Genomic DNA, 72089 nt, shown 5'->3' on the forward strand with positions numbered 1-72089 from the left:
GTGATGAAGAACACGCAGGCATGAAAAGTGGAAAAATGATTTATTAAAGTTTAACATCTCTTAAAATATAACAACATTTTAAATGTCAAAGATGAGTATAATTCTTTCTTGCTGTGCCTCTTGTTGCTGCTCACTGCATCTTTATGTCTCTTTGTTGTTGATAAAAAAAAGAGACAATTTCAATAGACAGAGATTCAGCGGTCAGACTTTAACAAAGAAAATCCTTCTTCAGAGCTCTGCTGTCATTTACATTTGGTGTGATTTGAAGATCAGGTGTTTCAGGAGTTGTAGAGACACTGCTGGGTTCTTCCCGCGGAACTTTGTCTGCAGCTGAGCAGTAAGAATGTTCTGTCTGTATGTTGTATGGCACTGCCAATACAAGAAAAAAGAAAAAGGGGGAATGAAATGGCAAGCATACTAATTAAAAAAATAATCATCTACTACTGAAAGTCTGTTCTTGACCGTTTTTTGCCATCTGTGCTGCGATTTCCGAGAGAATGCCACCACCTACGGCCGTTTCGCTCAGAGCCCCCCTCCGCCGCATGTGTGCCGAGGTTCTCCCCCCCTTTCCTCTATCCCCCCCCCCCCTCCCCCTCTCCCCCCCCCCCCCCCCCCCCCCCACCCCCTACCCTCCACCATCCCCCCTCCCTCCCCCTCCCTGCTCCCCACCTCATCCCCCTCTCTCTCCCCTCACTCTCTCTCTCTCCTCCCCATCTCCCCCACCTTTCCACCCACACCCACCCTCCCTCTTATCCTCCTCTCCACCCCTATCCCACTTGCCCCTCTCTCTGTGTCTCTGTCTCTCTCTCTGCCCCTTCTCTCTCTGCCCCCGCCCCCCCCCCGCCCCCGCTCTTGATGTGACTGCAAGTTGGGGGCTATGCTTCAGTAGATAGGGTGGTTATGGGGTAAAAGGAGCAAATTAATCATATTAATTTTATATCAAGGGGGTAATTAGCGTGAATGCGAGAGGGGGATAGTTAGTGTGCGTGACGCTGCGTGCCGCCCACCTCCCACAACCGCACGTTGGGGGATCACACAACGGGTCTGCACTTGGTCTAGTTATAATTAAATATATATGTGATGCACCAATTTCAATCTACCAGAATAAAATCATGATCTATATATTTTTGTAGGTTTTTTATAAATTTAATCAATTCAAATGTTCTAATAATTAGGCTTGAGGAAGTTTTAAATGGATGTTCTTACTTGAATTAAATACTAGTACGCATTCCACCACCCACACTGTGCAGTCTTATATGTGATTATAGTTTTGTGAACATTTCACAAATGAAAATCAAAGTACCATACATGCCATTACATATTGACCATTAGCAATCATATCAGGTTGGATACAATTTTTTTCTCATATTTAGCCAAAGTGAGAGAATATAAATTATTTTAAAAAGGAGAAAATTACTTGCCTCGTTGCTGTTTTAAAGGCGTTGGTGAGGATGGGAGGTTCACATTCGTCCTCTTGAGTAACCTCCGTTGGGAAGACAGACGTTTCGGCGGGTTAGGAACGTCGAAGAGCGTTGGAACAGCATTCCAATTTAGCCTGTTCTTAGTCTGCTTGTTGGAAAACTGGTCAAGTTCAAAGTGTACAGAACAAAGACAACAGTTGGCTGACAAGTACTCCGTACTTCGGTGTAGGAAATCTTGTCGACGAGTATTCTGGACCCACCGTTGACATCTGAAATTACAGGAGATATCATTTATGATTAACTAATAATAAAAAAAAAATGATCATAACTAGATGCCTGCACAATGGATGACATATCACTTAAGTGCAATTGTTTTCAGTTGTGTGGAGAGACCTGTATATTGACGATGCTTTTTGTCTCTTATATGTCATTTCACCTTAAATGTAGAAGAGTTTATTAGAGAGGGGAGAGAGGGATCGAGAGAAGGGAGAGGGATCGAGAGAAGGGAGAGGGATCGAGAGGGGAGAGGGAGAGGGGAGAAGGGGGGAGAGGGGAGAGGGGAGGGGGAGAAGGGGGAGAGGGAGGGAGAGAGGGAGGAGGGGAGAGGGAGAAGGGGAGAGAGGGGGGAGAGGGAGGGGGGGAGAGGGAGAAGGGAGGAGAAGGGGGGGGGAGGGAGAGGGGGGGAGAGGGAGGGGGGGGAGAGGGAGAAGGGGGGGAGAGGGAGGGTGGAACGATAGCATGTTATAACGTTCAGCCGTCCCATTCCGACCAAAGATTATAGTGCAGAGCTACTCTACTATCTTTGATTGCAACCGCCGCCGCCGAATCCCCGGCCCACCATTGCACCCAAAGATGATAGAGCTGAGTTGTATAATCTTTGATTGTACCCTTCTTCACGACAATTCGAGGGATATAACGGGTAACAGCCGCCGCGTTCTCGGACTCGAGTCTGAGCTCGAAAAATCTCGTGGTCACTGGGCCCAATGTGTCCCGCGGGCCATATTTTGGAGACCAAACCCTTACAAGAACAAAACAAAAAACGTATAGAAGTGTTAAACTTGTCTTTATTATTGTGGTAAGTAAAGATGTAATAAAATAAGTCTAATAACTTTCTAATGTACCGACAAACCCCGTGGCCGTTGATGGGAGAACAGAAAATAACATTTTCACGACAGAATATCGACAAAAAATTATAATAATATAGTCTTACCTTTCTTTTTTATTGGGGAACCTAAGAATTACAGCTCTGGTCGTTTAGATTTACGATTAGAACAGTTGATAGCGGAGCAGTGAGATGAAGATTTAGCTGAGGACGCCATTACAGCCCAATAAATGCTTAACAAAATGGCGTCGACGGTCACACACGTGATACTGAAGAGGAAGATGGCGGCAGGCGGCTACGCAGACTTGAGGGAGAAGCTCCAGTCGCCTCACCGCGAGAAACAACAACAACAACAACAGCAGCAACAACAACAACACAACAGCAACAGCAACAACAACAGCAACAGCCGCTGCGATCGGCCTTGGCGGCAGCGCCGTACAACGGCCGCAAGAGGAAACACGAGGCGGAGGGCGAGGCCGACCTGAGCGGCGAGGAGTACGAGCACGGCAAGTACCACAGCGACTACGACGACGAGCGGCAGGGAGAAGCCCGGCGGGTGAAGCAGGGCATCCGCCAGGTGCGTCTCTTCACCGCCGATCAGTGCACACTAATCGAGTCACAAATCGACGACGTGGTTTCCCGGGCCGAGAAGGGGATTTACCGCGATCACACGGTGGACCGGGCCCCGCTGCGCAACAAATACTTCTTCGGGGAAGGCTACACATACGGCTCGCAGTTGGAAAAACGAGGCCCCGGTCAGGAGCGTTTGTATCCCAAGGGGGATGTCGACGACATCCCTGAGTGGGTCCACGACCTGGTGATCAAGAAACTGGTGGATCAGCGCATTATCCCCGAGGGCTTCGTCAACAGCGCCGTCATCAACGACTACCAGCCGGGCGGCTGTATCGTCTCGCACGTGGACCCCATCCACATCTTCGAGAGGCCCATCGTTTCCGTGTCCTTCTTCAGCGATTCAGCTCTCTGCTTCGGCTGCAAGTTCCAGTTCAAGCCCATTCGGGTGTCAGAGCCCGTCTACTTCTTACCTGTCCGAAGAGGGAGTGTTACTGTGCTCAGGTAAGGATCTTAAATGCAGTAACATCACATTTGTTTTATATGTCAGAGATGAAGCTTTAAGTTCAACCTTTCATTACTCTGACCATGGGAGTCGAACGTTGGAAGATTCTGTTGCTCGTTGCACGTGGAAGCGCGGGAGGAGAATGAATAACATGAATTAAAAGAATACGTACTGTCAGGCAGCATGTGGAAAGAGAGAGTTAGCGTTTCAGGTCTGAGATCACATCAGAATTTCCTTCGTTTTCTGTTTTATTTCAGATTTCCAGCAAATATCAGATTCTTGATATTTCGGACAGAACATGCACATTTTTGGCACATATAACATACATTTATAGATTTCTGTTTCCTGTGTGAAGATTTCGGACTGTGGAAGTTATGATTTTTTTGTAACCATTTAGCAGAATATAAATTGCCGAACCATGCCTATTTGATAGAGTTCTCTGATTTATTTTCCTGTTGCCATGCGATTATTTCCTTTTTTGAATTTTCTACATGAAAACCGATTTTCTAATTCAGAAGGACTTAATTGGCAAGGTTTACCAATTGGGTTTGTATAAGGCAGAACGATGGTTGCAATTTTGTGAGCAAGTAAACTAGGAGTGTGTTTATATGAACTTCCAGAAGGCATTTGACAAGACTTCACAAAAGAAAAGCAGGACTGGCCCCTTGTACCTTCTCTCTCATCCAATTAGATACCTTGAATGAAGAAATTACTTCTCATCTCTGCCCTGATAGGCCAACTCTGTATTTTGAGTTGTACCCTCTGACTAGATACCTCAGCTAGAGGAAAGGTTAATTTTGTATTGACCTACAAAAAATGTATTTTTCAATAAAATCACCTCTGTCATCTGAGCTCGCAGGTACGAGCCCAGTCTGTTTATTCTTTCCTCTAAACAACACTCCTGTCTCAGAAATCAACCTTGCACTCCCTATATTGCAAGTAAATCCTTGGGTATGGAAACCAGACCTGTTCATAATATTGTGTTTAAGAAGGAACTGCAGATACTGGAAAATCGAAGGTACACAAAAAAGCTGGAGAAACTCTGGGTGCAGCAACATCTATGGAGCGAAGGGAAAAGCAACGTTTTGGGCCGAAACCCTTCTTCAGACTGGAGAAGTTTCTCCAGCTTTTTTGTGTACCTGTTCATAATATTGTTCATCTGGTCTCAGCAGGGCTCCACATAATAGGAGCGAGGCAGCTTTGCTCGCATATACAAAGCTCCATGCATAAAGGCCTTCGTACTGAAATAATCTAATAGACAATAGGTGCAGGAGTAGGCCACTCGGCCCTTCAAGCCAGCACCGCTATTCAATGTGATCATGGTTGATCATCCCCAATCAGTACCCCGTTCCTGCCTTATCCCCTGACTCCGCTATCTAGCTCTCTTGAAAGTATCCCGAGAACTGGCCTCCACCGCCCTCTGAGGCAGAGAATTCCACAGACACAACTCTCTGTGTGAAAAAGACAGTTTGTGTATGCACTTTGTTTAGTGGTAGCATGACTGCAAAATATCCAAATTATACAAGTCTAATTAGTACATCAAGTGGTGTAGGCAGCGTTATAAAATTACAAAGATAGACACTTGGATTAGTAAACAAATCAGCAAAACTGTGAAGTGGATTTCAACAGTTAAGTATGAGGTCATTCATTTGGATGGAAAAAACACAGACGTGACTGTATAAAGTGAAATGTTAGTTCAGGGGTTGTCCAAAAAATTGCTAAACTATAATAAAGTGAATGATTAATGAAAAATGTAATGTTAGCTTTTTATAACAGGAGAGCTGCAATATAAAGACATGTAGTTTAAGCCTCGGCAGTGTAACTCTTTATTTAGACGCTGGTTTGTGTTGCTTGGAAAGAATATATAGTAACACACCAATGATCTGACATTGCTGGACCGGTAGATTTTCTGGAATATTAAATATTAAATGTTATTCCTGTGATAGCCTAACACTGATTTCACCTTTCTACAAATTACACATGATAAATGTTCTTGGGAACCTGGTGAGTTTAAAGTGAGCAGGAAAAATACAAACACTCCAGGCTTTGGCTGCGAACCTACTCTAGCACCAACCTTCCCATAATTCAGATCTTTGCTCTGAATGCACATTCAACCTACAATCCAGATCCCTGCCCTGGCCGCACTCCCGATCCCAGGCTTTGCTTTCACTCTGGCCTCCCTCTTGCTCACATTCTGGACTAATGAGCACGCCAGTTGCCGGATCATCGGAATTTCTGAGCTATCGAATGTCACGATATCATTAGAATTAATACAAGTTTAACAGGTTGTCAGCATGAGAAGCAATGCACAACTACAGCTGCATTTGCTGGAATGTTGATAATTACAGGATGATGTTATTATGAAAATTTGGATTTTAAAAGAAATCGATAAGATAAAATATATTTCTGACATTTGAAATCAGGTGATATAACTAGGTAGGAAAGTATTTTTTTCCCCCCAAAATGTAAAAGTAAAATAGATTTTTGCCTGCTAGGTAAAGATTTGAGATAGTATGGAGAAAGGTAAAGATAAGCACTAGTTTTATGGAAAGGAATGTTAGCAGTTAGAGTGGTTTGATTAGCTAGTTGACAAAGGCAGTCCATAAGTTATCTATATTTCTCAAACTAGGAGGTGGGAGGGACAAAAGCTGCAAGAAAGGGAAATAATCTGTGCACACCTTAGTTTCTCTCAATCATTTTAAATATACATTTTTCGGAATTACCATCCATAATTGCCCTTGAAATGATGGTGGTGAACTGCCATGAGTCACAGCACTTTTTCTTGTGAAGATTCTTCCAATGTGCTGCTAGGTTGAGAGTTCCAGGATTTACACCTTGGGGCATCTGCAAATAATGGTACTCCACTGCACTTGCTGCTCTTGTCCTTGGTGATAGAGTTTACAGGTTGGACTGTTGTGGTGAGAGGTGCTGAAGCAAATAGCTGCAGCAGATGGGATACTTTGTGGTGCTTTGATACTTGGTGTTTTTGTGGTGGAGGTTATCCAGAAGAATGGAAAAGATTCCAGTCAAGCAGCAGGCTCTGACCCCTCATGTCTGCCCTGTCATTCAATAAGATCAGCTGATCTAGTATCTCAGTGCCACTTTTCTGCATAGGCCCAATTTCCCTGATTTCATTGTGTAGCAAGGAACTGCAGATGCTGGTTTATGTCGGTCATAGTCACGAAATGATGCATTAACTCAGCAGGTCAGGCAACATCTCTGAAGAAAGCACGATGCGGCATTTAGGGTTGGAACCCTGTTTCAGACTGGGAGTAGTAGTCATCCTTAATTCCATTAGTATCTCAATCTATCCTGGATGGTGTTGAGCTCCCTGAGTAGTGTTGGGGCTGAACCCGTCTAGAGAAGTGGTCATTACCTGGTACTTGTGTGACCAGAATGTTACTTTGCAACTCAAACATGGCTGTTGTCTTGATGTCACTGTATGTAGGCATGGACGACTCCATTTTGTTTGAGGAGCTGTAACTTTTGGACCTTATGGTGGAAGGAAGAACATAGTCAAATCAAATTGTCGGGTCGAGGACATTATGCTCAGGAACTCCTGCAGGGATATCCAAATGTTAGGTCGATTTACGACAACAATCTAGGCCCTCTGCACTCTTTTGTACAGGATATGACTCCAACCATTGTTATAATGTAATTGATTTCAGTTGTGCCAGGGCTCTTTTATGCTACACTTAGTCAAGTGCTGATGTGATCTTAAGCACAGTCGCTCTTGCCTCATTTCTTGGTGTTTGGTCTTTCATTCATGTATAAGTTACATATTCTCTGTTTTGTGTCATTCTTAATCAGTATCTTCCTGTTAGATACTTGCTGTAAACCTATACCTTTATGTAGAAGATAGAAACAAAATGCTGGAATAACTCAGCGGGACGGGCAGCATATCTGGAGCAAAGGAGTGGGTGACGTTTCGGGCCGAGACCCTTCTTCAGACTGAATCAGTCTGAATTGACAATCAGTCTGAAGAAGGATATCGACCTGAAGCGTCACCCATTCATTCTCTCCTGAGATGTTGCTGAGTTACTCCAGCATTTTGTGTTTATCTTTGATTTAATCCAGCATCTGCAGTTCTATCCTAAACCTTTATATATTTATCTTCATCAACTTTACATTTTGTTTAATTGCTAATTGTTAAAATGTTTGGGTATTGAAATAGATACTTCATTTGCTGCTACGGATTTTCAACAAACATTTTGACGTTTTGGCACTTGACAGTATGTATGAATTGGAAATGTTTTTTTTAAATTATGCATCTTGCATGCTTGTATTTTGTTTTATGCTTTGACATGGGGTCTAGCATATGGTCTCACTTATTCTAGAATACCCTTATCCAAACAGAGAACACTACAATTATTTTTCAATGCAAATCCTCTTGTTTTGAAAATGTTTTGTTAGTACAGTACGAATTACAAATAATAGGATTGAAAGCAACAGAGTATGTGGCTTAAATACTGCAGTAAATTAAGCTGGCACTTTTTAAATATTTTCTTTAGCATGACCGTACTTTATAAGGACTTTGCAGACTTTATTCTTGCTGCGCAGGAAGCTGAGGGTGATCTTTTGAAGGTGTATAAATTCATGAGAGGAATTGATAGGGTGAATGCAGTCTTTAACCCAGAGTTGGGTAATCAAGAACCAGAGGACACAGGTTTAAGGTGCATGGGGAAAGATGTTATGAACATGAGGGGTGACCTTTTTGTGACTTGCTGTATGACTCCAAGTCCTGAAATTTATTTTGCACCCATGCCCACCATCCATATTAAACAGGCAGTGGTCTAACTGTTACAATATCTGCCGAACATTTGTTATCTTTTCAATGTTTTCAATTCTTGTGTGTTGAGTATAGCAATGCAACATGGGCATGCTGTGGTGCAGTCACAATTGAATAGAATAGTTAGCAGGACCTTTGAATGGTTTCTGGAGGGGGAGGGGTGGTCACCAATAATAGCATCTCCCAGATTCAAGTACACAATCGCTTTACTGGTAGATGTAATTGTCCGGAGGATGTCCTGGTTTAAATTCACTTGAGTAATTCTGGTTGACCAGATGCATTCTCTTCTGCAATGAATGGGGAAGAATGGGTTTGATTTTTTGATCAATGTACTGAACCACATATAAGCTTGGCAGCTGAAGGCGTGTCTTGGCTGGATATCATCCATGTTTATCATCTGCAGAGCATACATGATGAAAGGTAATTTGTGTGGTGCGCATGATACCCTTGCAACTCTTAAATAGCTTGGTGTTATGGGAGATCGAAAGTGTGGAGAGAGGAACCACATGCATTCTCAGTTTCCGTCCAAATCTTGAGCAGCTTTTCGACTAACTAGGAGTATACTGTGTTTGCCTTGTCTCATCAGCAACTTGTAAGGACATAAGACAAGAAGGCCATTCTGCCTCTTGTACCTGCTGTATTCAGTAAGATTCTCATTTAGTCATGCATTTTGCAGCATGCACACCATAAATCTTTGGCTTTTCTTATAGATGTAGGGTCTGCATGTAGGGTTATTGCAAGGGTTCCATTTGTCGGAAATGTCCGGAAGCCATGTGGTGCGACACACACACACACACACAGACAGACAGACAGACAGACAGACAGACAGACAGACAGACAGACAGACAGACAGACAGACAGACAGACAGACAGACAGACAGACAGACAGACAGACACACAGACACACAGACAGACACACACAGCCACACACACACACACTCTCCCTCCCTTGATATGATATTAATCTTTTGGTCCTTTGACCCCATAACTGTCCTATCCACTGATGTCTAGAGGGAGGTGGGGGTGGAGAGGGGCGGAAGGGCAGTCAGGGAGGGGTGGGGGAGGATAGGAGAGGGAGGGTGGGGTTGAGGGGAGGAGAGAGTGGGGGAAGGTGGAAGGGAGGGGTGGGGGATGGAGCTTTCTGTTCTAGGGAGTAATGTTTGTTCTAAGGAGTAATGTTTGTGATCTATGCCTGTTACACCTTCTTCAATCTAGATAATAGAAATACAACTCAAATCCTGGGTTGCTTAAAATTTTAAACTAGCAAAGCAATGGAAATTGCTAAATATCTGAATTAGGAGAGGTTGGCAGGGGTTTCTAGGTGGAAGGAGTCTTAATGTAATTTGCATGTATAACTGAATTCTGATTTACTTTTTATTCCAAAGCGCTTTTCACTATTTCTAGAATGGTCTTGATTTAAATGGGAGTTTTCTAGATAGCAAATCTTTGATTAAAGGAACCAGCTGCTACCCCTAGTCACATGGTGATTTATTTCAAGCCGGTATCTATTCTAGGATCTTTCACATAGCCATTAACCAGTTCTCTAGTATTTCAGGAGTCCCACAGTAAAATTGAGAAAACACCCTTGGATATGGTGCAGAGAAAAATACCAATACTGGTCAGTCTTGAAAGTGCTGAGTGATTTTTAAGCAATAATAATCACACTAATAATTTGTAACGGTTGTGATGGACAAAATAGAGTAATCTATGAGAAATAAAAATGAAATGAAATTAAGTGTGGACTGTTTGGAAAAGGAGGTGGATTATGACAAAAATAAAACAAATTGGGAAATATTTCAAGCTGATAAGAGTCTGTCAGAAACTATCTTGTAAAAAAGCAAGAACAAATAAGCTAGTAATGAGATCAAGGATGAATAAATAAGTACAAAAAGTTAATCAAAATATAATGTACTGCCATTTGGGGAACAGCTTCATTCCTTGGTGCAAAGCACATTTGAACAAGAATCTGGTAAGAAATTCCAGGACATGTACTATTACTTTATTGTTTTTCTAGCCATATGCAGTTTTATTTTTTTTAATTTACAATTAATCTCAAATTTTGAAATGGAATCTGAGTTTATCAAGCTTTCGAATAAAGCATCTCTATGATTTCTATTTACTGACTGCCTAATGTAATATTTATGATATGCTCATGGAAAATTATTGAAATGCTTATCCTTGACTTGATCATTTTTGTGAGTGGATTGAAATGTCCAAAAGTTATTTGGAGTGTCAGTATTTATAAAGGATAGTTCTTGGTGGTCTATAATGGTGAAAGGGGTTCTAATGATTTATTAATAATTGTGATGGGGGGGGGGGGGGGGGGGGGGGGAATCGCCGAAAGGTTTGGCACTTATAAGAGAAGATAGACACAAAAAGCTGGAGTAACTCAGCAGGTCAGACAGCATCTCTGGAGAAAACCATAGGTGATGTTTAGGGTTGAGGCCCATCAGATGTGTGAAGAAGGGGCTCGACCCAAAACGTCACCTATTCCTTTTCTCCAGAGATGCTGTCTGACACACTGAGTTACTCCAGCTTTTTGGGTCTACGGTTTAAACCAGCATCTGCATTTCCTTCCTACACATTTATAAGAGAGTTGGTTAGGGGTGCAGTATTTCAGAATCAATAGGGGTTCATTGGTAATTGGGTGCAAGATAGTTTGGTGTATTAAACGTTAGCAAGCCATTTCAGTAAATCGTAGCAGAATATAGTTCACTGATATGCCAAGCAAGTCTGTTCTCTGCTTCTGCACATCGATAGTACTGTTTCTCTCTGGTCATTCCAGACACTAAACACAGTATTCCCATCTCTACCAAGATTTAAGAAAACTGTCATGGTTTGGTGTCACTGAAAATGGACACGGATGACTTTGAGTTCATAATGGTAGTTTTCTGCATTGTATTATTTCTTGCTTTGAAAGCTAATTAAATGTTTTGGTCAATTATTCTTCACATCTTTAAAGTAAAACAGATTTTATTGGGTGTTCTTTTTGTCCTGTGGGTAGTGTTTTTTTACACTCCATGCTCTCCTTGCTGCACTGTAATTATCAGATCATTTAGTTTCCCAAAAGTAGATAAATGCCTGACCAGTATGATCATTAACTATTCAGATAAGAACAATCTGATTTAATCCTGTTCTTAGTTAGATGGTTTTAGCTCATTAGTTATAATTAAGCATGAATAAAAGTGACGCAGGTGAGTGCAGGATTAGCATCCTGTGATTGTATATGCAACTGACAGTCATTGTCCAAATGCTGCCCACATTTGAAAAGGGTTTTCTTCAGTCTGAAGAAGGGTCTCTACCCGAAACGTCAACTTTTCTCCAGAGATGCTGCTTGTCCCGCTGAGTAACTCCAGCATTTTGTGTCTATCTTTGAAAAGGGCTTTACGGGTAAAGAGGATGAAGTTTGTAAACTGTCATTTTTCTTTTGATGATTAATGGTCTATTTAATTGAAATCTATTTAGCAAGAGTGAAATTATTGATAACTCAAGTCACGGTTTTAAAAGTTTATTTTTTAAACTCTTGGTTTGGTGTTGGTCAGTGAAGGTGACTGGCAGCATTCTGCAATGATCTTGCATTCTGCTTGACAAGCAGCAGTTCAAACAAAGTTTTTTTTACATGTATTTAAAACGTGCCATTTGGTAAATATATTTAAGATGTTGGGCAGAATCTATGCTACTGTTTGTGATATTACGTTTTCTGTGTACAAACCTTACAGGTTACAGTAACGTACAATCTCTGCAAAGCGTTTTTTTTTGCGTTTGTTTTGGCATTGCAGTATTATCCTGAGTAATGAATGTAGCTAAGAAGAAACAAGGAGTAAAGTTAACATTTTTCAAATGAATCGGGTTTAATTGTTAAAACTGTTTGGTCAGATTTTTATCTATTTGCCAATTTTGCCTTCTAAATTGTTGGTAAAATAGAGTTAGACTTGTATCTTACTATTTATAACTCTTGATTATTTTTCTTGCACAGTGATCCTAGCTGACAGGACTTTCAAACCACCTTTTTTCCTGTTGTAGAATTATATATTTTCTTCCAGCCCCTGGATGTAGAGTTCTATTTGAGAGCAGTGACTTTGAACTAATTTTGTTATACGGTGAAATCCCTGTGCTTAAAGTTTAAGTTACACATGCCTAATACAAAGCAGCATTCTGTGGGAAAATGTTCAAAGCAGACTTTTTTTGTGGCTTTCAAACAAAAATTGGGATATTTTAATACAAATGACTTGGATTATTATCTTTTTGGGACAATGATTCTTGGATTTCCGCTTCTTTATAAGATTATATGTGAAATATCCATTTCCAATGTACGTTTGTTTTCCTGTGACACAGAATACAAATTGTCACGGTGGCTGCAGGGTTAAAAGAGCACCAGTAGCACTTAAAGATTTTAACATGCCGAGACTGAACAAAACAAGATTTACTAGACCCCCAGCTGTGCTCTGCTTAGTTGTTGCCTAGTTGAAATGGGTGACTAGGCAGAGACACTAATTTTAGTGGAAAGAAGCATTCAACCATTCCATTACTTTAAGTGTTTATTTAACAAATCTGCACCATTGTGCAATTCAAAACTGAAGTCATGCTCTTTTAATCAGTTTGACATTTTTACGAATATAATATGACCCAGTGTAGTATCTAGGATTTTGTCCAGCAGTTGTATACTGTATTTTATAGGAGTTATCACGAGAAATGGCAAAACCTATCAGGCCCGATGCACCCCAGTTCCTGAGATGTGACTCTTCCTACAATGTGACATGTCCTGTTGAGTTTTTCTACCTTTCTCCATATTTGCTTTACATTTAAATTTAAAAAAAAAAGTCTACTTATATTGCTACATTGCTGTGAAGACTCCTTTTGGAATAGTTCCTAATTACTACCCTGTAGTAATTATGCTGTAGTAAATATCACTGAGTTTTGTGATATTTCTGTCGTGTTTAAATCTGGAATTTTTACTCCTATCAAATCATTTTATCGTGAGCACCGTCAGATAAAGCCCTTCATGAGGGGGATGTTCCAGAAGATTAAGATGCATGGGATCCAAGATAATTGGATAAATTGACTAGATAATTTGGATTCGGAACTGCCTTACCCATACAAACAGGGTAGTGGTGGAAGGGTGTTATTCTGTCTGGATGCCAGTGTCCTGTGATGTTCCTCATGAATCAGTGCTGAGACCTATATTTCTGTTACATATAATAACAAATGGAGATGTGGATAGGTTGGTAAATATGTTGAGAGATGACTAAAACATTGGTGGAGTTGAGGACAGTAAAAAGGGCTGTCAAAGGGTACAATAGGATATAGATCAGTTACAGTGGAGAAATGGCAGCTGGACCTTGATCAGGCTAGTATGCGATGTTACATTTCGGGAGGCTGAATGCAAGGGGAAAATGTACAATTATTAGCAGGACCCTTAACAGCATTGATGTGCAAAAGGATCTTGGGGTTAGGTTCATCACTCTCTGAAAGTAGCAACATTAGTAGATAGAGCTGCAAAGAAGGCATATAGTTTTCTTGTGGTCAGTGCATCGAGTAAAACAGTCAAAATGTCATGTTGCAGGCTTATAACATTTTGGTTTGGCCACATTTGGAGCATTGTGTGCATTTCTGGTCGCCCGTTACAGATAGGATGTGGAAAGAGCACAGGATGCTGAGTGGATTAGAGGGTAGTAATAAGGAGAGGTTGGACAAACTTGGAACTATTGCCTCTGGAAAATTAGGGCGTAAATGTTTATAAAATTACAAGAGGCATAAATAGAGTGGACAGTCAGAATATTTTCTCCAGGCTGGAAACGTGAAATACCAAAGGGCATAGCTTTAATGTAAGAGAAGGATATTTTGATTTTTTTTTTTTTTTTTTTTTAACTCAATAGCTGCCTGGAATTGTGCTGTTAGTGGTAGAAGTGGGTTTGTTAGCAATGTATTTCAGGCTTTCAGATAGGACATGAATATGGAGGGATTGGAAGGATATGATTGTGCTTTAATCTGGCATCATATTTGGCACAGACATTATGGGTTAAAAGGCCATTTTCTGTGTTGTACTGTTCTAAGGGACGACAGATGGCACAATGGGCTAAGTGTTCGGCTGGCGACCGGAAGGTAGCCGGTTTGAATCCCGCTTGGAGTGCATACTGTCGGTGTGTCCTTGGGGCAAGACACTTCACCCACCTTTGCCTGTGTGTAATGTAATGTAATTATGTGAAGCACTGCACTTTGGGGTCAATGCAAGTTGACTGAAAATGTGCTATATAAATAAGATTATTATTAAGGAGTGACAAAAGAGGCAACTCAAATTAAATGTTTAAAAAAAAAGATGGTGGTGTTTGATAGCAAGGAAGGTTGTCTGAGGCTACAGTGGGATAAAGATCATGTGGGAGGTTTAACATGGCATTGACAGATGGAATTTAATGTTGACGAGTGCGAGGTGGTGTATTTTGGAAAGTCAAATATGAATAAGACATACACTAAATGGTAGGGCACTTCAGAATGCTAATGAACAGAGGTTCCTTGCAAATCCACAGTTCCCTGATAATAGAAAGATGGGTAGATAGGGTGGTGAAGCAGTATACGGAATGCTTGTCTTCATAGGCTGGGATAAAGAAGAAAAAATATCGACGTTATGTTACAACTTCATAAAATGCTGTTTGGCATATGAGGTATTGTGTAGTTATGATTGCCACACTGTAGGATGTAATTGCTCTAGAGGGGGTGGAGTGGAGATTTACCATGATGTTACCTGGATTAGAAGACTAGTTACAGGAAAATATTGTATATAGGCTGGGTCTGTTTTCCATGGAATGAAGGAGGCTAAGGAGTAATCCAGTGGAAGATATGAGATCATGAATCGCAAAGGTGGGTTAAATAGTCAGTATATTTTTCCCAAGACGGAGGAATCAAAAACAAAATGGCATAGATGTATGGTAACAGGTATTTAAAGGGAATCTTGGGATTTATTTGTAAACACTGTTGTCGATAACATGTTTAGGAATGGTACCTTATGGCAGCAAATGAGTGGTTGGTGACTTGGAATATAATGCCAGATGTGGTAGTGGACAGTGGATAAAATTATAATGTTTAAGACATTTAGACAGACACTTGAATAAGCCACACGTTGGCGAGAGGTGTGATTGGCATATGGTTTACATTGGTAAGACCAAGCATAGACTAGGTGACTGTTTCGAGGAACACTTGCTCTCTGTCTGCTAAGGCCTGCTGGATCTCCCATTTGCTAACTATTCTAACTCCCTTTCACATTCCCATGCTGTTCTTTATATCCTGGGACTCCTCCATTGCCAGAAATGAGGCCACAGGCCTTTGTAGCTTACAAACCAAATGGCATCAACATTGAATTCTCTAATTTTACGTAATATCTCCACCCTGGTGCATACCCATTTTTCCCACTACCCTGCCCATCTTTCCCCCACTCTCTGCTCCCCTTCCACCTCTCTACCTGCTGAGTTACTCCAACGTCATGTGTTTCATTGCCACCTCTATGGTGCACACTGTGCCTTTCCTGCTTCATATCACATTCTAAGCACTGGAAGTCCTTGCTGGGCATCATCATATGGTACCCTTGCTACACATTGCGATTCCAAATAAACTGCTTGTCCCCACCATGTAGAGAACGATTGGTCATACATTACATCATGACCTGGTCGGCAACACTTAATGAATAAAACATAATGGATAAACAGTTAATCTGCTGTGATGGTTAGGAAAGGGATGTTGACTTGGTCATCAGAAGAACTGCTTTGCTGTTGGGTCCACGGGTCTTCTAAAATACAATTATACATGAGCAGTGGCTCCATTTAATGTCTCACCTGAAAGATAGCACATCTGATAGGCGAGTACTCTTTCATCCAAGGTTGATATTTTAATTCAAAATTTAGGTGATATGATGCAGCTTTAACAATGTTTAACTTTGAATATAGACATTCATATTTGCTGATATTATTCTATTATTTTAGGAAATATCTTGAACTTGTTTGAGCTCCACAAAACACGTGGATGATCATGTAACTTTTTTTAGATGAGTTTGGATTTGACTGCAATATTTTCAGACGTGCAATGGGAAGAGCTTTGTAGTTCACCAAATCTGTGTCAGTTCCAGTTGGTTAACACCAGAGGGCAAAACAGACTTGTATCATGCAATTATATCCTATTATGGTTACAGCACTTAACATAATTTGGACTTTTTAAAAGGTTTAGTTTTTCCCTGGTCTCTGATGCATAACATGCAAAAGGAAAATAAATTCTGTCCCAGTGATTGCATGCCATTCCTTGACATTTCTGTGCTAATTCAACAGACCAAAAAGTAGTTCAAAGTTCTTATTGTAAATGATGTAAAGTTGAGAATTTGGTTCGTGAAAATCTGGATAGGTGGTCTAGTAATTTGTTCAATTCATTTATGCCTGAGTAATGTGTACTGAATGCCATCACATCAGGAACCCGAGTGACCTGGGTCCCACAACAAAAGGGGTAGGCCACATTGGGCCACAAAAGGGCTGGACCATATTGCATTTGGATCTAGTTTAATGAACAGTGTTATAAGAGCGCCTATCCCTACCATGCTTTCATCCAGGGTCCTAACACCCCCAACCATGTGAGGCAGAGATTCATGTACATCTCATCCAGTCTAGTGTATTGTACTTGGTGCTGGCAATGTGGCCCTTTTTCTACTTCCAAGAAAGACCCCATGACTGTTTTGCCAAGTACATGCACTCTGTCCATAACGGCCATCTCGAATTTCTAGTGGCATGCAATTTCAACTACTCTGCCCCTTTCCACGCTGATCTGATTATCCTTGGCCTTTTCTGTTACCAGGATGAGGCTCAACACAAATTAGAAGAATGCTACCTCGTATACTGCCTGGGTAGTGTACAACCCAATGGTACAAACATTGAATTTTCCAATTTGGGGTAAACAGTACCTTGTTCCTTTTTTTGCCTTCTGATTCACTCATTTTGTCCTCCTTTACAAACCTACGTTCCCCAGTGGGTCTCGTATCTCTCGCAGTGATTCAATCATCCCTCTCTTGTGGTTCCTCTTAGCACCTTGCTCATTTATCAGATTCTCGAGTCTGCAGCCCTTTTGTTGCCTCAACTTATCTTCCAATCTCTGACTCCACCATGCCCCTTTCTGCCCAACATTCACCACCTCTCCAGTTCCACCTATGGCCAACTGGCTTCTTCCTCACCACTCTTCATATTGGTTATCATCAAGTCTCCATCTGTCTCCAAGATGCTGCTTGGCCACCAAGACGGCAAATGTCACTGAGTTTCTACAGCATTTTTTTTTTTGCTCTCAAAAGATCTGTATTATTGCCTCAATTCAGCGTATTTATTAACCATTTTGTTAATAGGCATAAACCAGATAGCTTTGTTTACCTATAAAACAAAATGAAAATGTTAAATCATAAACATCAATCATATACATTTGTGGCAAATGCATTTTGGGATAGTGAAGTGAATTAATTTCATTGGAAACCATGGAAATTGTGGAGGTCGAAAGAAACTTGGGCTAACTCTGGTCTCTTTTATCCAGAGGATTTACAAAAACCTTTTTGCAGCAAAACAGATGCACTATTATCTGATTAGTGTATCACTGCATCTGAAGGAAATATGACTGCTTCGGGAGTCTACATTTACCTACATTGCTGGTATGAATGGGAGGAGATTTTATGGGTATTATTGCTGCATTCTAAAGAATATAGTACATAATGCACAAGATTTTTCATATTTTCAGTATGTTGTGGGACCCAAGGAAGATGATTAGGAATCTAGGTACAGTGCTGGGTGTCTCAAAGGTGAAGTTGGGGAAAACCTGCATTGAAGGGGTGATAGTTGGAGTTTAGAATTCTTCTGCTTATGACAGTTGACACTAGTTCAGTTTCTAATTTAAAATATAAGTGAGGATTTTATTTTAACCTGATATATTGGGGTTTATCTGGATAAGCAGATATATGAAGTTTGGTCATAAATCAGCCATTATCTCATTGAATGTCAATGTGAGGTCAAATGATTTAATAGCTTACTGATCCTATAGACCTCCAAGCTAATTTAGCCTAGGAATCAATACAATTGTTTCCATGTGTTTCAAAAGTTAACCACCTCTAAGTGCTTCATTGCCCCCAAAGCACTTTAAGCAAGTTTCTGAGATCATGTAGACTGCTACATAGGTTTATGTCCAGCAATCATCCCATTCACTTCCCTCATAGAATGTCAGAATTTCAAATGTATCAAAGTACAATATTTTTTTTTAAAAATATTTTTATCCTGGTTATTTTCCTCCCCCAGCCTTTTAATGCAATTTTGGTGGAGCAGATTGGCGATTTTATCAGATGTGAACTTGCTGGCTGAAAGTGTGTTTTATCAGTGGCAACCTTTGGGCTGTGTTCATTTGAGTGCAAATCAGATTTTCTTTTCGTGATCTCCGATTTATGCTGTCATAAAGTATAATTCCTTAAAATGTTATCAACCAACATATAAAGAATTATGTTTTCAATTTGCAATCTATGCAGTGCAATTTAAATATCCTACACATAGTTCAGTACTATAGCAAGGATTGTACACGTGGTGGATCTTTGGTATTAACCTTTTTAGCTGAGGTGGACTTGTTTACATTTCTATTTTGGATTATTTCTTGTAGAGATGTTTTACAGTTCATTTTGACTGTTCATATTATGTGCATGGAAATGCTTGAAATAGAATTGCAGCAAATATCTGTAGGAATTGAAGGGGTGATAGTTGGAGTTTAGAATTCTTCTGCTTATGACAGTTGATACTGGTTAATTTTCTAATTTAAAATTAAGTGAGGATTTTATTTTAACCTGCTTCTGTCATCATTGCTCAGAGTTGAGAGTTAAGAGTGTTTAATTGTTCTATATACCAACAATGGAACAATAAAATTATTATTCTCGGCAGTGTAACCAGCCTGAAAGCACAGAACTCAATAGATTACATGATAAACTAAATTAGATTTATTTATTTAATTATTAGTTTAAAAAGAAAAACGAAAAACAAAGTCTTTAGTGCAATCAATACAGTTTGTACAAATCAATCAATTTTGTGAGGCCAGTTCATTGGCTATATTTAAGAGGGAGTTGGATGTGGCCCTTGTGGCTAAGGGGATCAGGGGGTATGGAGAGAAGGCAGGTACGGGATACTGAGTTGGATGATCAGCCATGATCATATTGAATGGCGGTGCAGGCTCGAAGGGCCGAATGGCCTACTCCTGCACCTAATTTCTATGTTTCTATGTGAGACACAGTGCAATCAAGACACTTTTGCAGTGAATTGGTGGACATAGCTCAGTTAATCACAGGTACTGATCTCCCTGCCATCGAAGAGATCTACAGAAGGTGCTGCCTCAAAAGCAGCCAGCATCATCAAGGACCCACAGTACTCTGGCCATGCCCTCATTTCACTCCCACCATCAAGGGAACCAAGGTGGTATAGAAGTCAGAAAACTGACCCTTCATTCCTGGCAAGTTGACAAGCCAGCCCGTAATGCAACCAGTCAATATGCTCTCTACTGTACACCTATAACAGTTCAAGCACATATTAGTATAAGAATATAAAATGTGAAATTGTAATGGGATAAGATGATCATTGGCAAACCAGCTGGCTATACAAATGCTGAAGAGCGCTGAGAGCTGTAGATTATCACATTTCTGTGAAGGTGGCAAGACATGCTGAGAAAGATTTGTTTTTTTTTAAAACTTTCTAATGTGGTTTTGTCATTTGAGGAATTGAGTATGAAGGCAATGATATGATAAGCCTTTTATAGATGTGGCTAGATCTTGAATATTGTGTTCCGATCATTGTACTCAAGGAATTTGAAGATGACTTTTGCTATAAAGTCTCTTCAGAGTGAAGAAATATAAGGGAAAAAGTTAAGTAATTCAACCAAGGGACATTTTGATGAAATACATAAGGAGAAATCATTTCTGTTAGGGTGCAAGGTCCGTTCAGTATTTGAGTTCCAAATTTAGATAGCACTAGCAGTTTCCAGACTCACTTGATGGTGGGAGTGTAATAGGACTGAAACATGCTGCCAAGTGGAAAGTACGTACTTGCCGTTTGCAGATTAGCCAGAGCTCATCTGCTTAAAATGCTGTTCCTGTCGTGAGTAGCGAGACTTTGTGTGGCAGTGGACTCTTGGAGGATGTAATACCGTCAAAAGATTTCAGCCGAACAACAAATTTTGGCACTGCCTCATTTAGGCAGCTACCAAACCTATCAAGGACTCTGAATGCTTCTGGATTTCCTGACATCCAGGGATGTTCAATAGTTATAAAAAATAAATGAAACCTATGTATTTGAAAATTAAAACTGACTTTTTAATTTGGATAAACTTCTTGCTGATATTTATTTTCCACTGCTATTCCTCCACTGAAATATACCACCTGACAGCCAGTTATCCCTTCCACAGTTTGTCAATAACCAGATTTTAATTGTTCATGTTCCCAGTACTTTACACCTTTGATTGTACTTATAATTTCATGAGGTCTGATGCTACTGTGCATCAGTATTGTCTTGCTTGTTGGTACCTTTCATATGCTTGAATTCACTTGATTTGTTATTTTATTGAGAACTAAATTATTGGATGTGAAATTGGTTTGTAAGTGATGGCAATAAGTGATACAGGGCTCGCCACAGTGGTACACTTCCAACTTTTTAATTTATGACAAATATGTGATATTGATAAATTTGTTTAACTTTTCATAATTTGTTTTACCCCTATACCCTTTGATGGAGAAGCAGCTATTTGCTTTTACTACACTAAAACTGCTCACTTGTGGCCTCCACAAAAATGCTATGATTTTTTTTTGGCTGATGTATTAGTCATAAGTAATTTAGTAATAATTAAATTCTGCTAATCCGCAGGGCTAACCAATATGCACCATAGTATTCTGTGTTGCCTACTGTGCCAATTTAGCCATTTTTGATTATTATGGTTGGATCTACTGACTTGACATTTTTCTTTCTAGTGATTATGCAGCAGATGAAATCACTCATTGCATTCGACCACAAGACATCAGGGAGCGAAGAGCAGTTATCATACTCCGAAAGTAAGAGTTGATCATTCTTTGATGTAGCAGCTTTAATATTAATCAGTTTCTTCCATGTGGTTAAGTGTTTATTTTACTTCTAGTTATCATTTCTGGAACGGAGGGACAGAAAAGTAACTCCTGAACATTAATGTGTAGGAAGGAACTGCGGATGCTGGTTCTCGACCCAGACCGTCACTCATTCCATCCATCCAGAGATGCTGCCTGTTGCATTTTGTGTCTATACTGAAAAGGAATGTCTACCTCCGAAAGCCAATAAATATTGTTAACATTTCTGATTAGGAGAATTAATTCCATCTGCTCTAATCATTGGACTGGGAGTGGAGTTCACTGGAGTTATTTGGAAAGGGAGAATAAATGGCCGAGATTGTGTTTGCTATATATATATATATATACATCTACACATATTGCAGATGCTGGAACTCATGCTGGCAGATGCTGCCCGTCCCACTGAGTTACTCCAGCATTTTGTGTCTAGAATCCTGAGAATATTTGGGTGTCATTGCAGACAACATAAAAATTAACAATTCAGGTCAATGACGTTGCAAATGGATTATTTTTTTGACTCTAGGCAATTAGACATGAGACAGCAGCAAATAACTTGTATATCCTTTGCTTTCTCCTTATTCAGTTTATTTTCTTGTTTCTTTCAGTTTCTGTATCGTACATTGCCTGTAATGTTGTCTTATACACAGCTGCATAAATCACCTGAGATTTGACCTGTTCAGGTTTTATGTATTTGTTATATTTTTCCAATTTTCATTTATACTAATTCGCAGTCTGTCTAGTTACTTACGAAGATCCCATGTGATTAGTACAAGGATGTGCTGAAAAACCAGCATCGGCAGTAATTGTACGTAAGCTGTATCTATGCATTTGTGTTCAGTGGTAGGATTTACTAGACTTATAAAATGTCTTCTTTTTCTCCAATAGAACAAGGACAGAAGCACCACGTTTGGAATCAAAATCATTAACTAGCTCAGTGTTACCGGTACACATGTCCAACAGACAGTTGAATAGTGACCGATATCAAGCATTACTGAAACAGAAACGGTCTCATCGGAAGGCTGATCCAGATGCTGCACACAGGTAGGTTGGAAGGGAGATTGTGAAGGGTGGGGGGGGTTCATGTTGGGGTAAGCTGAGGAATTATATGGTACTTGGTTGTTAACCTAGATTCAGCTAGTTTATTGTCAAATACATCCAGGCACAATGACATTTATTGTTTGCTTGAAGCTCGCACAGTAAATGATCTACACAATAAAGATAAATACAATGAGTGCAAAGCATAGATTCTTGTGCAAAAAAAACTTGTAATGGCAGAATAATCAAAATGAGATAGGTGTTTGTGCAGCACCTCTGGGGAAATGGGTATGAAAGAGGTTTTCAGGAGTCTGAATGCAGAGTGGATTAAGTTGTTCTTAAATCTGGATACAGTGTCCTATATCGTCCAGAGGTAGGGAAGAGAAAAGGAAGTGGCTGGTGTGGTTGACATCCATGTGGTAGCAAAGGAATTTTGGTGCATTTTGCATTGAGTGGAATGTTACTGATATTCAAACTAGATTGAGGACTCGTAAAAGATTACTAATCTCCCGGACATTCTTGGGTATATTTTAAAGCACTTGAAGAATTACTTGTGAAATACTGTCAGTTATTTATAGCTTAGACATTCTGCAGGGTGTAGTAAAATATGTGACCATCTAATTGACGAATAAAGCTTTAGGAGAGTGTCACCAGGTTCCCACCAATCTGTATGGTTTAATAAAGGGCACACCTGTTGGTGGTTTGAGGAGCGGTCATAAAGTCCTAGTCATATAACATGGAAACAGACCGTTCCAGGGTGGCACAATTGTGTAGCGGTAGAGTTGCTGCCTTTTAGCCGCACACCCGGGTTTGATTCTGACTACTGTTACTGTCTGTATAGTTTGTATGTTCTCCCCGTGACTATGGGTTTTCCATGGGTGCTCCTCCAAAACTCAAAGACATTCAGATTTGTACGTTGATTGGTATCAATTGTAAATTGTCCCTAATGTGTAGGATAGTGATGGCATGCTGGGATTGTTGGTCGGTGCGGACTCGGTGGGCCGAAGGGCCTGTTTTCATGCTGTATCACTAAACTAAATTCAATCGTGTCAACTTGCGATAACAAATAATGATTGAATGTATTAGCTCTTTGAACACTTGGCATTGATGTGTTGTGTGACAAAAATTAACTGCAGTCCCATTGTTTCCTTTTCAAAAGGCCTAGAATTTTAGAAATGGACAAAGAGGAGAATCGACGATCTGTGATTTTACCAAAACACCGCAGGAGGAGTGACAGTGCTGCAGAAAATTACTGGCGAAAAACGCACGATTGTGCGGATGATGAAGAAGATGAGGGCGGTGAAGGTGGAGTAGCAGGTAGCCCAGTCCGAAAAGTAAAAATGCGACGCCACTGATTGGAGAAAGAAAAAAGTAGACTCTAACTTGAAGGCTGAAGGACAAGATATGCACTACTCATTTCTAAAGGGGACAACTCAACATTTACATTCAGATTCAAAGAAGAAGTTTAAAAAAAACAAAAAAAACGCTCTTTAAAATGGAAGGATTTATCCTTGAGGGTGAAAGTGGCAGGAGAATGCTGTTATGTTGCAGCCAGGATGGCCTCTGTTTCATTCTACCTTTGTTATTGGGTAACGTTGTATAGCCTATTTTCCCCTCTTTTGTTTTATTATTTAAAGCCCAAATTAACTCGCACAGCTCTGTGTGTTAAAGCAAATTGTTTAAAAAATATATATTAATTTTTTTTAACTACATTCTTTTGAAATGAGAAGCAGCCGGAGTATCATGGTATCATATGCGCTTTTTCGAACTTCAGCGTTTCCAATATTAGGGTTGCACATTTTGGAAAGTTCCCAAATCTATGTTAAATATATTGTTGCATAAGAACTCTTACTGAGAGTAATTTTTGTTTCCACATAGGGGGAGAAAAACACACGTGTGTTGGCTTGTAACAAAGTTGTACAGTTCTAGAAAAACAAAAACAAAGTTTAATGTAAGCAAAAGAATGAGTTATGTAAATGAAAATAGGTATTTTATGTAAAAAAAAAAACAAAAAAAGTTTTAATTTGGGTAACTGTCAGAAAGAGAGTTTGCCTGTCAGCAGGGCCTTTGACCTGGATGCTTGCTTTATTTCTTGTACAAATGCTAAATTTGATTAAATGCAAAGAGCATCACTTTAACTTGAGTGTAATGTCTAAATTCCTGGACTTGGGGTGTTGGGGTGGGTGGGAGGGTGAGGGAGGGTAGGGACGGGGGGGGGGGGAGGGGGGGAGGAGGAGGAGGAGGAGAGAGAGAGAGAGAGAGAGAGAGATCAGTAATAATGTGAACAGTCTTTAAACTGACTCAATCCCCCAGAAAATTTCAGATGTTACAATAAGAATTACATTAGGAAATATATAAAGATCTCACAGCATCTGTGGAGAGAGAAACAAGTTAGATTAGATGATATTACCACCGCAGTTGCTGCTTGTATTTCCAGCATTTTGTTTTAAGATTCTGACGAAGTGACTCACTCGCTCAAAAACTGATTTTGAAAAAGAACCCACAGACTAAGACGGTTTTGTCCCTTTTTAAATAGTTAACTCCTTATCCTTTTCTTGGGAAATAGTTTAGGATTCTTTTACCTCTGGTTCACGGCTGAATTAAGTTAGTATGTTTTGGACACTGATAAAGTGCAGGGTGGGGATATACAATGTTAGCCTGCTGACACTCACTCTGATTAACGACATGTTGATCCCTTTTTAAAGTTTGTCGGTTAAGCGGATGTTAAGAAAACTGAAATTAATGTTGTTTCATTTCATGATTATTATTTTTTTAATTAATATTTGCCATTATGCAGAATAAGTAATGTTTGCTTATTTTAATTGTGCTTGTCTTTACATAGTTACTAATATGTGAGTAAAGCAACTTATTAATTGCACAGTAGATGTCATAAGCTGTTACAGATGTAAACTATTATTTAACAGTACAGCACGAGAACAAGCCCTTCGGCCCACAATATCCTATTTACCTGTATTTAATCCATATCTCTTCCTTCCCTGCTTATCTTTATGTCTATCCAAAAGCCTCTTAAATGCAATGAACGTATCTGCTTCAACTACCAACTCCACAGCAGGTTCTAGTCACGCGCCACCATTTGCCGAGAAAAAGTTGCCCCGCATATCTCCTTTAAACTTTGCCTGCTCACCTTAGTTATGCCCTGTGGTATTTGATTATCCCATCCTTAGAAAAAGGTTCTAACTGTCTATGCCAGTGGTTCCCAACGTGGGGCATACGCCCCACAGGGGCAATTGATTTTTAAGGGGGGCGCGAGTGAGGAGGTCTGGGTCCAAATTTTCGAAATTTTTGGGGGGATTTTCCATCAGGTAAACATATGGTTTATATTTCAGATGTTATTTTGAGTAAAATTTTTTTTGGGGTAAAAAAGGTCTTTATTGTGTAGTTATTACATAATCACCATGCCGTCGCTCTTCATGCACGTCGCACGAAGCGTGCGAGGTCATGGGAGAACCTTATTTATTGAATTGGATTTAGAAATGCGATTTAAAGAGCTTTTGCTAAGTTACCCTTATAATATCTATTTCCTCCGTTTTCTCTCAAGGGAAAGCGGGGGGGGGAAAGGGGGGGGGGGGGGGGGGGGCATCAGGATTTTAGAGGTGATTAGGTGGGGCATGGCCAAAAAAAGGTTGGGAATCACTGGTCTATGCCCTTCATAATTGTATATACTTTTATCAGGTCTCCTTGCAACCTTCAACACTTCAGAGAAAACAATCCAAGTCTGTCCAACCTATCTGTTTAGTTAATACCCCCTAATCCATGCATCATTTCTGGTTAACCTCTTTGCACCTTTTCTAAAGCCACCGTATCCTTTCTGTATTGAGGTGACCAGAATTGTGCACAGCCTAACTAGTCCTATAAAGCCTCATCTTCCCCAGACTTCCCGACTCTGGTATTCAATGCCCTGATCTATAAAAGCAAGCATACAGGTCCAAAACTTATTTTTCCGGCAACTGATGGTCTGGTACCTCAAATTTGCTGCACAAATTTGTGAGAGCGCATTTGAAATCCCCAAAAATGTGGTGCCTGGGCCGGGTGAAGCGGTTGATTTCGCCCTCATCGGGACTTCTACGGCCGATCAACAGGTCGAATTTACCCTCCTGCGGCCGGGGCTCTGGAACACTGGCCTGTCTGGAGCAAGTGGATCAATTCCTATTGACATCTTCGCTGGCCGGCATCTCGGTTGCCTGGTGGATCATTCCTGTATTGTTCAATTCCTGGAGGCCTGCACCGTGGATAGGCTGCCCGTGTAAGAGATGCAGGTTTCGCTGTAAATTTAATTTACATTTAATATTTGTTTTATTTAAGTTTCTAGCAGGCTATTGTGATATAGAGACAACGGAAGGATATAATTAGTGTGTCGGCGGCGTATATTGTATCATTATCTGATCTCTAGGTAGAAGCAAAATGCTGGAGTAACTCAGCAGGTGAGGCAGCATCTCTGGAGAGAAGGAATGGGTGACGTTTTGGGGTCGAGACCTCTGTTGGTCAGGCAAAATGTATTATCCGGCAAGGCTCTGGAACCAACGGTGCTGAAAAATTGATGGTGGACCACGTGCCTTCGTTACCACACTATCTACTTGATAGTGTTGCCACTTTCAGGAAGTTATGGACTTGGACCCCAAGATCCCTCTACATATCAGTACAGTTAAAAGTCATGCCATTAATTGCATATTTTCTCATTGCATTTAATGTCCCAAAGTGCAACAAAACTTGATTTTTTTTTTAATCAAATAATTTATCTGGACGTTTTTCCCAGTATTTACACATTTAGAGTAATTTTCAAAGGAACCGGCATCTAAATATCTCAAACATAATTCAAGCATCAAGTGATGAGTACCAGATCTCTCTAACAGTCCCAAATATGAGCAATTCCTGCCTGGGTACTTTCTAGAGCACAATTTTCAGTATTTTGCACTGGGTCATATTGCACTAATCCTATTACTCTGCAATTTCCAATACTAAAGCCTGTATGTTACATTGTTTTATATAGTATAATTTCACAAGTTTCAATGGAAGTGATTGCTTGCCAATTTTATTGGCCACTGTGACTATGCTATAGTAGCAGCTGCGTTCTTAAGCGACAATGGTGTCTGATTACGGTGTGGATGTTCAATGGAAATCAGATGCTGCTGCACCCGCTGAGTTTCTCCAGCAATTTTGTGTACCTTCGATCTTCCAGCATCTGCAGTTCCTTCTTGAAAACTTCTAAGTGGTTCTCTAGTTCCCAATTGAAATTGCATTATGACAAATTTGGCATGCTGCATGATACAGTGTTCCCTATTTCATCAATCGCATTCAAACAAATTTATTTCTAGGTCAGTTTATTGTCACATGTACCAATTAACAAACAGTGAAATTCAAATTACCAGAAAGCCATACTAAAAAAAAAAAAAACAGCAAGACGCACAACTACGTAAAATTTAACATAAACATCCACCACAGCGGATTCCCCACGTTCCTCACTGTGATGGAAGGCAATAAAGTCCAATTCTTTCCCTTTTTTATTCTCCCGCGCTCAGGACAGTCGAAGCATCCGCAGTCGGGGCAATAAAAGCTCCCACAGCCAGCGGTCGAAGCCCCCGTGTTGAGGCGATCAAATGTGTCTACTTAAAGTGCCCGTAGACGTCGCTCCTACAACACCTGGCGAGCTATGGAAACCTGCAGTAAAGCAATGGTGTGGTTTAACTAGAATGAGATAAAGTTTTAACATAATCTCCCTACAGTTCCATGCTTGAAAGAGTACAAATTTCTTGATGTTTCACATAAAGCAGGGTTTTTACTGCTATTTCTTTCTTTATATGCACCTTATGATCAGGAGGTTCTAAATTTGGCCATTCCATTCATTATCTTTGCAGGACCACATTTGAACTCTCCAAATCTCTTTGAACACCTCTTTTCCACTGAAGCTGATTTACGTGGTCTAATTTTGATTAATCATTTCTCAATTCAATCTTACATAATTTTATTTATTAAACCTGTGTTAGAAAGCAAAACCCTGGTGAAGGAAAAATGAGGATGTGGGAACCTCTGGCACTTGAGAGATGGAGATAAGTGATATTAAAGTAAGATAAAGGAAAATATAAAGGCATTAGTACAAGAACATACAGTGCCCTCCATTATGTTTGGGCCAAAGGCCCATCATTTATTTATTTGCCTCTGTACTCCACAATTTGAGATTTTTACTAGAAAATATCACGTGGTTGAAATGCACATTGTCGGATGTTATTAAAGGCCATTTTCAAACATTTTAGTTTCACCATGTAGAAATTACAGCTGCGTTTACACATAGTCCCCCCCATTTCAGAGCACCGTAATGTTTGGAACATGGCTTCACGGGTGTTTGTAATTGCTCAGGTGTGTTTAATTGCCTCCGTAATGCAGGTATAAAAGGGTTGTCCCACTGCGGCGACCGATTCCGCGAGTTAAGAAGAGTGTCTTCGACCTTCAAGCTCGAGGGCACTCGCCTGGAAAACCTCGAGCTGGATTGACCGTCCGCATTGAAACCGCGAGCTGGATCGACCGAAACACACAGACAAAAAAGGAGGGGGAGCTCTGTCTGAAATTCATGCCTGCGATGAAGAGACGGCTGCCACAGTGTACGGCAAGTCCTTTAGTGAGTGCGGAGTAGGGGGGGGGAGAAGGAGTGGAGACACTTCTAAGAAGTATAATAAAGTTTAGCGGGCATTTTACCTACCGGTCGATTTTCCCTGGTCCTGAAAACTCCAATGAAAATGCCCGGTCAGCAAAGGAGATTGCCTAAGGCTGCCCTCGACTACCTGTAACTAAATAGCGACCCCACTCCACTGCACTGCGAGTTAAAAAGAACCATGCTGACCAAATTTTACTCGTGGAAAAATTTCCATCATGCTGAAAAAATTTCCATGACCTAGCTGAGGCCGCGAATATGCGGGAACTTCCCTCGAGCATGAAGGAGAGTTCCAGTGACCTCCTAGGACCATGCTGCGTGTTTGAGTCGAGGGCAAACTCTTCTAAATTCGCAGATTAGGTCGCCGCAGTGGGACAGCCCCTTAAGAGAGCTCACAGCACCTAGTCTTTCCATCATCTTTGGAAACCTTTATTGTTGTTTATCAACATGAAGACCAAACTTATGCCAATGAAACTCAAAGAAGCCATTATGAGACTGAGAAACAAGAATAAAACTGTTAGAGACATCAGCCAAACTTTAAGCTTACCAAAATCAATTGTTTCGAACATCATTAATAAGAAAGAGAGCAATGGTGAACTTACTAATCGCAAAGGGACTAGTAGGCCAATGAAGACCTCCACAGCTGATGACAGAAGAATTCTCCCTATAATAAAGAAAAATCCCCAAATACCTGCCTGACAGATCGGAAAACATTCTTCAGGAGTCAGGTGTGAATTTGTCAATGACTACTGTCTGCAGAAGACTTCATGAACAGAAATACAGAGGCCTCACTGTAAGATGCAAACCAGTGGTTAGCCACGATAATAGGATGGCCAGGTTACAATTTGCCAAGAAGTACTTAAAAGCGCAACCACAGTTCTGGACAAAGGTCTTGTGGACAGATGAGATGAAGATTAACTTGTATCAGAGTGATGGCAAGAGCAAAGTATGGAAGAGAAGGAACTGGCCAAGATTCAAAGCATACCACCTCATCTGTGAAACAGTAGGGGTGTTATGGCTTGGGCATGTATGGCTGCTGAAGGTACTGGCTCACTTACCTTCATTTTGATATTACAACTGCTGATGGTAGTAGCATAATGAATTCTGAAGTGTAAAGACATATCCTATCTGCTCAAGTTCAAACAAATGCCTCAAAACTCATTGGCCGGTGGTTCATTCTGCAGCAAGACAATGATCCCAACAATACTGCTAGAGCAACAAAGGGGTTTTCAAAGCTTAAAAAATGGTTAATTCGTGGGTGACGTCAATCACAATACACTTGAACCTTCATGAAATGTTGTTTACATACACACTGCTGATGGTACACAGACATCGATCACAGCGCATTCTCCTCACTGTGTAAAGAAAACATCCCTCCTCTGCTCCCAGATTCAGAAACAAATGCGGGCGATGGTAATTGTCCCGCGGCCATTAACTCCGGGTGATGCAAGGCCGCACTCCGGGTCTTGGTGTTGGAGCCCCGGCGGGCGCTAGCAAAGTCCCGCAGCCATTCCAAGCCGCGCCGGGCGGTGATGTAAGGCCCCGCCCCAGGTACTCTTCAACCCCGCAACTCAGGCGGGTGAAGTCGCCGTTGCGGAAGCCCCGAAAAGCGGTCTCCCAGCAGGGACCTGTGGGCTCCCGGTATTACTGTCCACAAGACCTGCGGTAAGCCTCCGAATCTCCGGGGGTCAGGTCGCATCAGCGCGCCACCACAGCTCCTCCCGCTCCGATCTGAACCAAATTGAGCATGCCTTTTATATGCTGAAGAGAAAACTGAAGGGGACCAGTCCCCAAAACAAGCATAAGCTAAAGATGGCTGCAATACGGCATGGCCAGAGAAGACACCCAACGACTGGTGATGTCCATGAATCACAGACTTCAAGCAGCCATTGCATGCAAAGGATATACAACAAAATACTAAACATGACTACTTTCATTTACATGACATTGCTGTGTCCCAAACATTGAGTTGCCCTGAAATGTTGGGGGGGGGGGGGGGGGGGGGGGGGGCTCTTTTATAAACGCTGCTGTAATTTCTACATGGTGAAACCAAAATATATAAAAATGGCCTTTATTAAAATCTGACGATGTGCACTTTAACCAAGTGTGATTTTTTTTTTTTTTTTTTTTTCCTATTACAAATCTTAAATTGTGGAGTACAGATGCAAATAAATAAATGATGGGTTTTTGTCCCAAACATTATGGAGGGCACTGTAAATTGGAGAAGGAATAGGCCATTTATCCCCAGATCATGCTTCAACATTCAATAGAATCACAGCCCTCAGCTACACTTTCTTAAATGTCTCTAAATCCTCAACTCTTCCACAAACCAAAGATGTGTCTATTTTGTCCTTGAATATATTCAGTGACAGTATTTGGAACTATTACTGTGGAACTGAGACTTCTAAAAATGCAATATGAATAGGTAAGGCTAATATGCATATGGTTTGTGAGAAGAAGGTGTTACACATAAATGAGGGTTAAGACATTGTGCTAGAGGCAAGAAAAACATTGCTGAGAACAATTTTCTCCACAGCTCTGATAGGAATGTCACAACAACAATTTCACATCACACCCGACACAGGAGGAAAAGAGTTGATGTCAACAGAGATGGAGAGAACACTAATCTGAAGGTATCAACAGTTGCCTATGCAAAGGCAGCAGAGTTGGGGTAAAATGATCTCTAGTTTACAATTTGTTGTACCATAGACAGCTTCCGATGGCACAGTCGAGTAGGGAGTAAAGTTGTTCCCTTGCAGCTCCAGTGAATCAGGTTCAATCGTGACTACTGGTACTTTTTGTGTACAGTTTTCATATTCTCCTTGTGGCTAAGTAGATTTCCTTTGTGCTCTGGTTTCCTTCCACATCCCAAAAAACAGGCAGATTTAAGATATAAATTAGTTTAATTTGGTACTAAAAATTGTTCCTCGTGTAAAAAAATATGTCGTAAAAATCTAGGGCTCCATGGACTTAGTGGACTGAAGGGCTCATTGCTGTGCTTAGATTATGACTTGGAATTGAGTGTCTGTATATGTTAATGCTCTTTAATTTGCACATCTTCACGTGTGTCCATTGGAAGGCAATTCTGCTCATTCGGATCCAAAAGTTCTTTGTAGACTGCATTTGGTCTTAACTTCCTTCTTGGAGTTATACAAGTTCAAGTTCACATTTATTGCCACATGCACCAATGAAGGTACAGTGGAATTTGATTTACAATGCAGCCACACAATCAAAAAGAGCACAATACACAATAGAATATAACATGAACATCCACCACAGTGGAATTCACTGTGGTGGAAGGCAATAATGTTCAGTCCGTCCTCCTTTGTTCATTCGTGGTCGGGGCCATGAACGCTCCGCAGTCGCCGCTATGGACAGCCCGATGGACAGGCCCTCTCGTCTGGATGATCCAAACTCCGACGTCGGGACGGACGGACATTCCGCGACTTGGAGGTCCCAAATCGGCCGCTTCCTAACGGAGACAGCGATTTCATAATGCTATAGGCCGGCGGTCAGAGCTCTTCTCCAGCGATCCCCGGCGAGGGATCCCAGACTCCGCGATGGAAAGTCCATGCCGCACCCGCGGCTAGAAGCTCCGCAGACCGCCTCTTCAGGATGTAGTCTGCGGGCCAGCGATCGGAGCACTCCTGGCGACCCCCAGCAAAGGTTCGCCCACTCTGCGATGGAAAGTCCTCGCTGCTGAAGCTCTGGGCCGGACTCCGGGAGAGGCCGCACCAATCCAAGCTGGTAGGCCGCGAGGGAGCGAGAAAATGCGACTCGGAGAAAAGTCGCATTCCACCGAGGTAAGTGACTGAAAAACAGTTTCCCCCTATTCCCAGCCACCACCCCCCACACTAAAACACTTTTAGACATTAAAAACAAAAATAAAGTCGAAAGGACGAACAGCTGCTGGCAAGGCTGCCGGCTCGTGGCGCCACCTGATGGAACTGAGCAAAGAATCTCACTGTGACTTGTCACGTGACAATAAAGCATTCCTATTAAGCATTGCTGCAATTCTTTCCTCTCCCGGTACAGATACTGGAATTGAAGGCGATAAATGCACAGGTTCCAATTCTGCTTTCCACTGTATTGAGTACAAATTAAAGACGGTCATAAACCATAGGCCTGAATGTTTAATTCAATTCAATTCAGTTCAACTTTAATGTCATCGCACAAATACAAGTATGAGTACAACAAAATGCAGTTTTGCGTCAGTCTGTAGTAGTTGTGCATAAAGAAATAAAAAAAAATAGAAAGAGAGAAGATACAGAATAATCAAAAGATACAATGGGGACGGAGGGACCGGAGAAATCTATCGGCGGGACTCCGAGTTCAGCAATGTGATTGTATTGTTGTAGAAGCTGTTCCTCATCCTACTAGTACGTGACCTGAGGCTCCTGTACCGCCTCCCTGATGGGAGGAGGGCAAACAGTCCATGCTTGGGGTGTGAGGGGCCTTTGATGATCTTCCCAGCCCGTCTCAGACACCGTTTTTGGTGGAGGGCATCCATGGCAGGGAGCGGGGCACCGATGATGTGCTGCGCGGTTTTCACCACCCGTTGTAGTGCCTTCCTGTCCGCTGCAGTGCAGCTGCTGTACCATACTGTGAAGCAGATGGTCAGGATACTCTCTATGGTACAGCGGTAAAAGTTGGTCAGGATCCAGGGGGACATTTGGGCTTTCTTGAGCCTCCTCAGGAAGTAAAGGCGCTGCTGTGCCTTTTTGATCAGCTTGGAGGTGTTGAGGGACCAGGACAAATCCTCCGAGATATGTACTCCGAGGAATTTATAGCTGGAGACGCGCTCCACCTCAGTCCCGTTTATATGGATGGGGGTATGACTGCCCCCTCTGGTCTGCCTGAAGTCAACAATAATCTCCTTCGTCTTCTTGGAGTTGAGGACGAGGTTATTGTTGGCACACCAGGCTGTCAGGTGCTGGATCTCCTCCCTGTAGGCTGACTCATCGTTGTCGCTGATCAGTCCTACTACCGTGGTATCGTCAGCAAACTTAATAATGGCGTTGGATCCGTACTTTGGGATGCAGTCGTGGGTGAAGAGGGAGTAGAGGAGAGGGCTGAGCACACAGCCCTGTGGCACTCCGGTGTTCAGTGTTATAGTGGAGGATGCTGCTATGCCTCTTTGAATAGTATCTTTGGGATATAGAGACCGCAACCAGAGAGCAATCCTGAACTACTATCCACCTCATTGGTGACCATCGGACTAGCTTTGATCGGACTTTACTGGCTTTATCTTGCACAATACATTCTCTTATCATGTACAGTATCTGTACACTGCATGGCTCAATTGTAATCGTGTTATCTTTCTGCTGACTGGTCAGCACGCAACAAAAGCTTTTCACTGTACCTCGGTACACGTGACAATAAATTAAAACTGATATAATGTGCACACCCAAACAAGATTCTGACACGGCATCATCTGAAATACAAACCCATTCAACCATGTTTAAGAGGGAACTGCAGATGCTGGAGAATCGAAAGTTACACAAAAAAGCTGGAGAAACTCAGCGGGTGCAGCAGCATCTATGGAGCGAAGGAAATAGGCAACGTTTCGGGCCGAAACGTCGTCTGAAGGGTTTCGGCCCGAAACGTTGCCTATTTCCTTCGCTCCATAGATGCTGCTGCACCCGCTGAGTTTCTCCAGCTTTTTTGTGTAATCTCCCATTCAACCATGCACTGTTCCCCCTGTCGTGTCTCTCTCCCAGTGCAACATTCACCATGTTTTTTTACAAAATTGCAATTCCACATTAGATGCTGAAGTTTGCAAACTGTCAGAACCCACTTTTAGAGAATGATACCACTACTGGATAAAGCTGTTAAGCTATTTTCTCAAATTTAGGGGCATTTAGTTATCTTGAGTTTAGTGATTTTCTAGGGCAACCCCAATTTTTCCAACCACAAGTACTTACTTGGGAATTTTTGAAGTTTCAATTTTTGTCTTTGGGTTTCTTTCAATTTTGATCCTAATAGGAACCTTAAAAAAAATATTCTTAACATGTATTTTTTTAAGTAATAGTGTCAACATAATATCCGTAATATTTTTTTGCCTATTTACCTTTTGCTATCAAATAAATATCTTCCCAAGTTAACCCCGGTCCTTAGTTTTGAGTTAAACACTGTTCTAGTACTGTGTAGGAAGGAACTGCAGATGTTGGTTAAAACCGAAGATAGACACAAAATGCTGGAGTCTGAACGGTCTTGTCCCAAAACGTCACCTATTCCTTCTCTCCAGAGATGCTGCCTGTCCCATTGAGTTACTTCAACATTTTGTCTATCTTCGACTGATCTAGTACTATTGGATTCCTGTACCTGTAAAACATGGGCAGAGGCTTGAAATATTGTTTTCTAACTGACACCACTAGATGGCAGAAGAGTTAAATAGTAGCATTGGTAAAACAGACGTAAGGAAATGCAGATTTAGTTGCAGGAATCTGGAGCAAAAATCAAAGTGCTGGAGTAGCTCAGCGGGTCAGGCAGCATCTGGGGTGGGAATGGACCAACGACTCTTTAGGTTGGGATCCTTCCTCTGGCTGAAGAAGGGTCCTGATCTGAAATAGATAGGCAACCTTTCAGGTAAGACCCTTCACCAAATGTAAATCTAGAAGCAGGGAAATAGGTGAAATGATAAACTAGATGGTGGGGGGTGGGGGGGGTGAGTGAGGAAGATGGAAGATGGGTGAGATAGTAGGAGATATGGGCAGCACACTGAAGTGGGAGTTGCGGTATGACTTATTTGTAATTCTGGCTCTTGCGAAAAAACCCAGAAAAAAACAACACATCTTAATTCAAAATCATTCCTTTTGCTCAAAAGAATTTTACAAGAGCATGATTACATTTCCAGATAGGAAGGATGAGGTCAGGATTTAGAACCGATGATAAAAATGATAAAACTGAGCTTCACTGGGACCAAATGCAAGTCAATGAGCAGTGGGAAGGGGGATGGAGTGTGCAAGTTAACAATATGTTTTACAGAGGTTGGAAAGTGAGCATTGCAAGAGCTGAGTCTAAGGATTATGACCAGATGGATAAATTAAGTAATCTGTGAGGAACAACCTGAATATTTATATTCCTTTAACTAGGTAAAGGACCATCGTGACAACGAATCAGCCTCAGCAGCTAAAGGGACAGGGTTCCTTTTGCTCAAAGTCGGACATTTTTTTAATAGTGTTCAAGAGGGAACTGCAGGTGCTGGAAAATCGAAGGTACACAAAAATCCTGGAGAAACTCAGCGGGTGCAGCAGCATCTATGGAGCGAAGGAGATAGGTAACGTTTCGGGCCGAAACCCTTCTTCAGACGGGTAATAGTTAATAGTGTTGATTATAATGCAATAATTTCACCCACATTAATACTGAAATGTAAAGTTCTGAAAATGGCTGGGCTTGATCCCTAGCTTTTTCTGGGGTATCTGGTCTCTGCTGGGAGGTGGAAGGAGAGTGGATTGAGCCAGCTAGTGCTCATACATGAAGGGTATCCTTTGAACAAATTGGTGCTATGAAACTCAAAAAAAAAATTCCTCAGCAAAACTTTAGGATTCTGCAGGAAAAGATTTTCAGCAATTAAACCTGAAATACTAAAATAGATTTATGGGCGCAGAGTTTATGATTAGGTAGATACTGTGAATCCCCATGTGGTAGTTTTTTTTCTTGTGGTCATTGACAGAATATCAAAATAATCCTCAAAGTGAGTTGTGATTCACTCCCTTCTAAACTCAAAGCTGCATCTGGTACTGTTTTTTTTAAAAGTAGGAACATTCTGTCGCTCTCTATTTTTCATGGCTGTCAAGGCCATGTATCACTTAAATCAGATTCATTTTCCCAAGACTGTTGATAATTATATTGCATTAGCCTGTGTTGTGAACCTATCTGTCATGCCATGTGTCAACAATCTGTTGCTCAAATACTCACCAGCTATAGATTACAGTGAGATAACTGAATGAGGTCCAAGTGAGTCACAGGCTGGAATAAAAGCTATCACTTAAGAATTGAAGAAAGTTGATGCATGCCTAATAAAAGTCTTCTAACCTCAATGCACCTTGTATGCAGGGAGTTTCAGAGATGGCAGACTTATTTGTGTGAACATGTTTACTCTGAATCTCTTGAGTTCCAAATAATGTTCCAGTTAACTTTGCTAAATCAGTTCACAATCTAGTGAAATGTGTTTTTCCCAATTTAGAACCAATAGTCCTATTCCAGTCTGAGGAAGGGATTTGGCCCGAAACATTGCCTATTTCCTTCACTCCATAGATGCTGCCTCACCCGCTGAGTTTCTCCAGCACTTTTGTCCACCTCCTATTTTATCCTGTTCTTATCCATAACTGTACTAATCTAATAATAATCAGAACACCCACATGTATGTTCTCCCACTGATACAGACGCACAGTTGCATAGTTAGTAGAGATACTGCCTCACACCTCTAGTGACCCGAGTTAAATCCTGACCTCCAGTGCAGTCTATGGGGAGTTTACATGTTCCCCATATAACTGGGTTTCCTCCAGGTGCTCTACGTTTCTCCCACATCCCAAGGATGTGCAAGTTGGTAAGTTAATTGGACTTGTAAGTGTGCAGGTAGGCGAGTGGTAGAATCTGATGAGACTTGGAAATGTGGAGAAAATAGAATTAGCGCAGTAGTCTGAGCTGATGAGCTTGTTTCCATGCTGTGACTCAATGATTCCTTTTACCTGCCTAACTTCATTGCCTAAAACTAAATGATGAGTTACCTACCCAGCCCTTTGGTTAGGCCTGCTCTATCCCCTCTTAAATAATTGTCATAAATGCAGTTGAGAGATTCTGTGTCCTATATACCTTTTACATTACTGCATTCCAGTTAGTATTAGAGGAATTTTTTTTTCTCTATAACATTCCTGGTGTGCATCCACTTGTCAGAAATTGTTTTTTCTATCTCTCTCTCAGACTGTGGTCATCTATTGAACACTCCTAACAATGTAATTGCTCTTTTTTTTTGTTAAATCGTATGCTCTCGTTTGATGATCCTAATATGTCATCCTGTTTCAGCATTTTCCCGGCTATCTCATTGTAACACTCAGCAACTAGCAATATTACACCCAGTTCTGACCCTCTTTCAGTGAAACATTAAATATATTTCTATGTGTTACCATGGTCTTCAGCTGATCTGCCTGATTCACTGATTATTTTGCTCTCAGTAGTGTACTATTAGGCACAGCTGGACCTTTTTTTGTGTCTATTTTTGCACCTTTGGTTTTGCTGCCTTACAATGTCTTTGTACCTTTTTTTTTGCCTTCCATTTCCATTTTTTGTGTTCTCTCTTCTGAATCTTTGCTCAGTTTCCTATCCCTCATCGAGCCAATTTAGACCCCCTCCACTACAATTGACGTTTCTCCTTCTTCCCTGAAAATCATTCAGCTGTTTGTGGAGTTTTCTCCATGACTGTCATTTGTTTTTTACTGGTTGCTCCAACTTCCTCCCAGTACAAAGGTGAGCGGTAGGAATCTGGAGGAAGAGCTATTGGTTTAGTTATGAGATACAGCGTGGAAACAGTCCCTATGGCCCAGCGAGTCCTCGCCAAACAGTGATCCTCATACACTAGCGCTATCCTACACACTAGGGACAATTTACAATCTTTACCAAAGCCAATTAACCTACAAACCTGTACATCTTTGGAATGTGGGAGAAAATCGGAGTACCCGAGGAAAACCCATGTGCTAAAGGGGAGAACGTACAAACTGCATACAGACGGCACCTGCAGTCAGGTTTGAACCCAGGTCCCCGGTGCTGTAAGGCAACAACTCTATCACCGTGCCGCCTCGCTGCTGCAGGTTGATGGGACTGTGGTGGGGGAAAAAAAATTGGAAGATGGGACTGCTCTCCGAGACAACAATAACTGCCTGCTCCAAGGCAAGGAAATATGAAGAAAGGTCTCGACCTGAAACGTCACCCATTCCTTCTCTCCATAGATGCTGCCTCATACGCTGAGTTACTCTAGCAATTTGCATCGACCTTTGATTTTATCCAGCATCTGCAGTTCTTTGTCACACAAAAGGAAGTATGAAAACTGATCAACGACCATGATAACCTCTCAGTTCTCCTGAATTTTAGTTTAGTACATTATTGTCACGTGTACAGAGGTACAGTACCTGGTCTGTTTTGGCCGTCACCCAGTCTTTCACCGCCTACACTGTCTTGATCTGTAGAGTACTCATCTTCTACAATGTTCAAACCTTATCTCACAACCTAGTGAACTGCAGGCAAATTGGCTGTTCTTCAAACTCCAAGTTTTCCTTTTTTTTTATCTTCTGTAATGAACATGAGGAAAAAAAAGCTATTAAGTTCATTTCTTGATAACCAGAACAAAAAAAATCAGAGGTAATTGTAAGTTTGGTGAGACTTCATTTGAAGTACTGTAAACACCTTGGCCTCTATATTTTAAGATGGGGTTAGGGCCATTTACAAGGGTAGATATAAACATTGGAATGATAATAGAACTGTAAGGTCTTGCCCATTAGTAAAGATTGACCAGATCTTAACTAAAATAATGCTAACTTTGGCCGGTCAAAGTTAGGATTATGGATGACATAAAAATCAAAACAATCTGTCCATCTACCTCATTGGAGTCCTTTGAACTACCTTTAATTGGACTTTATCTTGCATATCTTGTTATACCCTTTATTCTTTATCTGTGCACTGTGGAAGGCTTAATTGTAATCACGCAGAGTCTACACCTGCGTAGCTAACAAACAAAACCTTTTTATTGTACCTCTAGGGTCGAGGTGGCCTGTTTCCGTGCAACAATAAAATCAACCAACGGAATTAATCTGGGTTTCCAAAGGGGAATTATTCCAAAAGGGAATAATGGGAAAGTAGTTTTCAGTTTTGTTTATTGTCATGTGTACCGAGGTACAGTGTAAAGCTTTAACCAGTCATACCAATCAGTTAATACTGCCGGGTTGTAAACTGCTCAAGCAAAATATGAGATGCTTTTCCTCCAATTTGTGTTTGCCCTCAATCTTGACAACGGAGTGCTTTGATTTTTCGTTTTCATACCTTACCCTTCCATATCTCTGTGTCTCCCTCTCCCCTGAGTCAGTCCCCTGAGGACACTGCCCAAATTGTCACCCATTCCTTCTCTCAAGAGATTCTGCCTGTCTCAGTGAGTTACTCCAGCATTTTGTGTCAAACCGGGATTATAAATGAAACGGGCCATTCCCATTGTTAGCTATGGGCTAGGTTAAAATGAGGTACAGACAATGAATAGGAAGAAATTACAGAAGCTAGTTTAAATCTAAGATAGACACAACATGCTGGAATAACTCAGTGGGACAGGCAGAGAAGGAATTAGTGACGATTCAGGATCTGAAGGTATGAGACGGGAATTGGCTAAAATAGACTGACAAATTATACTTAAAGGGTTGACGGTGGAGATGCAATGTCAAAGATTTAAAAACCACATGGATGAACTCCAAAAAATCTTTATCCCTGTCTGGCGAAAAAATAAAATGGGGAAAATGGCTCAACCGTGGCTAATTAGGGAAATCAAGGATAGTGTTAAATCCAATGAAAATGCATATAAATTGGAAGCTGCAATACGGAGGACTGAGAAATTTAGAACTCAACAGAGGAAGACAAAGGGGTTAATTAAGAGGTGGGGTAAAGAGCATGAAAGAAAGCTTGTCGATTATAAAAACTACTCAAAGCTACTTTAGATATGGAAAAAGGAAGACAAATGCAGGTCCCTTACAATCAGAGGCAGGTGAATTTATAATGGAAAACAAGGAAATGGCAGAACAGTTAAACAAGTACTTTGTGTCTTCCTCAGTGAAAACAGAACCAATCTCCCAGAAATACTAGGGGACCGAGGATCGAGTGGGAGGGAGGAACTGAAGGGAATCCACATTAGTCAGGAAATTGTGTTAGGTAAACTGTTGGGACTGACGGCAGATAAATCCCCAGGGCTTGATGGTCTGCATCCCAGAGTACTCAAGGAGGTGACCCTAGAAATCGTGGATGCATTGGTGATCATTGTCCAATGTTCTCTCGACTCTGGCTATCCTCCAGTCCACAGGAACTGATCCAATGAAACCCTGCTTTTTAAGAAAGGAGGGAGAGAAAAAATGGTGAATTGTAGACCAGTTAGCCATACATTGGTAGAAGATGCTTGAGTCGATTGTTTAAGATGTTGTAGCAGCGCATTTGGATAGCAGTGATAGGATCGGTCAAAGTCAGCATGGATTATGAAGGGGAAATCATGCTTGACTAATCTGGAATTTTTTGAGGATGTAACAAGTGGGATGGATAAGAGAGCCAGTGGATGTGGTGTATCTGGACTTTCAAAAAGCCTTCGACAAGGTCCCACACAAGCGATTAGTGTGCAAAGTTAGAGCACATGGTATTGGTGGTAGGGTATTGACATGGATAGTGTGGTGCGATGAGGCTGCAGGGTGACTTGGAAAGGTTGGATGTGTGGGCAGATGCATGGTGGATGCAGTATAATGTGTATGTATGTGAAGTTATCCACTTTGGTGGCAAGAACAGGAAGGCAGATTATTGTCTGAATGGTGTCAGATTAGGAAAAGGGAAGGTGCAACGAGATGTGCTGGTACATCAGTCACTGAAAGTATGCATGTAGGTACAGCAGACAGTGAAGAAAGCTAATAGCATGTTGGCCTTCATTGCAAGAGGATTTGAGTTTAGGAGCAAGGAGGTCCTACTGCAGTTGCAGGTAGGCGGCGCGGCTCTGGCGGTAGGCGGCGCGGCTCTGGCCAGCAGCGGCCTCTGCAGCCTGTCCGCGTTTTTATTATTTTTTGTCTGTGTTTCTGTGTAGTTTTGTTATTTTATGTTGGGGTGGTGTGGTGGGGGGGGGTGGGGGTGGGGTGGGGGGTTGGGGGGGGGGAAACTTTTTGAATCTCTCCCTGCACTGAGACCCGACCTTTTCTCGTCGGGTCTCAGTCGTCGTTGAGGCCGTAACGAGGAGCGGCCTCCAACAGGAAGAGACCGGGACTCAGGTGTCGACTCACCTCACCGTCGCGGAGCTGGCCGGGTCCGGAGCAGTGGAGGTGTGCTGCTGCTGCTGATGCTGTTGCTGCTGACTGCTGCTGCTGCTGCCGGAGAGAGGAGGCTCTCTACAGGTCTGTGGACGACGGCGGACGAGCCCACGGCTCCCTGGGGGAGAGTGGGGGCTGTCCCGGGGCTTCTGCGGCGGCGACTTCTCCCGCCCGAGTTGCGGGGTCGAAGAGCTCCTGGAGCGGGGCCTAGCACCGCTGCCCCGCGCGGCTGGAATGGCCGCGGACTCTGCGAGCGCACACCGGGGGCACCAACACCAAGACCCGGTGTGCGACCTCGCACCACCCGGCGTGGCTTTAATGGCCGCGGGACAATCGCCATCGCCAGCCGGGAGCTATGACTTTGACTTTGACATCGGGGGGGGGAGAGTGCAGTGGAGAGATACGTTTATTTGGCCTACAGAGACAACGAAATGCATTTAGCTCTCCTCTCACAGTTATGTGATGGATGTTTATGTTAAATGTAATTATGTTGTGTCTGGGGTCTATTTGTGTGTTATGTATGGCTGCAGAAACGGCATTTCGTTTGGACCTCCAGGGGTCCAAATGACAAATAAATTGATTCTGATTCTGATTCTGATTCTGATTCTGAGTTGTACAGGGCCCTGGTGAGGCTGCACCTGGAGTATTGTGTGCAATTTTGATCTCCTAATTTGCGGAAGGTCATTACTGCTATTGAGGGAGTGCAGCGTTGATTCACCAGGGGTGGAGGTGGTCGGACTCCATGGGGTGCTGGTGGGGGGGTTGGGTGATGCTGGTGCAGCGCAGTCAGTGAGCGGAGTTACCAGACTGTCCCCAACTCTGCTGCAGCTGACGGGGACGTTGCCGGGTTTTCATCCCCATGTCCACTGCCCAGAGCCGCGGACCTGGCCCCGTGTGTGTGCGCTGCCGACCCTCAGCCCGTGACAGTGCGGCCGCACAGGAGGAGGGGGGCGGAGGGCGGTCGTGGCCGGACAGCGCTGACCCCGGGGGAGAGTGGGGGCTGTCCCGAGGGATGCGCTCCTACGGCCGCTTACATCTTGGTGGTCGGGTTCAGAGCAAAGATACTAGAGCATTTGGTTCAGCTCGCTCACTCACCCTCCAGCCCTGGGCTGTCGTGGGCCGGGACTTGCCCTCAATCCGCCGGCATGCTGCTCTTTCACAAGTCAGTAAGAGGCAGTGATTTTGGCGGTTTTCACTCACGGTTACCCCTATTTCCACCATTTTTTACAGCGCAAAAATTGACCGTTTTGCTGGTTTTTAACAGGTAAGAACACAAGTGTTGCGTGTGTTACTAGTGTATGCCAGAAGCTGCCTTGTACTCCAGTAGGATTGAGCTACTCCATGCGTCACACCCTATGACCTGATGACCTTGCGTGCAACCACCCTATTGCATGGCGGTGCTGGCTCGAAGGGCTGAATGGCCTACTACTGCAGCTATTTTTCTATGTCGAGACCCTCCTTTAGACTGATGTCGGGGCGAGGGGTCCACATAGACAAGGAAGTGTAATGTGTGAAAATAGGACAAAGGGAATGGAGATCAAGGAAAAGAGAATAGGTAACTCTCGTTTCCCATATCCCTAACCAGTCTGAAGAAGGGTCTCGACCCGAAACGTCACCCATTCCTTCTCTCCAGAAATGCTGCCAGTCCCTGCTCAGTTACTCCAGCTTTTTGTGTCTATAGATCATTGTTAGTCAAGAGTCAAGAGAGTCAAGAGTCAATTTACTCGCAACGACCCGCAGCGGGAGAAACTCAAACGAGCTGCTGGGAGAAGGTCACAACAAGGTGTTTGGTGAACTCACTGTGGTGGATGTTAAATTTGTGTTGATTGTGTGTATTTGTCATTTTTTATTATATGTATGACTGCAGGGAAACGAAATTTCGTTCAGACCGAAAGGTCTGAGAACTGGGAAAGGGGTTGGGATGGAGAGAGGAAAAGCAAGGGTTACTTGAAGTTAGAGAAGCCAATGTCCATACCGTTGGGTTGTGAGGTGCAACTCAACTGGGGTCTGCTATGTTCTGTTGTGCTGAAGCAAAGCAAGAATTTCATTGTCCTATCAGGGACACATGACAATAAACGCCTTCTCTCCCCCACCCGTCTGAAGAAGGGTTTCGACCCGAAACGTTGCCTATTTCCTTCGCTCCATAGATGCTGCTGCACCCACTGAGTTTCTCCAGCATTTTTATGTACCTTCACTTGAACACTTGTGCCTCTAACTACATTTCCCAGGATGCCTCGAAACCGGAAGCGGCACGACGGGGGGCGCTGCGAAAGCGATTGGAGCATACGTCATCACGTGGGAGGGTGGGTCCGATGGTTGATTGGGCCGGCTGGAAGTCACTCGGGTGGCGGGAGCCAATGGAAGCGATCGCCCGCGGAGGCGGGACCAGGCGCGCGGAGCCGCCACAAAAGAAGCGGCCGCGGAGCAACGGTCCCTCGGTCCGAGCTCCAGCCTCCCGGCGTTGCTTCCCCTCTCCCTCTCTGCGGCTCCACCAGCTCCTGCACCCGGCCCAGCTCAGCTCAGCCTGAGCCCCGGTCAGAACCATGATGAAATTTCGATTCCGCCGGCCGGGCAACGACCCGCAGCGGGAGAAACTCAAACTGGAGCTGTTCGCCTTCAATAAGGTGAAGAAGGAGGGGAGGGGGGAGGTGAATGGGAGGTGGGTGCAGGAGGGGAGGTGAATGGAGGTGGAGGGGGCTAGGCTGTGTGCAGGAAGGGGGGAGGTAAAGGATAGAGGCGAGAGAAGAAGGGGAAGTAGAGGAGGAGGGCAAAGGAGGGGTAAATGGGCCAAGTCGGATGGGAGCTGTTTGCCTTTAGTAAGGTGGAGGGTGAAGAGGAGGGTGAGGGGGGAGACGAGAGAAGAAGGGGGGAGCTGGAGATTCCCCAAAGAAGAGGGAAATGGGGCGTCGGATTGGAAGTGTTTGTCTTCAGTAAAACGTGAGGGAGATGACGAAGGGTCTCGACCCGAATCGTCACCTATTCCTTCTCTCCAGAGATGCTGCATGTCCCGCTGAGTTACTCCAGCATTTTTGTCTATATTGTGGGAGGGGGAAAGTAAAGAGAGTTAAATGGGGAGAGTTGGGCCAGTGGGAGAAACTCAAATTGGAGCTATTCACATTCAATAAGATAGAACAATGAGAGGGGAGAGATGTTGAATTGAGGAGGTCATGCGGAGGTCTGTAGAGGAAAGTTGGGAGGTTAGAAAGGTGGAGGATTTGGAATATGATGGAGCACGATAACCTTGGGTGCCAAGATAAGTAGTGGAGCTAGTATTGTAATGGCCTTACGCATTATGTTGTGCTGCAGCAAGTAAGAATTTCGTTGTTCTATCTGGGACACATGACAATAAAACACTCTTGACTCGAGAGAATGAAGATGGGGGGAGGGTATGAGGAGAAAGAAATGGATGACATTTAGTCGTGATACATTTTTTTTGTATCCTGGGAATTTAGCCACTTTCCATGTGAGGTTGGAGAGCCCTTATTGCTGTAAAGGCAAGGTGTTGGCTCCCAATATCACTAGGATTGAGTAAATCTTTAGCAATGTTGGGGGGGGAGGAGTAGTTGGGTTGACAGGTGGTATTTTAAGAACCTGAATAATCTGATAATTATTTACTTGATTTTTCTTTCTTACATTGAAGTGTTTTGTTGTCTTTAAATAAAATAGAACATTAATTGATATTGTGATTCATCACAACCCGACTATGAGTATTTTACAGCAGCCACGATGTACACTAGTGCATCAGGGTCACTTCCACAGGAAGTTAACAAAAGCCCTTTTTACTTTCATATTTTAGCACACTGAAGCTGTGAAGAAAATTGGGCTAATATTATTGCTATTAATATCTAATGCGTGCAAAACAGTTAGATGCTTTCCTACTTGTTCTCCTTGGGTTCCACTGGAGGATTTTTTTACATTCTTATGTCCTATTGTTTGCCTGAATGGACCTAAACTTGAAATTCCCTAATATCTACCCTTTTGACCAAGCTTTTCGCCACCTAATTTGAGTTCTGTGGCTCAGTGCCACGTACTGTGCGACAAAGAGCCAAGTGATGTTTAGAATTTTCAATGTGTGATGTGAACACCAGTTGCAAAATGTTTGGCAGCACTGAATAAATCATAAATGCATTTTATTGTTCCATCCCCATAGACAGTCGAACATGGATTTCCAAATCAGCCTAGTTCTTTGGCGTATGATCCAAAACTCCGGCTTATGGCCATTGCAACCAAATCAGGATCTTTGAAAATGTATCCTTTTAATACAAATAAACCTTGGGACCGTGGTGTTACTGATGCATGTGAAGGTAATCATTTTCTGAAACACTTTTTTGAAGTTCTTCATTAAGCAATAAACGTGTGTGGGTAGTTTTAAATTGCAGGAGCTTCAGGTGGCATTTAACCTGATTCCCATGACAACATGCTCTTCATTGTGGACCATGAGTGGAAATGTGTGGATTTTGTGTTTTATTGTCATTTCGCTTAATTTTGGTCGTACGATTGCAGTACTTTATCATCATGTGTACCTTTTGACAATCAAGGTGGAATTTCTCAATGGGATGGTATTTAAAAATGGACTGGTTTTTAACTTTTTGCTGGTTGTTGCAGCAATATGGACCAATGTGTGCTGCGAAAGATGATCCTGGCAAGCTTTGGGGTGGATAAACCTAGTCATTCTCTCCATCTGTAATATCAATCTTGCGGTATAAGAATATTGATCCTTTTTTTCTCCATGCTTTGTATTTATTGTACATAAGATTGTAACATTGATTGGAAGCTCTCTTGGGTCCATCTTGAGCGTTTTCTCTCTATTGGACTGTCTGAGAAAAGGGAGTGGGAAGAATGTGGTTAATGCGAGAGCTCAATTTAATCCACCTGCCATTGGACTTCACTATAATGAGGGGGGGGGGAGGTTATGAACACCCTTTTGATGGTTGCTGCTAGCAAGTGTGATCAAGGTGTGAGGAGGGAAGAATGTTTCTATTGTGTTCAACAACATTTGCCGTGACAAATATCCAAAACATTATGTAGAAAAGTCATGTTCCTATCTGCACACCATTCCTCCCTGTGGTTCTACATTTCACTCGTCCTATTGTACCCTTTTGTCTTCTCCACTTATTACCTCCAGCTCTTCATACTTCTCTCCCCTGCCCCACCCTTCCCCTCGTGTTTTTCTACCAGCTTTCTCCCCTCTACAGCATCAATCTGAAGGAGAGTTCCGGCCTGAAAAGTTGTCTGTCCGTGTTCCTCCAGCAATTTGTTTTTTCTTGCTCAGTGTTCCAGCATCTGCAGTCTCTTATGTCTCCATAGAAAAATTTCCATGGAGGAACCCTACTTGGCCGAATAGGCATGGGCAAGAGGCAAATTACAACATTCTCTGGGAGAGTGTTGCTTTTTTTTTTAAACAGCTGTCATAGTGCTTGTGCCTGGATGGTATTTTGGTGGGTTGTTGCCCACGTTGCGGGTTCTGGTAATTCCGACTGTTGCTTGTGCAGTGCCTGTGCTGCGTATTGTGACTGATGTGGCCACTGATCTCTGTTCTTGCAAGAGCGTCACCGATGGTGCAGTTGAACCATAAACATCCTGTGCAAGTTTGCATTACTGTGGATGTTTAAAACGATTCAACTTCTTCAAAAATTATGAATAAAGCTTAAAAATATTAAGATGTTTTATCCACTTTGGAAATTAATTGCAAAATTGATCATTGAAAATAAAGCTGCACAATTTGCATGCAACACTAATCAAGATAGTCTGTACAGATAAACGTCCCTATCAGTGACATGGGTTCAAAGTTTAAAAAAAATTGTGCATTGTAGAATCCGAGCTATCATCATCCGAGATGATAGCTAATTATGTTGTTCGAGTTGTCTTGTTGGCAGTTCTCGCTGCTTTTAATTTCTGAAATCCTTTTGTCTGCTCTAGTATGTATTGTAACCTTTGAAATATTCAGAATATATAGAAAATGCTTACTGTTTTGGGCCAATGTCAGAAGTGTTTGAAGTACGAAAGTGAAACAAACTCTGCTTATACATTTAAGCTGTCTTTATTGCAGTTTGGGGTATACTGGATCGGTATTTACTGGCTAACAATGTTGTCAGTGAGTCGGAGGAGGAATGTATAGCTCACTGCAGCCTAGGCTGTTTATGGTGTTTCACTCGGAAATTAGTCTTTGGCTGTGGAGAAAAGGGAAATTTCCCTAGATTGTATTTCCTAAATTGAGTAGCGACAATTTATGTGTAAATGATGTGCATAAAATCAATCATTGTCATTTGCTGTAGTATGGCTATCAGTCTTGTTTGACAAAGATATTGTCCAATTATTTCCATTCTGGCTGTAGTATTGACACTATATACAGCCTGTTCGCTTGGGGAGCAAGAGATCTTTATACTACTTACCAACCTAGTAATTGGGCCTTGACCATCAATAATAAGGGAGCCTGCACTAAGCAAGGTTCCTCAATTATGAAATAAATGTGACCTTCCAATCAAGACACTTGGCAATCCTTTTACTGCATTGTTTGATATTATTACTGAAGGTTACAGTCTTATTTGATTTAGATCCCCTTAATCACTGGTCTAAACCTCTGGATGCAAGTCTGGTAAACTTGAGGAATAATTATTCTCTTCTATTCCTTTACGAAATAAACTGAACTGGCAATATGTCTTGAGCCTCTCGTCAGAAATTATATAGAGGGGTGAGGTGGGGGTGGTAATTGCAGAGAAATGTATCCTAAAATTAACTTTATTACCCCGGGCACAATGCTTCACGGTAACTGGCTCTAAATAAGTGATATTTCACAGCTGACCCAGCATTGCTTTGGTTCTAGTTCCCTCTCCAGGCAAAAGGTCATTTTAATGCAGGATGTGTCGGGGCAGGGGAAATGGGTTGGCTTTTGTATGAATGCTCAATAGAGCAGACCAAATGGTTCCTTTGTTAGTAGAAACCTTGTCTCTGTGTTGTTGAGGTCTGCATGAGAGCATGACTGGAACTGCAGAGCTGCACACAAGCTCTGCCTTGCTGGACAAAGGATGTGCTTGCTGACCTTTAAAGCAGTCCACAATGTTTCTCTTTAGTCTGGAGACCTAAGAGATTGCAGATGCTGGAATCCAGAGCAATGACCTGCCAGAGGGAATCGGATGGCCAGTGTAAAGAGAACAAGGGGAGAGACAGAAGTGAGAGGTAATTTGTGGATTGGGTAAGGGTGAAGGATAACAGGAGTATGGAGCTAGGTTGGGTGGGTGAGAGTGTGTATAGCTTGTGGGGGCAGAGATTGATTGATGATGGATGGCAGCAGGCAAGAGGGGAGGAGAAAGGGGAAGATGGAACTCGGAGAGGGGGGGTGCGGCGGATTTAAAGTGGAGACAGACAGCTGCTGGAAGGAGATAAGCAGAAACACAAAGGCTGTCAGTATTGGAATCTGATAAGGAAGGTGATAATGGGAGCCATAGGGGAGAGTTGAATGGCAAATAGAACCAGAAGTAGATGGGGAATGGGCAGGGAGGTTGGGGGGGAGGGAGTCTGTCCATGTGTGAAGTAGGTGGATGGGAATAAGAGGGGTAGAGCGATGTAGATAGTGGGGAAAGACATTGGGGAAGGGGACAAAATGGGTGGACTGGGGGGGCGGGGGGGGGGTTGGAAGGGGAGAGAGGAGAGGGTTGTGTCACATTTCAACATTTCATTGTTCACACCCGTGGGTTGCAGGGGAAAATACCAGAGGTCAGCCAGGGGTGGTATCTGGTTTGCATCCCCCACCCCTCTGGTCCTTATCTCTTAACCTTACCAACCTCTACATGCAGTATATCAGTCTTCAACATATCCACCAGCTTCAACACGATTCCGCCATCTCCCCCACCCCGCCACCTTCTGCTTTCCACAGACACCACTGTCGTTGTCACTCCTTGGTTTGCTCATCCCTACCACTCGCCAGGTACCACCAGCTGCAACTGCAGGCAGAGCAACACCTGTCCCTTCACCCCTCCCCCTGGTTCCATTGATCCTTCAGTGTGAGATAGCTTTATAGGCACCTCCTGCAACCTCATCCGTTGCACTTGGTGTCCACTGAGTGACCACTTCAATGAGCTCTTGCACTCTGTCCACCAGGGCTAGCTGGAGTTCCTGTTGCTAGCCACTTAAATTCCTCTTTCCATTCCCATACCAACATGTCTGTCCTCCTTTTTCCACTGCCAGAATGAGGCCAAATGTAAACTGGAAGAACGGCACCTCTTTCCACATGGGTAGCCCACAACCCAACAACATGAATATTAATTCTCCAACCTCTCTTTCATTAATGACTAACAGTCTAATCCTACTGATCCCTTTTCTAAGTGTGCTGTTGTCATGTCCTTTATAATAGCGTTTAGCATGCAGGTAGAAACAAAATGCTGGAGAAACTCAGTGGGACAGGCAGCATCTCTGGAGAGAAGGAATGGGTGACGTTTCGGGTTAAGACCCTTCTTCAGGCTGAAGGGTCTTTGTCACCCATTACTTCTCTCCAGAGATGCTGCCTGTCCCACTGAGTTACTCCAGCATTTTGTGTCTATCTTCGGTTTAAACCAACATCTCCAGTTCCATCCTACTCCTTAGCAGACAGGCAGTTTTAATGTGTGTTTCCTTAATGCGAACTGAAGACAATGCGTACGATGAATTAGGGAACACCATCTATGCCACGCGGCCTGAATCGGTTATAAAGCTATTTCAATCAGGAACTAGAGAATGACTTAAGTTACTTTGGAAATTCACAAGCAGGGAAAAGGCTGCATTTGGTGGGGTGGGAGGGGTGGATGAGATAGTTGAGAGGAATAAACTCATTTCCATATAACTTCCCCACAGTAATCAGACACCATTTTAAGCACACATCTGCTACTTCAACCACAGGTGGCCACTGAAATTGACTAGCAATCACTTCTATTGCTACTTGTGTAATGACACTCTGCTCACCAATGCAATATAAAGTCTAGTTTTTAATAATGACAAAAAAACTTTCTGCTGTTGAAAAAACTTTAATTTTGAAAAATTTGCTGGGAAAATAACGCTGTTATTGTGATTCTGAAACTCAAGCCTTAACTCTCAAGTCTTTGGCACGACTGCCCTCTCGTGTGATTTTGCATAACATACGATTTCTTAGGAATTTAACTACCAAATTCTAGCAGAACTACCTGCACTCTCTGCATCTGATGTTGAGGCAACTGGTCTGTTCCGTTTTTGCTTTCTTCCCCTTTTTAAAAAAAATTGAATTGTATTTACCTCCTTCCGAACTGCAGCAACTGTTTCATAATCTCCAGAATCTATGAAGATAATCAAAACATCCTTTTGTTTCCATGGCAACCCATATTAATACTTTGGATGCAGATTATCAGTCCTGGGGATTTATCTGCTTTTAGTGCTGCGAATAATTTGCACTCCTTATCCTTTTGGCTCACGCCTGTCTCGCCATCTCTGGTAGAGGCAAGGAACAGCAGATGATGGTTAATACACAAAAGAAACAAAGTGCTGGAGTAATTTAGTGGGGTCTCCTCTCTCCCAGTTTTCTCTCACCCCCCCCGCAGAAGGTTTCCGACCCAAAAAGTCGGCAGTCCATGTTCTCCCGGGATGCTACATGTCCCGATGACTTAATCCAGCATTTTGTCTCTATCTTTGGTGTAAACCTGCACCTGCAATTCCCTGTTATTACAAGATATACAAGGACCTGTTCTTTCCCCAGGCAGCACACATGTGGAACTGAACACCAACCTCCATGAAGAGAAAATGAGCATGGTGTGATCTCCAGTTTATCTTTCATTCCATTTTTATAGCGAAATGAGTTGGTCATTTGGCATGCTGACACCTTTATCTGCCATACATTGGTAATCTGAAAGCCCCAATTGAATAAATGAATTAGTACTTTCATGCATTTTGTAATAGGGTGATTGTTTTGTGGTCGGTGTTAAAAATGCCCAAGTAACTGACTCAACATCATGTGACCTGAGACAGTGGTGATATTGAATGAGTCAAAATTGACAGTCATTCCTGAAGGATGGGGCTGATAGTGCTGGATTCTACTCTGTGCTGGCAAACTATAGATGACTATTGGGATTGTTTATCTAAAGAGTTACTGTGATTGAATAACATTTTAAAGTTATTGGATCACTCTTCTGTTTTTGATTTTAACGAACAAAGACGATAAATGTTTGGGGCAAGGTTGTTTGTTTGTCCGTATTCTCCACCATTATGGTGGTACAATGGTAGAGTTGCTGCCGTTACAGAGACCAGGGTTCGATCCTGACCAAAAGGACAAAGGACATTTATTGTCACATACACCAATTGGAGCAATGAAATTTGAGTTGCCATTGCAGCACATAAATGAGGCCCCCTCGCCAGAATGATGGAAATCCAGCATCGGAAGAACGCTCTCAGCGGTTTGGAATTCCGAAACGGCGCTTGCTACCGGAGACCACGGCTCCTGAAAGTCCACAGGCTGTGTTGGGAGGAGCTCCAACACTGGCGATCTCGGCGAAAGATCCCAGGCCGGTGTTTAAAGTCAGCTCCGCCGCGGCTGGAAGCTCCGCAGAACACAGCTCCACGATGTTAAAGTTGGCACTCCGGAGCTCCACACAGCGTCCCGGGTAAGGTACGCCCTGCTTTGTGATGGTACCTTGGTGCTAAAGCTGCAGCTTGAAGCTCTGGCCGGTCTCCGGCAGGAAAGGCCGAGCCAATCCGAATGGTAGGCCGCAAGGAGGGGGCAAATATGCGGCTAGGAGGAAGGATGCATCCTCGCCCAGGTAGGGATTGGGGAAAAAACGGTTTCCCCCGTCCCCCACATAAAAAGACTAAAAGAGCCTCCAGAACAAAACTTTTTAACAAACTAAAAATTAAAAAAAATGGTGAAGAACAAACAGCTGTCTGCACCTTCTCCCTGTGACCGTGTGGATTTTCTCCGGGTGCTCCGGTTTCCTCCCACATTCCAAAGACCTACGGGTTTGTAGGTTAGTTGGCTTCAATTAAAAATTGTAAAGGATTCCAATGTGTAGTATAGTGTTAATGTCTGGGGTGATTGCTGGTCGGCACGGATTCTGTGGGATGAAGGGCCTGTTTCTGCACTGTGTCTCTAACCTAAACTAAAAAGTGTGATCTGGCACTGGTTTTAATGCTAAAACCAGAGATTGATAACAGCGAGGTTGGGCTGTTCAAGGGATGGTCTTGTATGGGAGGGAATAAAACCAATTTGCATTGTGTTCAGTTAATGCAGTGCGATCAGGCTGTTCTGTTGGAGCGTTACTTTGCTTTTTAATGATGGCCAAATGCTAAGGAACGCTCCAAGTAGCGAAGTCGCCAAAGAAAGGGCTCTTTGAAGCAATTGCTGTTGTCTGCCAAGTAGTGTGTGTTTGGCAATGGGTTGCAGAGCAAATCATTAGGAAGTGGGTCAAACTAATTGTGGTCCATGGAATTAACTGACTTGCATTGTGGCTGTGCTTTGGAATTTGATTAGATGTACGAGCAAGTCGTCCTTCTTGAGAATGGGAATAAACCTGCATGGAATTGCCACTGTTCAGTGATATTTATGTTATGAGTTGTGGACTAATCTAGAAAATGACCACGTGACTCAATTCGCACTGAAGGTTTGGCCGCGGCTGTTAAAGCTTCACTTCTTTTAAAGTCGGAACGGCATTTGCCATTCGTCATTACAGAATTGGCCAAGAACTGGAAAAATAATGACCAGAGCACCACCAGCTTCCTCCAATCCCCCAGCGATTTTGGGATTTATTTTGTCTCGAGTAACATTGCATAGAAAAATTAACATTCACTTCCTGACATCAAACTTCCAGAATAATAAAATTCTCCTCCCCACACATCTTAAATAATTGACTTTATCTGTCAACAGAACAGGTGAGGGGGGGGGGGGGGGTCACAAACACTTTTGCTTACACATAGATTGCTGTTCTGGCTCTCAGTACAGCTAAATTTATGGTTCGCAGTACAACTAAATACATTGCTCAAATGATCTTTCCCAATTCTGACAAAGGGTCTTTGACCAGACATGTTAACCCCTCACTCTTTCCACGGATGCTGCCTGATCCGCTGACTGTTTCCTGGGATTTTGTTTCAGACTTCCAGCATCTGTTATTAAATGTTGTTTTGATTTTCAGAGACTGAATGTTAAATTTAATACCTGATGTTAGTGAAGGGTGTACAGTGATAAGCAGCCTCTTCCTATACAGCATTTGGTACGTCTTAGATGCGCATGGATTGGTTATTGAAACAGTGCAGGAGATACTTGGACAGGTCAAGCAGCAGTGGCGTGAGATATGGAGCTGATGTTTTAGCTTAATGACCCTTCTGCTCAATATAAATCGAGAAAATAAACTTGCTTTAAGTTACTGCTTTGATTGGGCTGCTTAAGTACGGCTCTGTCAGTGAGCAATCCTCTTAACTCTGAAGTGTACTGAGCAATATGACAGCAGAAGAAGGCACATTGTCTGATACCAACCTCAGAGTAGCCACTCTGCCTTGATATTGACTGATGTTGGGGCGAGGCCAGCAAGAATGAGGGCCTACAGACCAAAGATAGCTTTTTCAGTTTGTGTTGCTACTGATGTTGTCAGATATATGAAGCCAGCATTATAAAATGGCAGCGTGTAGGAAGGAACTGCAGATGCTGGTTTAAACCGAAGATATACATAAAATGCTGGAGCAACTCAGCGGGTCAGATAGCATCTCTGGGGGAAAGTAATAGGTGACGTGTCAGGTCGAGACCCTTCTTCAGACTGCTGCTCTAAATCAGTGCTGTAGGATTGGGTGGTTTGTGCCTGCTGTTTGTAAATTAATAATGCCTGTGTAAACTTGACATCGCGGAAATACTTAATTGAATGTGGCATTAAAGAAGATGAAAGTCGCTTGAAATCAAAGATGAAACGCTACTGAAGAGTGTTTGATTTCATCTTTCATACTGAAGTAGAGATCCAACCAAACACCTATTATTTTTAGCCAGAGATGCTCGCTGACCTGCTGAGTTAATCCAACATTTTGTGCCTATCTTTGGTATAAGCAGTTCCTTCCTACACATGAAACATTACTGATTGAGTTGTATCTGGTATTATGAAAGATGGCCATGGTTGTTGAAGGTTAGTGATTATTGTTGACGTGCTACAAGAATTATTTTAGGCTATTGTCAAGAGGTCAAGCCATCACGCATTGCTTTATCACTATCCTTTTTATTGTACAGTAAACTCGTTTAATGGGCTCATTTATAGCGGATTTTTGTTATAGCAGATGGACCTACCGACGCCACCCCCAGGCAAGCCCTTCATGGTCTGGTTGATGCGGCTATTGTTGTGGCTAGTGTTGTAACCCTGGGGGACAGTTGCTTTCGTCAGGCCGCTTCTACTGACACGATGCTCTTGGTCACTGTGGGGCTCCCTCCCCTCTCACCACCTGGCACTTTTCAGCTGTCGCTTTGTCTGCCCACTGCCACCTCCTCCTATTACTCTGTATACTTGGCTCTCTCTCTCTCTCCCCCCCCCCCCCCCCCCCCCCCCCCCCCCCCGCCACAACTGCCACCTCTATTCCTTCTCCCATGGAATTGCTGCCATACTCTATTTGTCAGTGACTAGCAGAGTGGAAGAGGTGGCGGCAGTGGAGTGGGAAACAGACAAAGGAAGGCTGTGGAGGCCAAGCCAGTGGATACTTTTAAGGCAGAGATAGAAACATTTTTGATTAGTACAGGTGCCAGATGGTATGGGGAAAAGGCAGGAAAATGGGGTTTGGAGGGAGAGATAGATCAGCCATGATTGAATGGTGTAGACTTGATGGGCTGAATGGTCCAATTCCACTCCAATTCCTTATGACCTTATTTCCTTACAATCAGTCTGAAGAAGGTTCCCAACCCGAAATGTCACCTATCCATGTTCTCACGAGATGCTGCCTGACCCACTGAGCTACTCCAGCACGATGTGTCTGCCTTTGTGATTTGATTGATGGCAGACAAGATTATAGGTCTAGTAGCCAGGAATCGCATTATTGGTGCCATCTGACAAATTTTGCATGTAATATCCATCATTAGTGGAAATGTTCTATACCTCTAATTTTGTTTTCAGGTTGTATTGTGAAATGTGATTTCAAATCCATGACAGGTACTTGAGCAGCATTAGTACATGTTGTTCATTGTTCAGGCTATGGTTTACAAAATTTGGTCTGCGAACCCGTCTCTTAACTTCAAACAGCCAATAGCTCATCTGTTCCCGTGGGAGATGGAAGATGTAATTTAGAAATTAGAGGGGTTGGGGGAAATGTGAATTTCAAACCCCTGTCTTCCATTTGGTTTAAAGTGAGTCAAAGTAACTTCTAATTCACACAGGAGTGAGTTTCTTCGCTCACCACTTTTAATGATCGGACAGTGGTACCCATCCTCTCACCCTCCAATTGCCAGAGCCATTCTCCAGCAGCCAGAGGGAAAGAACAGTTGCCTATAAATGCTCCTTTTTCCACCCCCACCCTTGCCATTTCCCAATGAGATGGCAGACAGTAATCCCTGCTCCATTTGTATGTTCAGCAGGCTTACTTGCCCTGTCATTTTACATACTAAACCTCACAATAAATCTTGTATCTGTTTTATTGTAAACTTAATGTTTTATATTTCAGCATTTAAAACTTGTCACATGGTAGGCAGTATAATAATTGCAAACTTCCGCAGCATAAGAAAAGGAATTAAAAATTTTCTCACTCCGTTATTAAGACAGTGAAGAAATCCAGCTGACGTGGCTCTCTTCTGCCGTTAAAAGAAAAAAAGATGTCTTTTGTTTTCCTCTAATGGATCCAACTCATAAATGTTTCTAATTATGCAGCCGCCTCCACCCCCACAATATTGCAACATATTCAGGAAAGGACCCCACTTTAAGGAAAGGAAGCTAGTAATGTGCCAAGATTATGATTTTTTTGTTTTAAATAATCTTTTAGAACAAACAACACTGCAGGCCTGAAATATTACTGAAAACCCATTGGAGACCTAGTGGCCTTTTCGCTTTCACAAGTCCACAAGTTTTATGAGTTGAATTAGGCCATTCGGCCCATCGAGTCTACTCCACCATTCAATCATGGCTGATCTCTGCCTCCTGATCCCATTTTCCTGCCTTTCCCCGTAACCCTTGACACCTGTTCTAATCAAGATTTTTTCTATCTCTTCCATAAAAATATCCACTGCCTCAGTTCCACAGATTAACTACCCTCTGACTAAATAAGTTCCTCCTCACATCCTTTCTAAAAGAGTGCCTTTTAATTCTGAGGCAATGACCTCTGGTCCTAGACTCCCACCAGTGGAAACATCCTTTCCACAGCCACTCTATGCCTTTCATTATTCTGTAAGTACTTTCTCGCAAGTTGAATGTGTAGTCACCGACACTGGCATTGGCCTCAGCTGCGCTGGTCTTTTTGTCGGTTACATCGAACGGCCTTTGTTTCAGATTCTGAGCATTCACGCTAACTATCCCCCTCATTATTTTATACACCTCTGTAAGATCACTCCTCAGCCTCTTGCACTACAGGGAATAAAGTCCCAGCCTGTCCAACCCGTTCCAATAGCTCGGGCTTTCAGGTCCTGCAATGTTCTTGTAAAGTATGGTCATGATAAGAAAAAAGTTTTAATGACAGTATTTGAGCCACAGAATACACTCTGTTCCTGGCAACAACAGCGTAACTCTTCTGCAGACATTTGTTCTCCATTTATCATCTCCCAGCCTTTGTTACCATCTCCACCCTTCCCTCTCCAATCAACCCCACCTCACCTGTTAGCTCTTGTTTCACCCCTCCCCCCCCCCACCTCTTTGTACTGGCTACTTCCCCTCTACACTTTAAATCCAGATGAAGGATCATAACACAATGTCCACTGCCCATTTCCCCCCCACAGATGCTGCCTGCCCTGTTTTGTTCCTCCAGCTATGATCTCCATCCACAGCAGGCTATTCCCAGAATGAATTTATTATTTCTTTTGAGGTGTCTCGGAGTTTGAAATCTGGAGAGCACGATCTCCATGACCGGGAAAAATAGATCAGACTCCGGACAGGTTATTGGTTGCAGAGTCCTGCTGTCGGTGTTGCTATTTAACCGAATAACAGCATGTGCTGTGAATATTGACAATCTAGTAGATGCTGAGAAACCACAGTATTGCATTTTACATGAAATAAGAGTTAGCATTATTATGCAGGATGACAACAGAAAGGATGTCCATGCTGTGCAGAAACATTATACTCTGATGTTTTATCTTGCTTCATACACAGCCATGTGTAAAAGGTTTTGTGAACCACAAATTACTACCAATCACTCTGGAAATAATTTTGAGGAATTTGTAGGAAAATTGGCTATATTTACTTTGACTCGATGTTGACATTTAATTTCATGGATTAATGTTGTAACTTTGCACCCTGTTTGTTTCTTCACTAAAATCTTGAGTTTTTTGCTATAAAGGAAATATTGCATTGGAGATTGAATAATGCATGGTCAATGTAACAAAATAAAGCATGCTGTGTCATTGAGAGTGGTTTGTTGGAAATGTCATTGTTCATGACATTGGGTGGTAAACTATCCAAACAGAATATGAGGTTCTTCCATTTTCTTTTGTCTCTCTGTAGATCAACATTGAAACGTCCAAATTCGGGTAACCCACACTTCTGTTATTCTTCTCCCACAAACCTGTCCATCTAGTCTTCTCTTCACCTTCCTCATCTGCTTTCCTCACCCGAGTCCGTCTCCCCTTCATCCCCTCCCCCATCTAGTCCCACCCATTACCTACTAACCTCTGTCACATCCCTTGAAACATACTGGCATATTTCCTCTTTGCAGTCTTGATGCAGGGCCTTGGCCCAAAATACCAACTTGTGCCTTTGTTTTGCCTTCATACTTGCTGTTTGACCTACTGACTTCTTCCTGCATTCTGGTTTGTTTTTGTTCCAGATTCTGACATTTGGAGTCACTTTCATCTGCATAACTTGGCAGTTTTGCTGTCAAACGAGTAAGAACTAAGAGATGCCAATTACTGTCACCCAAGACTGGTGCGTGATTACATTTGCAAACAACTTTCTATTTTATTTTTTAAAACTCATTCGGGATCTAATTTATTCACGGGGTTTTGGAGTGAAATGTGTTCTGCACTTGAAGGAGAATTAAATAAACTGTGCCTCTGTAGTCATGAAATAGATAGGAAAGATTCCTGTGCTCCTTATTGATCATCACTTGCTCATGTGTAGGAAGGAACTGGTTTACACCGAAGATAGACACAAAATGCTGGAGTAACATCTCTGGAGAGAAGGAATGGGTGACGTTTCAGAACGAGGTCCTTCTTCAGACAGAGTGTCAGGGGAGAGGGAGACTAGAGATATGGATGGGTAAGGTGTGAAAACAACAGATCAAAGCAGACAATGATGAAGGGAAAGTAGTTGGCTGAGGGGAAGGTGACAACAAGGCACACAATCGGTACAATGTGACCTTTACGACAGACTGCCACTCCCGCATTGGTCTCTTCAGCCACAAGCGACGCTGCTCTCGCCGAGGTTTGGAGCAGGCAGCCAACAACTAGGATGCATCACCCATGGCCAGTCATGACCGAGGGGGGGCCTACTGCTACTACTACTACTACTACTGAAAGGGGATTAAAAATAACATAAAGAAACGAGTGTGGGTGATTTTTTTATTCCGTTTTATTTTTCCTTTCATTTCCTTGTGATGTTCCGCTGTTCAATAAGATCAAAGCTAATCTTTTGTAGCCGCACCACGTTCCATCCCTAACCCAGCGTTGTCCTTCACCTTGATGGACAGGAATAATCTCCAGAGTTAGTATTTGGATAATTCGGTTGTCCTCTGATCACCTTCGGTGCATGCATTAGCAGAAGTGTCAGTTATGATGTGATGATGGATCCTTTTTGACTGACACTGGCTTTTTCAAAATACTTAAATAGCATAAAAATTGACAGGCATCCCTACTCTGAGCAAAGCATTATTGCCTGTTGAGGTGTTAGAAGTAGACTGCACTCCCTCTTTCTCCTCTTTATCAAATGTGATGTGTTTCACCTTTCTCTGATGCTGTTTGCTGTCACAAATTTACTGTAGTTTGACATCTTAGGTCTTGTGCCTTATTCTTATCCCACTGTCCTCTACATCAGTCTTAATATTCACATACTTCTGTGATTTGAACTGGAGTTTTGTATCAACATCGAAATTGCTGCATGAATATCTTTCAATCAGGCCTGGAGAAGTAATACTACAGTAGGAACCTGCTAGGTTTTGTTGCTATATTTGGAAGGGGGGGGGGGGGGCGGGGGGTGGTCGGGGGGGTGACATCAGTACTGATCAATGATGTGTAAGGAGGAACTCCAGATGTTTAAACCGAAGATAGACACAAAGCTGGAGTAACTCACCAGGACATCCAGCATCTCTGGAGGGAAGGAATGGGTGACGTTTTGGGTCGAGACCCTTCTTCAGACTGATTAGGGATAAGGGAAACGAGATATAGACTGATGTGGAGAGATAAAGAACAATGAATGAAAGATATGCAAAAAAGTAACGATGATAAAAGAAACGGGCCATTGTAAGCTGTTTGTAGGGTGAAAATAAGAAGCTAGTGCGAATTGGGTGGGGAGGGATAGAGAGAGAAGGAATGCCTGGGCTACCTGAAGTGAGATAAATCAATATTCATACCACTGGGCTGTAAACTGCCCAAGTGAAATTTGAGATGCTGTTCCTCCAATTTGCGATTAGCCTCATTCTAACAATGGAGGAGACCGAGGACAGAAAGGTCTGTGTGGGAATTGGAAGGAGAATTAGTGTCCAGCAACCGGGATTATATCTCCCCACATCACCGTCTATTTCTCTCGTTTCCCTTATCCCTAACCAGTCTGAAGATGGGTCTCGACCTGAAACGTCACCCATTCCTTCTCTCCAGAGATGCTGCCTGTCCCACTGAATTACTCCAGCTTTTTGTTTCTGATGTGATGTTGCTGACTGAAAATAAGTAATTGCACACACTAGTGTTTAGAAATTTATCCTGTATCTGTACACTGATTGTAATCATGCCTAGTCTTTCCACTAACTGGATGCCACACAAGAAAAAGCTTTTCACTGTGCCCTGTTACACATGGCAATAAGGTAAACTCAACTCAATATTGTGATACCTGTAAGCGATGCAACATCTAAACAAAGATGTCCAACTGGTTTATTGTATGTAATTCATCCTGGTTGTGGGCATTTTGAATGCAGACTTGACGCCATCATCTTGCTATTTAGAATTGAACAATTAGACCTACATTAGAACAAAAAGTTCCACGGCTGCGTAAAATATTCTGATTTGGTGTAATTTCATGCTGCATGGAAGTGGACCTCTGATTTTTAAAGTAGTGTTTTGCTTCTTAAATGGACGGTTGGAATAATAACTGCAGTGTTTTGTGCATCTGCGGTTTTGTTCTAGTCTGCATTTTACTTTTGTTTGTAGCATTTATATTTTCAAAGAAGTGTCTCCAGGGATTAAAGTTTCAACAGCAACTTGTCAAAGAAAGTCAGTTGGAGCCTTGCAATTATGGCTTATTTTCAAAACAAGCAAAAGCCACACATCATAATTTGGTAAAGCGTATATTGGCACAAGGATGTTGATTATAGCATTGTGGTCGAGATAAAATCAGTTTCTGATTAATATTCAAGTACCCTATCCAGTAGAATTAATTAAGCAGTGAATACTTACCAAGCTTGTAACCTTTCTTGCCTAAATGAATGGTGACTGCAGGTGCATGGGTGTCCGAAACAGTGCTCAACCTTGGAAATGTGTGATTGTTCCTACATAGTTGCTGGCTCTAAATACTGAAACGCCTTGGCAGAAGGGTACATGTAGGATACAGACCACAATATCATTGCATTCACTGAAAGAAGTATCTCCAGGTTTCAATCTGTAGCAGCAAAAGTTTCACTCCAAGAGGCTACAAGGCCCTTCCTATTCACTTGGTTTAGACGTCTTCGTAATCGAGTCATTGTGACTTGGCTCCAGTTTGTCTGGGCATTAAAGAACTGAGGAGTTGGAGAGCTTGAAAACATTCTTTGGATTATTATCAGTTGGATATGATGAATGGGTATAAAGATAGTTGTCTTTGCACACCCGAGTTCCACGTTTCCTTGTCACCTTGCCTTAAATCTTTGATCCTTAGATTCCTCTACCCTGGGAAGAAAATTGTCGCCATTCACCTCATGATTTTAAAGCTATAACCGCTTGGCCTCCTTCTCTTCTGTTACCATTTAATTACTTGCAAGGTTGCAATAATTGACAGGTTTGAGGAATTCCACTTTTAAACGTGGTCTTTGCCAAATTAGCATTTTCTCCAACCAAGAACGAGTGTTGCGTTTAATTTTGAGATACAGCGTGGAAACATACCCTTCGGCCCACCCAGTCCACCCCCACCAGCAACCGTATACTAATTCTATCCAGCACACTATGGATAATTTACTGAAATCAATTGGCCTACAAACCTGGAATTTGGAATGTGGGAGGAAATTGAGGCACCCGGAGAAAACACACACGATTACAGCTATGTACAAACTCCAAAGGGACAGCACCCATGGTTGAGATCGAACCCGAGTCTCTGGCCCTGTAAGGCAGCAACTCTATCGCTGTGCCACTGTGCTGCTCTCATGTAAAGTAAAAGTAGGTTCAGGATGTGGCTCTTTAGCCCTGTTGAGAAATCTTTTCCACCATTTGGTCGATTGGTTATTGAAGTTGTACTTATTTTTAAAAATGACAACATTCAGAAGGGGAGTTAGTAATTGTCTGCTGGTTAGATTGGCATTAGGAATAGCGGTTTGGGAACTTGGATGATGGCCATTTTTAGAAGAAGTATTTGTATTAGAGAATGATTTGAGATTCCTTTGTCAAGTGTGGTGTTTAAATGAGATCCAGGAGTTTGTACTTGTGCACTGAACAGTTTCTTGGAAAATGAACAATATCTATTTTCTGAGCATTACTTCTTCTGTCTAAGCAATTGTTCTGTTTGGCTGTAGCAGGATCATTTTTCTGCAGAAAATTTGTGGTGAGGAGTCTAGGGTGGTGATTACAACTTGTTATGGAAGATTTAACAAACAATGGTGACTACTTGCAGAATGACGACTGTTTGCAGCTTTGTCTCTGTGACACCATGTTATAGGAAAGATATTATCAATCTTGAAAGGGTTCAGAGAAGATTTACGAGGATGTTGCCAGGATTAGAGGGCCTGAGATAGGGAGAGATTTAGTAGGCTGGGTCTCTATTCCTTGGAGCTCAGGAGGATGGGAGGTGATCTTATAGAGGTGTATAAAATCGTGAGAGGAATAGATCGTGTAGATGCACAGAATCTCTTGCCCGGAGTAGGGAAATCGAGGACCAGAGGACATGCGTGCTTTGTTCGTGATATTTATTTAGTTGTTTATCTTTATTATTTTACCGTGTATGTATCGTTAGCTTTTAGAAATGTTTGAATGCTGCACTGACTGGCTGACATTTTAAATTTCGTTGTACATGGTCCATGTTACAATGACAATAAAGAAACTATTCTATTCTATTCCATTCTATACGTTCAAGGTGAAGGGGAAAAGATTTAAAGGAATCTGCGGGGTAACTTTTTCACAAAAAGGGTGGTGGCTGTATGGAATAAGCTGCTAGTTGAGGCTGGGACTATTCCAACATTTAAGAAACTGTTAGACAGGTACATGGATAGGACAAATTTGGAGGGGTATAAACCAAGCACAGGCAGGTGGGACTAGTGTAGCTGGGACATGTTGGCCAGTGTGGGCAAGTTGGGCCGAAGAGCCTGTTTCCACACCGTATATCTCTATGACTCTCTAAGGTGCAGAGTTTTTATGGTTGAGAGAGAAGCGATTGTTTGGAGACTTTTAGTAAATTTTTCATAGGTGGTTTAGCTGACACTAATAAGCTTGATTTCTGTATGCTCTACCCTGTTCATTTCCTGGTGCTGTTCCAAATGAGAACCTTCAGTTGGTGCAATCAAAATAATCAGATTCTGGCCTTGGGTTTTAATTGGAAGGCTGACAGCTCGACATTGCACATTTGGAATATAGAGGCTAAGTTGTTCTGTTAACTGGCTCATGAAAATTTCTATTTTATTTAAAAAATAAGCTATTTGTAATTTTTTTTAAAGTACAAAACAAAAACAAATCAAAAATTCTTCATACATTCTTAGGTTCTATTACTGGCAGGCTCACGGAAATGTTTTTTTCCAATAAAAAATATATACAAAGCCTGAGAATGTGCAAACTCCCTTCTTGTTTTCAGTGTCTACATTCAGTCGTGTCATACTCAGTCATGTTCGCACTTATCTTTATACATGACACCCTTGCCATTCGTGGTCCCCTGGGTTGGTATCCCTTCCGTTGTTTGAGGGGTGTTCACGCTAGACCTTTCCGCTCAATGTTCAGCAGCAGAAAGACCCTGGACTGGTCCTTCACAGTGGCTTGACGTTGGCTGCACCGAGCTTCAGTGCATCCCTCAGCACGTACTCCTGCAGTCTGGAATGGGCCAGTCGGCAACATTCCCTGATGAACATCTCGCTGTGCTGCAAGTTTCGGCAGTCCAAAGAGCCTCTTTCACCACGTTGATCATCTTCCAGCAGCACCTGATGTCCGTCTCTGAATGTGTATTTGGGAACAGCTTGTAAATCAGAGAGTCCTCTGTTACAGAATAGCTCTGGATGAATCATGACAAGAACCTGTGCATCAATCTCCAGACATACTCTGCCACACTCCACACTCCGTCTCTGGAACTGCGGTCCTGAAGGCAGCACTGCATCGGTAGTAAAGTTCCAATGGTGCAAGAAGGATATGACTGGGAGGGCCCCTCTCTCTATTAGCCATGCAAGATCTTGGTGCTTCAAAAGTCAAAGGTTTGAAAGGTCTTTTATTGCCGGTGAGATCTGGCGATGAGGCATTTCTCTAGACAAATTGGGCAGTCTGCCCGGGGAACCATGCCACAGGCTCCATCAGGTCCTTGTCCTGGTATACCTGCGGGATGTTTTGTGCGTGATGCATTTGTTGGTCTGGAAGAACTTTTCCACAAAGGACAGGTGGTGTGACACTGTCCAGCTGACTGGTGCTTTGCGCAGCATCTATGCCAGACCCATTCTTCACAAAACCAGGGACGGGTAAAACCTCAGCAGATAATGCCACTTTGTGTCTATGTGCTTTGGCTCAACGTGCAGCTTGATGCAGTGATACACAAAGGTGGCCATCAGGATGAGGGTAACGTTGGGCACCGTTGTGTGTGGATGTGCATCGTGACTCATTGGACCTGTTGCATGTTTGATCCCCAGATGAACTGGAAGATGGCCCGGTTGATTGCAGAGGCAAAGGAGCAGGTAACTGGCCACACCTTCACAAGTACAGCAACCCCAAGAGCACCCCACATCTGAAATATTTCCTTGTTATTGAGAGGGAGCGCTGCATCCACAATCTAAATTTTTGTTTGACCGTGGCTATCCACTCCAGCCAATTCTTGTTGCGTATCTTGGCCCCTCCGAACCGGATCCCCAGCACCTTCAGGCAGCCGGACCTGATGGTGCATGGGACAGGAGAACCAGTTGTCGAAGAGCATGGCCATGCTCTTCCTGTGGTTGACGCTGGCTTCTGATGCCATCTCAAACTGGTCGCACATGCTGTTCAATCTGCAGACTGGCTGTGGATCTGAGCAGAATGTAGCAGCATTGTCCATGTGTAGGAAGGAACTGCAGATGCTGGTTTAAACTGAACATAGACACAAAAAGCTGGAATAACTCAGCGGGTCAGCCAGCATCTCTGGAGAAAAGGAATAGGTGGCATTTCGGGTCGAGGCCCTTCTTCAGACATTGTCCATGTATTGGGAGGTTTTGATCTGAGTGCTCCCTCTGCCTGGCAATGTCATCCCTCTTATTCTCTCATCCCTCCTGATGGATTTAGCAAAAAGTTCTATAGAGCACACAGACAATGCTCGTGGAAATCTCAATGCTCCATAAACAACTGTTGTTCTTGCTCGCATTTGAAGTTACAGCAGGACCTGACAAGTTAAGTCAAGTTTCCTGCACCCTCATTTCGCTGCAGGGGATGCCACTTGAGTTTTCTTGCATTCCCATTGCACTCCTTACCAAACCAAAGACTTATTCTCTGAAACAATGCATCATGAAACCATCTGTGAGGAGCTGATTGTTAGCATTGTATAATAGGACAGGGTTAATTGGTAATCTGATTGTAAGAGATCCTCTGGGAAAAATAATCATTGTGACAGAACTCTTTATGCATTTTAAGAGATGTCGGTCAGTTAGCAGCTTTAGTCTTAAAGCTCAATGCAGCTTGATGTGCATAGTGTGAGTGGTGCTTTGGTTAAGGTCGACTGGGAAATTAGATTAAAAGATTTGACAGATAAACGATGGAAGCAGAGGAATGTAGGGACAGGAGCTGATTATAAAATCCCTTTTACTGTTTCTGGGGTGCCTGATGATTGGGGGAGTTGGGAAATGTCAACAAATGAAAAATGTCAATGAAAGAAAATTGAGATTTTGCTGGTTCATTTTGGCAACTTTATTCCAGAATTGCCCAGATGTAATTTTGTAAATTTAATTCCAGTATTCTAGCAACTAGTAAGATTGCCAGGGATTTGTATACTTTTGGGTTGCGCAGAAAGTGTGTCGTGTTTTACCTTGACTAAATTGAATATGCTCAATGGTTTGTGTGGTCTACTCAACCCCTCATTATGAACAATTTCTACTTGAGTAGAAATGATCGAGGCTTCAGAATATAAAACCATTCCAGGAATGGGTGTCATAATGAGGGGAGAAATTGCACATTTTGTATGGATCATACATTTTTATGGGCGTTGGTGCTCCATTTACGATTCATGCTGCTCCATCTAACATTGCAGATTAAATGTGCCTTCATGAAAGGAAACTAAAATTTGGTTAGCAAAATCTATGGCTACAAGGAGTACATTGTTGGAAACCTTTGACACAGAAATGAGAACCTTACAAACTAAGATGCAGCGCTTTGTAATCTGCTCTTGCCTTGTTTGAATTTTCCTCTCGGCCTTGAAGTCGCGCATTTTGCAGCTATGTTTTGCCTTTTCCAGCATCTTGGTTGTGGCTGCAGGCAGCAGTCTCTTCAAACAATGTCATTATGTCACTATATTGCTGAGTTAAAGTAAGTGGATAACTCATCTGAAAATATTAAGACGAGTTCCTTTTTTTTTCCCTTTCTGTCTCAGCCCAACCCAAATGTACTTTTTCTCTACAGGCAGTTTCTGGCAGACATTTTGTGTAGAACTGTAATGATGTGACATTCGTGATTTGCCAAGTGATGGATTATGGCACTTGGCCAAACAAAGCACTCTGCAGATGCTGCGCAGCCTCCCTAGTGAGTAGCTTCTCCAATCTGGCCCTAGAACACTTCATGCCCTAAAGCTAAGAAACAACTCCAACCTGCATGCATGGTTGCTTTTGAAATATACCAGTAACATTTAATTGTTATGGTTAAGCAAAGTTGTAAAAGGTGTCCGTAAATCTGCAACATTTTCATAACGCTGCTGTGATCTCTTGATTGATCAGCGCTGCCTCGTTAATGAGCTATTTATTACTTTTGTGAGTTGCCTCGGCAGTGGTTTGGAGTTTCTCTGGAGGTAATGCTCTTTGAATGCTTGTTACTTCCAAAAGCAGACCTGATCAGTCGGCTGACCCTGTGACCGGGCAGAACAGTAAATTGAGATTTGCAGAATAGGAACTTGGTTCTGCCAGAAAATATACACTCAACAGGCGCAGGGAGCCCCTTAGGCTTCAAGCTGCCTTGCAATATCCTGTAAAACAGTGAGCTTCACACGTCTTGCTATTTTCTTTTGCAACAGCTGGACGTTTTTATTATTCCAAAAATGAGAACTCTTGTACCACAACAAATTGTTAAACCCCAAAATAAGTGTCCAGTGGAAAGTATCTACGTGCTCTGTGAGCACTGCCAGTTTTATATTGGTGAAAATGTATAGTTTTTTTCATTACACTACTCTTAGTCTTGCTTTGGGCACTGGAGGATCTGAGATTCAAAAGAAATTTTGAATTTTGAATATGGCAGTGTCATTTTATAAGATCACAGGGAATGAAATAATGAAAGGTAAATGCATGTTTATGAACATGCTGCTGGCAATACCAGCAACTAGGCATGACCTACAACTGGATTGAACTCCCCCCTTTTGGTGTACAGAGAAGGTCTGTAGTAGATCTTAAATGTCAAAAGCTCATGGGTCATGGTAAAGAAGAAGGATCTTGCCCCAAAACGTTACCCATTCCTTCTATCCAGAGATGCTGCCTGTCCCGCTGAGTTACTCCAACTTTTTGTGTCTATCTTGGGTCTTGGTAAAGTTCCAAATGGAGCTCTCTGTGCAGAAGGTTGACAGTGAGTTTCAATTCCATTTGTACCAAAGAGACTGATTATTGAATGTATTTTGCACCCTCCACACACTATGGTATGTTAAAAAATTTAGGCAATCTACTTCGTATCTGATCTATTTGGATATACAGAGGCTTGGGTATTTAACAGTGAGATTTGGTACGGTGAAGTGTTAAATGATTTGATGGAATAAGCAGAGTTTACTCAGGGGGGTGTTGTTCTGGCAGCAGCCATGTCAGCAGTGCGTCAGTTTTTTCAACTTTTTTTAATTTTTTAGTATGTTTTTAAAGTGTGTATTTAATGTTTTTTTGTGTGTCTTGTGTGGGGGGGTGGTAAGGGGGAAACCGCTTTGGTCGCCTCCTCCATGGTGAGGCGACTTTTTCTAGGTCGCCTCCCCCGTGGCCTAACATCGAGGATCGGCGCGGCCTTTTTCGGAGACGTGCCCGGGGCTTCAGCGGCGGGTGCAGCGTGGACTCTCGGCGTGGAGCGGGTGAGCCCTCGCTGGGGCTCGCTGGAGGGGAGCGCTCCGTTTCGCTGGCCCGGGGCAGCCGGCAGCCTGAAGCCGTGGTCTGCAGAGCTCCAGCTGGTGCGGCGTCTACAGCCCGGGATCCCTCGTGGGGGACCCGGGGGAGGAAGAAGCCATCACTGCCGGCCCGCGGCCAACTTCTACCGCGGGGCCGGCATGGACTTACCAACACCCCTGGAGGGGAGCTTCAACCGCCGGCCCTGCAGCCTACGGTGCTTCTGGCTGCGGCGGGGACTTTAAATCTTGACCGCCGGCCTGCGGCCTACAACAATCTAAAGCCGCGGTCTCCGGTGAGGAAGAGCCGATCCTGGACTGACTCTGGACTCTGGTCCTGTCCACGGGGGGGAAATGGAGGAGGACTGGCCAAATTTTTGTGCCTTCCACCGCTGTGGTGGATGTTTGTGTTACATTTTGTGTGTTCTTTATTATTATATCGCTGCTGACAACCCAATCCTTGCCGGGTCACTGCTCGTGCGGTCGACCGGTAGGTGCAGAGAGTAGCTTTGAATGTTTGTCTCTTCGTTGATTGTGTCTCTTTCTTTTTTTTTTAAAAGCTACTGTAATGCGCCCTTTTAAATTGCCCCTCGGGGATGAATAAAGTGCTTGATTGATTGATTGATAAAGAGTACATCTTTGCAGAGGGTGAATGATAGGAAGCTGGACAGAAGAACAAAAACATTGCCATCAGGAGCAGTTAGAAATAACTTGATGTATTGGAGGTAAGGCAAGTGGCCTTCACCTCCGTTCCAATAAGGGAGTTAGATGTGGCCCTTGTGGCTAAGGGGATCGGAGGGTATGGAGAGAAGGCAGGTACGGGATACTGAGTTGGATGATCAGCCATGATCATATTGAATGGCGGTGCAGGCTCGAAGGGCCGAATGGCCTACTCCTGCACCTAATTTCTATGTTTCTAATAAGGATACCTTTGCCTCTACATTGTGGAACTTGGAGTTGAGAGGTGTTAGAACATTGCTGGCCTTATGACCAAAATTCACATTTCATTCCATTCCATCACATCAAACTTAATGTATAAAGTATTATTTAACTGCTTTTGGAAAAACGGGTCATGTTGCCGGGGAACATTTGCAGGGAATGTTCCACTGATGGCTTTAGTTTGAAAGGTTTTAATTAGCCCAGAATGCAGTAGAGTCCTCTTCAAGCCAACTTCGTAATGTTTCAAAAGTAAATATTCTGTACATTCCAGGAATCCTTTGATAGGAAGACACTTGGAACAAATGTCTCTAGTGTTTTTGTAAAAAAATTTTTGATTTTTTTTTCTCTTGTAAAGTGTATAATAGAGTTTTATTTCACTGTAATTAACTGCATATGGTTCCTTGGTGGAGTCGCATTCCTGTAAAAATCCCCCATAATTACCTTTCTCAGAGTATCATGCTGTGTTGCTGTTGGCTGCTCTGCTTTGTTGAGAGACCAATCACTGTGCTTGCCCACTAACAAGGGAACCTAAAAATGCTTCGAATAACATTGTTTGATTAAAAAAAAAGTCTGCTAACAGATTCCAGATGAAGCATAGGATTTGTTTTTAATTGCTTCCCTGCGTTTTTGTTCTCTCTGATGCTGACTCTTGTTGAACCACAGTTCCGGTGTTAGCAAGCATCAGTACATCTCAAGACAAGTCTTCTTATGACTCTTGAGTGTTCGCAAGCAGTTTGAAATCAGATGTGACTGCACCTAATTCTGGTCTTGAGTGCTACCACGTGAGTAGGGGGACTGGCAGAGGGTAGGGGAAAACTGCAGTCCTCACTGCCTTTGTCGTCTTATTTAATGGAAAGCAATTGCAAACATATCATAGATTGACCATTTACAGCTTATGCTGCTTGATCAATAATAACATTACAAGGGATGTTGCTAGGATTTGCAGATTGAATGCTGAGAGGTGGTTTCCTCAATGGGGAAAAGGCATAGAATGAGGTTTAAAAATCTGTAGAATACATTTCTCAACTGAGCAAAACCTGTAATCGAGAGAGTGGATGCGAAGTTTTTGAATACATTCAAGATTGGTTTTGGATAGTAGGAAAGGGAAGTGAGGAATATAGGGTGTGGGCAACAAATTTGACACAATCACAGGATCAGTCCTAATCTAACACTGACTAGCAGAGGACCAGATACAGTGAGGTTAACTGAAGATAAACACAAAAAGCTGGAGTAACTCAGCAGGTCTGGAAGCATCTCTGAAGAAAAGGAATAGGTTATGTTTCATGTCGGAACCCTTCTTCAGACTGAGTGAAAACAGTCAGTCTACAGCAGGGGTCGGCAACCTTGTTCTGCAGAGGGGCCAGGACGCATATCTGAGCAGATGGCGGGCCACATCTATCATGGATACATGGATCCCGCCCCGGATGGCAGGCATCAAATCACGTGTTCACATAGATCCCGCTCCTTCGAGGGTGCCCCTAGTTACGGGCCCTCACGAACATGGTGTACCTACGGACCATTGCCTATTGACAACCCCGATCCCGACAGTGAAGCCCAGGCACAGAAGGTGAGCAGCCGTGCCGGCGGCTTAGCGCAGGGTGCAGTACAGCCAGAGCTCGGCGTTACTCAGTAGCTTGGGTGAGTATTACCCAATGCAATACATTTTGTAATGACACACACTGCAGCTTTTGTATGCTGCTGGTGGAGTGAAGGAATGTTGTAGGATGTCCATCAAGTGGATGCTTTGTCCTGGATGGTGTTGTGCTTCAGAAGAGTTGATGATGCACTTATCCAGGCAAGTGGAATACTCCCGGCTTGTGCCTGGTGGATGGTGGAGATACTTCAGGGTGTCAGGAAGTGAGTAATTTGCTACATCCTATTCAGACCTACATTTGTAACCACAGGTGGTTGGTTCAGTTTAGTTTCTGGTTGGTGGTAAGTCCCAGAATGGTGTTAGTGTGAGACTGATAGATTAGTGTGTACTTAATCATTGCCTTGCATTTTAGT

The 72089-nt window shown here is 42.7% G+C and overlaps 2 protein-coding genes across 5 annotated transcripts in view; both read left to right on the forward strand.

Annotated features, from left to right (window-relative positions):
• Positions 1-2804: 2804 nt before the first annotated feature.
• Positions 2805-24683, forward strand: alkbh5 (alkB homolog 5, RNA demethylase). Its single transcript, XM_055651239.1, is given in 5 exon segments — positions 2805-2888; positions 2891-3597; positions 21382-21462; positions 22396-22551; positions 23705-24683. Coding segments are annotated over 5 exon segments (1224 nt in total). The 3' UTR covers positions 23901-24683.
• Positions 24684-44616: 19933 nt separating this feature from the next.
• The window catches only part of llgl1 (LLGL scribble cell polarity complex component 1), an 82021-nt gene continuing 54548 nt past the window's right edge, over positions 44617-72089 (forward strand). For 2 of the 4 annotated variants that reach the window (XM_055651244.1, XM_055651245.1), the window contains exons 1-2: positions 44617-44864; positions 46391-46488. In XM_055651244.1, the coding sequence (XP_055507219.1) occupies positions 44784-44864; positions 46391-46488 (179 nt within the window). In that variant the 5' untranslated portion in view covers positions 44617-44783. The remainder of the gene's footprint in view (positions 44865-46390; positions 46489-72089) is intronic. The other 2 variants (XM_055651242.1, XM_055651243.1) reach the window with 1 other exon arrangement.

This window comes from Leucoraja erinacea, chromosome 20 (genome assembly GCF_028641065.1).
Source record: "Leucoraja erinacea ecotype New England chromosome 20, Leri_hhj_1, whole genome shotgun sequence".
In the NCBI taxonomy this organism is placed as follows: Eukaryota; Metazoa; Chordata; class Chondrichthyes; order Rajiformes; family Rajidae; genus Leucoraja; species Leucoraja erinaceus.